General features: G+C 51.7%; 2 protein-coding genes across 2 annotated transcripts; both read left to right on the forward strand.

The window, feature by feature from the left end:
• Window positions 1-7,675: 7,675 nt before the first annotated feature.
• Window positions 7,676-17,838, forward strand: CDKN1A (cyclin dependent kinase inhibitor 1A). The gene is made up of 3 exons (XM_069487992.1): window positions 7,676-7,706; window positions 14,670-15,104; window positions 16,377-17,838. The coding sequence occupies exons 1-3, from the start codon at window positions 7,676-7,678 to the stop codon at window positions 16,424-16,426; spliced, it is 516 nt and encodes a 171-aa protein (XP_069344093.1). The 3' UTR covers window positions 16,427-17,838.
• A 15,268-nt stretch (window positions 17,839-33,106) lies between these two features.
• On the forward strand, window positions 33,107-59,716 carry RAB44 (RAB44, member RAS oncogene family). The gene is made up of 13 exons (XM_069488957.1): window positions 33,107-33,313; window positions 42,666-42,777; window positions 44,179-44,353; window positions 45,584-45,730; window positions 46,387-46,477; window positions 46,881-46,976; window positions 48,981-49,168; window positions 49,742-51,222; window positions 54,569-54,650; window positions 55,483-55,597; window positions 56,766-56,867; window positions 58,383-58,459; window positions 59,626-59,716. The coding sequence occupies exons 1-13, from the start codon at window positions 33,107-33,109 to the stop codon at window positions 59,714-59,716; spliced, it is 2,964 nt and encodes a 987-aa protein (XP_069345058.1).
• Window positions 59,717-60,948: the final 1,232 nt, after the last annotated feature.

Here is a 60,948-nt window from a genome sequence, read left to right on the forward strand (position 1 = left end):
ACACGCATCCATGTGATGAGGTACAACTCGGTAGGAAAAAGGCTTTCTGCGTACTGATGTGCAATGGGGTTAAGGTAAATTAAGTGAAAAAAACAAGGTACCCCAAAATGCGTTTCCATTCAAGCAGGTTAAAACAATATATGTAAATTATTTACAGGTCCACAATCCGTCGTCCACAATTCCAAAATCCAAAAAGCCCCGAAAACCAAAAATTATTTCTTTGTTTTGTGGCAAATTTATTTGGTAGTAAATCCCGAGCTGAAAGGATGTGAAACTGTTTGCACTTTCTATTCACTGTTAGTGTGAACACATTACGCCTCAGACCTAGGGTGACTTATTGTCCCGGTTTGCCCGGGACTGAGGGGGTCCCCTGGACGTGGAACTTAACGGTGCTAAAACTGGACAGTCCCGGGCACGTGGGGATGACTGGTCACCCTGAACAGAGCCGATGGGGTGTTCAGAATACATGGCGCGTGCACCTCATGACCTGCCTAAAATCGGAAACGTTCTGGATTCTGCAACCCGTCTGTCCCGAGGGTTTTAGCTAAAGCGGCTGGATGCACATAGACTATCTCTGGAAGGGAACACAGGCAACGGGCCACAGCCTCTGGGACGGACGCAGCCAGGCCGGAGGGCTGGGGTAGGAGGGAGAGCGCTCACTGCATATCCTTCTGCATCTTTTGACTGGGCACTACATGAATGCATTATCTACTCAAAAAATAAACACAGGAAATTATGGAGAAATAAAACCTTCTGCACTCTTGACTAAACTACAAATAGAATTTTAAAGATTTCTGAAAAAATAAATTACCGTGGTGCTGTCAAAGCAGTATCTGTCTTTGTGATTCTGCTGCTTCCACTGTCTCCAGTTCTCAGCGCGGCTTGTCCACTGAGCCCTGGTCTGGGAATCCAGAGTCCTGCTTCTGGGTTTCCGAGCCAAAAGGGCTCCTTGGCCTCTCCTGGAGCAGCAGGTGGCCCACAGTCCTACTTCAGCGGCTCCACAACCTCGGGCCATTTTTTCCTGGTTGGTAGCTGTTACTATTATTTTGAGAAATCAAGAGCAATCGTGTAAAGCAAGTAGAAACAGGCTGGGCCAGCTGAAAATGACCACATGCCCCTGCCATGGGTCTCCAGTGATATAATTAGCTGTTTTTTTCCAGCGGTGAGTGGGCGGCTCACTCCTCTGGCACTCGGCGAGGCCACATGATGATGCAACAAAAGGCAAGCCCGGGCAAGGCCAGCAGTTGCAGGCCCGGCCAGAGATGCTGATGCGACAGACAGAAGAGCTGGCTGCATGACAAGCTGGTGTGGGGAGAGTGTTTCAGGGCTGCAGGGGAATGGGGGGCCCGACTGCCCAGGAGGCAAAGCTGGCCTCCTGCTCACTCAGCCCCGAGCCTCTCCTCCCCAAACCCCGGCTCCCTCCTCCCTGCTCAGGGACAGCAGCTACTCCTTGTTCCCTCGCTCCCCTCCCCGCAGAGGTGGAAGGGTCTACTGAGAGCTTCTACAAGTGAGACAGGGGCCCTGTGCACGGACAGACTGAATCAGGTTTCCCAAACTTTGAGGGTGGAGGGTGGGGAGCTTACAATCACCTGGGGAGATTTTTCCAAATACCTGGACACTTGTACAGCGGCTGACCTCACCCAATTCTAACTCAGTGGCTCCCAACGGGGCTGGAACTTGGAATCTATTTTTTAATTGTGTTAATTATTATCTAAAATAGTATTAACTATTTCAAAATATAGTCCCCAAGACAGGCAGGCTTTGCACAGGACAACTCCAGAGGGTGCTGTCCACACAGACTTGGATGGTGTTAACGGTGCCCTGGAGGTGGGCAACCCAGTCAGTGCACCTGCCCCTCTCCCCAGAGACAGCCACTGGCATTGTTCCTTGTGTCTTCTTGCAGAGACAGTCCATGTGTACAGAGGAGCTGAGCATTTTTCAAAAGGGGTTTTGAAGGGGCCGTCCCGCTCCCCATGTTGAGAAATACTGCACAGGACAACTCCAGGGGAATTAGAGAGAGGATGGTCTAAGGGGAGATTTCGGGCATCTGCAGGGTGAGAAGAGAAAGCTGGGCCTTGCCTGAAGTCTCAGCACAGCAGCCCCCACGCCTACCAAGTCCATTTCTGGCTATAATAGAACTTTTCTTCTTAGCAATCCTCCCGGGCCCCCAGGGGATTTTCAGATGGATTTGCTGAGTAAGGGACTTTCCTGCATTTCAGTTCAATGACTTCTCAGACTTTGATGTTGACTAGTTTAAAAAAAAAAAAAAAAGAAACAGAGAAAAAGGAAAAACTGTGTATCAGAAGGAGGAAGTAGAGTCCTGCTGTGTGACTTCATACTGGTCACACTGCCTCTTTGTGTCCTGGTTTCCTCCTTTGGGAACGGAGGAGGATCATGTCTACTACATTTTTTTTCTCAATCTCCGTGGCACGTATAAGATCATAGATATGAAAGTACCCATTTTGGAGATGAGGATATTGAGGCCCAAGTGCATGCAGTGCAGAGGTGGCACTGCTCCTCTTGTGCCCGTGTCCAGAGACTCAGCAGGAAAAGACCCCCTCGTAGGAAGACGGGGGAGAGGGAGGGATCCCACCTTCCTTGCTCCGTGCTGTGTTGGAGATGGCTAGTGGGTCACCACAAATCTGTGCCCCCATCCAGGGACTGCATCAACGTGTGCACCCAGGAGGGCCCTATGACAAGTTCTTACCGGTGGAATGCAGGTGGGAGATGATGTCAGGTGTGAAGAAATGCACGTGCCTTCCTCATTTGCTCTCTTCTCCCTCCAGCTGGCAGCAGAGACCTCGAGTCCTATGGAATGGAGGAGCCACAGGATGGAAAGAACCTTGAATCACCACGTGGCGGCCAGCCACCTGCTAACCAGAACACCTCTATTGGATTCAAATGTGGGTGAGAAGTAACCTTCTACTGGGTTGTCACTGAAACATGTGAGTTTATTTGTTACAGCAGCTAGTATCATCCTAACACACACCTGTACTTTCTTCCTAAGTCCAGTCCTGAGCTGCTAGGATGTACCCAGGAGGAGATGTCAGCAATTATTCCTCCCAGCGGGTTCAGGGTCGTTAGAAGTCACTGAGGATGGGGAGAGCGAGCAACATCTCCCTGGCTCTGAACTTGGCTTCAGTGGGGCCGCCAGCATTTGAGGCTTGGGAGTTGCAGCTGTTGCATTCCACAGTGGCCCTGGTGGCATTAAGATCACAGATGACACTCAGAGCCACTCTAGAGAAGCAAACACAAGGACAAGCAGCGGATGGAAGGGGAAGCAGAGAGGGTGGGGCCACAGCCCCAGCCCTGGGTTTGCCCTGACCCTCTGTCTGTGTCACCTCAACCCAGGCCAGCACTTCCCAGGGCCTCCATTCCTCTGTCAGTCTATGAGTCTAAAACACCTGTCCTGGAAGGAGGAGGGAGGAGGGTGTGGAAGGTGAGGGGTAAGGTAATGGTCTGAAATCTGAAATCCTGACGTCACTAAGATTCCACACTACTGTGCAATCAGAGGTTCCAAACCCAAGACCCTCAGCACTTTGGTGCATGCTGAGGCTTTTTCCTGGGGAGGGCTTGAAAATAATTTGTTAGGGAAGAAAAAAAAAACAAATTCCTACTCTTTTGGGATCACCCAGAAGGCTGCTGTGAGCTAAGATCCTGGAGTGAGCGGTGTCTTGGGGGCTTTAAAGGCAGCTCACAGTACTGAACTCAGAGTCTGTGGGCAGTTTCCCTTGTCACCAGATGTCTATTGTCAGGTGTCACAGTATCTAAAATTCGACCATTAGGCCTTCATTCCTTTGGATTCCCCTTTGTTTCTACAAAAAGAGAGAGAGAGAGAAAGAGAGAGAGAAAATGCAAGCAATGATAATGCCCAACATGCATTCAGCGCATTAGACTTGTTCCAATAAACCCGAAAGAGACAGACAGTGAGAGCCAAACACTTGATATGGATAATTCTCCGGTCATGTTTCTCCTGACAGAGTAATTGTGGGGCAATTCATTCCCATCCAGAGACTCTTGCACATGTGCCCCAGAGACACGGGTGAGTAAACTTACAGTAGCCCTACGTATAGTAACAAAAAATTAGAAATAACCCAAATGCCCATGGACAGAAGGGATAACTGGGCACTGAAAATGATTGAATCATGTTTTAGTTATGTATTGCTGCCTAACAAACCATGTTAAAACACAGTGGCGGCCAGGTGCAGTGGCTCACGCCTGTAATCCTAGCACTTGGGAGGCCGAGGCGGGTGGATTGTTTGAGTCAGGGGTTCGAGACCAGCCTGAGCAAGAGCAAGACCCTGTCTCTACTAAAAATAGAAAGAAATTATATGGACAACTAAAATATATATAGAAAAAATTAGCCAGGCATGGTGGCGCATGCCTGTAATCCCAGCTACTCGGGAGGCTGAGGCAGGAGGATCGCTTAAGCCCAGGAGTTTGAGGTTGCTGTGAGCTAGGCTGACACCACGGCACTCTAGCCAGGGAAAAAGAGCGAGATTCTGTCTCCAAAAAAAAAAATAAATAAATCACAGTGGCAACCACAATCATTCATTTGCTCAAAATTCTGTAATTTAGGCAGGGGCTCATTGGGATGGCTTGTCTCTGCTCCATGTGGCTTCACCTGGGGAAGTTTAACTGGGGTTGGAGGATGGACTTTCAAGATGGTCTTCACATGGCTGGCAAGTTGAAGTTGCCTATTGTCTGGGTCAGCTGGAGCGTTTAGCTGGTGGGCCTCACTTATCCTGCATGTGACATCTCCATGTGACTTCTCACAGCACGGTGGCCTCAGAGTAATCGAACTTCTTCCATGATGGCTCAAGGTCCCTAAGCATGCAAAAGCAGAAGTTGCTAGACCTTCTTTTTTTTTTTTTTTTTTTTTGAGACAGAGTCTCACTCTGTTGCTCAGGCTAGAGTGCTGTGGCGTCAGCCTAGCTCACAGCAACCTCAGACTCCTGGGCTCAAGCAATCCTCCTGCCTCAGCCTCCCAAGTAGCTGGGACTACAGGCATGCGCCACCGTGCCCGGCTAATTTTTTATATATATATTTTTAATTGTCCAGATAATTTCTTTCTATTTTTAGTAGAGACGGGGTCTCACTCTTGCTCAGGCTGGTCTCGAACTCCTGACCTTGAGAGATCCTCCCGCCTCGGCCTCCCAGAGTGCTAGGATTACAGGCGTGAGCCACTGCGCCCGGTCTGCTAGACCTTCTTAAGGCTTAGACCTAGAATGGGCACAGGGTTACTCTGTCCCTTTCTATTGGCAAAAAGAGTCACAAGCCAGACATATTCAAGAGGAGACAACTACAAAAGAGTGTGAACACCCAGAGGTGTACTTCATTGGGTGACACAGATTTCCATAAACCACAACCCCCACAACTACATGGATAAACCTTAGGTTAGGTTATGCTGCAGTATCACATAACTTCCACATTTCAGTGCCTTCACACAACAAAGAGTTACTTCTTTCTTTCTTTCTTTTTTAGAGACAGCCTCTGGCTTTGTCACCCAGGCTAGAGTGCAGTGGTGTCATCATAGCTCAGCAACCTCGAACTCCTGGGCTCAAATGATCCTCCCATCTTATCCTCTCAAGTAGCTGGGACTATAGGTGTGTGTCACCACATCCAGCTATTTTTAAAAATTTTTTTGTCGGCCAGGCGTGGTGGCTCACAGCACGCCCATCTACTCTGTAAGGCGGGCTGGGAAGTGTAGGAGAGACCTGAAGTAACGGTGAGCATATTGTCTTGGCCACATGTGATAAAGCTATTTAAAACAAAAGAAAGTTAAACATGAAATTCAAGATAATGTTTACTTCGGGATGGGGTGGAACACACAGGGAAGGGTCAGTGATTTGTAATATTCTAGTTTTGGGTTTGAGCAGTGAGTGTTCATTATATTATTTTTTAAAAAATGAATGAATGAGTGAATAGAGAAATGAATAGATAAAAGACAGGGCTCAGAAGCAGCAGCACTGAAGCCTAACCTGAGTCTAGGCCAAAAATGGCCCTTCAATAAATATTCACCAAGCTCCAGGCTGAGAATGCGGGGCCTTGCAGGTACAAAGATGAATAAAATATGGGCTCACCCGTTCCAGGCTGCAGTTCACAGGGTTCAGCGGGCCCGTAAACCGAGCTGGCCAGCAAAGCACGGCGGAGAGCTTACTCACCAGGAGCTCTGCAAGCCACGGGAGCTCTAAGGAGGCCTCACCCCAAGAGGTTGTGCAGGTTGGGTCGTGAAGGATCAATAGGAGTTCAACAGGTAAAGAATGGAGTGAGGTGGGGTGGGTTGGTCGGGAACACTCAATCGAGGAAGAGGGAGCAACATGTGGGAAGGCACAGAGTCCTTCACTGCTCAGGTGGCCTGTGGTCACAGCATTTCATTACCTCCCAGGCCCTAAATGGTCTGGTCAGCGCATTCACACTGTGCTGCAGCCACTCCGCCCCCTGCAGGACCCAGGCATTGTTCTCCCCAGTGGCTGCCAGGAGCGCTGGCCTCAGGTCAGAAGCTCTCTTGCCTGAGGTCACGTGCCCCTGACTTCAGGGGCAGCCGCATCCAAAGGACTGGCGGAGGTGAGGGTATACAGGCCTAGCCCCCATGCTTCACTTCGGGGGGCTCTGCAGGACCCTCCTAGCTCCAGAGCTCCTTGTGGGATCAGCTGAGGCCTCTCTAGGGCCTCCAGCCTCCAGAAGAGCCTAACTCCTCTCTTTGCCCAATTCTGTTTTCTTTATACCTGGACAGGCTGTTAATTGTGAATGCACTCCCCAGTAAACCTCCTTCAAACAAATCTCTACTTCAGAATGTGTTTTCTGAGAAACCTACCTAACATACGTACTAAAGTGCAAATAATTACTAGGGGTACTTTTCCTGTGGATGTTTATATTAGCAATAATAATAACTGATATTTACAGAGTGATTTCTATGTGCCAGGGTAAGCACTTTGCCTATATGATCTTATTTAATAAAGACTAGTACTTCATGCCAAAGGAATGAATTTCTAATGGTGAAATTTCAGGGTTAGGCAGTAGGCTTGGGAGGCTAGAAGTGTTTGTGTAGCACAAATTCTGTCACAAATTTCTTTCCCTTGATATATGGTCAGTCCTGATCCTTGTGCTGACTGGATAAAGCCCGAGCAGGTCAGAGTGGGGGCGCCCAATCTCATTCTCCTTTTTTTTTTTTTTTTTTTTTAAAGCAGGGCTTCTGCTCAGTACTGTGATATCTCTGTTCCGCTTCTTCCCTGGGGTCTCACTTCTTGGGATCCTGTGTAGAGGTTAATTCCTTTGAAAGCTGACTGGCCCCATTTGGGACTCCCCAGTCCTTTTCTGAGAAATGGTGACATTGTTCCCAGCACTTCCTCTCTCTTCCTGGGTAGCTCCTGCAGCCACCACTGAGCCCTCCTCACATCCTCCTTCTACAGGCTTGGGCTCTCCACCTTTGCTTTCTGTCATTCCCTCTATGCTGTTCTGGGGTGGGGGCTGCTCTGGACCCTCTTGTCCCCCAGGCTGAGCCTCCCTCCCTCCCTAAGCTGCCTGCTCCCCGGGAGCATGCTCAGGCAGCACACTGTGGTCTAGACTGGCCCTCTGGCCCCTAAGAACATGTCCCAACATGTTGAGCCCTGGCTTAGAAGAGGCTGGTGGCTGCTCTGTCCTTGGGGCTGCCTGCTTTGGGGTGAGGAGGGGAATGGTAGGAGACAGGAGACCCCCAAGAGACCCCAGGTGGACCCTGGCCTGAGTTTCTTGAACAAAATATGTGATTTCCAATAGATCCCTTGGTGCATGTGTGCTAGTGTGTGTTGGGGGTCTGGGGGGAGTCAGATTTTGTGTGTGACTTTTAACAGTCTCATCTGCTCCCTTGCCCTCTTCGGGGCAGAAGTCCTTGCTTGAAGAGGATGTGTGGCTATACATTCAAGTGCATGGTTACAAACATTTTTTAAAAAGTACTGAACTGTACTAGACACTTAGTAGGTGCTTAATAAATATTTGTTGAATACTGTTGTGGTGGTCGTGAGCTAGAAGGTATAAAAAAATTTCCTTCCCAACAACAACAACAAAAAGAATTATTTCATTGTGAAGTTCTGTACCACAAAACTTTAAATAATTCATTATAAGCCTTCATTAAAAAAAAAAATTTTCCCCAAAGTAAACAGCCAGACAATGTCAAGTCTATTTGAAATGCCTGAAAGCCAAGGGGACTCAAAGCAGTAGGAGGATATGCCTGGCCTCTGCTGGGCATTTGACAACCCAGCCTTTGCATGGCATGGGTGTGGGAGAGGAGGTGAAGGCAGGAGCTGGGGGCGGGGATGGGGTCGTGGGGCCATGGCTACAAACCTGGGCCAGGCAGGCCAAGGGGTCTGGTGCTCCCCGCCCGACCTGGGCTCCCATCCCCACAGTAGACCAGCGAGAAGCCCGTCCTCCCTGAGGTCAGCTGCGTTAGAGGAGGAAGACTGGGCATGTCCGGGCAGAGATTTCCAGACACTGAGCAGCCGGAGATTTCAGTAATTGTAGCTGCTTCAAGCCTGGATTCTCTGTTTTAGAGGAATTCCTGTTCAGATTAACACTCCATTCTCTGCAACTTTTTAAAAGCCAAACTGTAAATGTTTCAGGTGAAGAAAGGAGGCAAAGGTGAAGTCCAAGGGAGCTCAGGAGTGTGGGGGTAGGTGGGAGCACCTTGCTCACTTCTGTGTCTATCGGGGGCACCAGTAGACACTTCCCAAATTGTCCTTTATCAATGTCACTTCAGTAACCTGCCTGGCAATGAGGGCTGCTGAGCATTTTCACCATCCTGGGGCCGCTGAAATAGAGGACAACAAGCGGAGAGCAGGGGCAGGAGGCAGAAGGCCTGCGTTCCAATCACAGCCATTTCTTCGCTGTGCCATGTGTCAGGCCACTGGACCTCTCGAACCTCAGTTTCCCCAGCAGTGTGTGGGGACTGTGTGGGGAATATCCAGGCGATATCTCACTCGCCAGATCCTTCTCCCCTGCTGCCATCCATTCTGCCGCAGTCACAGTGCTTTCTTGTGTTGGGTGAGAGACAGGTGAGTGTAGGATTAGGAAGACTGGTTCAACGTCAATCTCTCTGTTTCCCCTGGAGACCAGGCTGTCGTTTTGAGAAGTGTCCCCAATTCCCTCCTTCTCTGAGACATTTGACAAGCAACAACTTTGAATACAGTTTCCTCATCTGTGAAATAAAGGGGAGCGGATTCCGTTCTGGCCTCAGAGATGCTGTGCTGGGGTGTCCGGGCGCCCCAGGTGCTTCTGGGTGGGGCGGTCTGGTGAGGGATTCGTGGTCGCGGTGGTGTAGTGGGGATTTTCTGGGAATTGCAAAGAGAGGTGCATCGTTTTTATAATTTACCGATTTTTATTTATTGGTGTCACTCCCGACCTTTTCAACTGCTTGGGTGAATCCTTGCCCAGAGTTGGTCGCCGGTGGGCCTAACAATGCCGTGCCCTCTAGAGAGTGGCGACTCACTGCCCAACTTTTAGAAGTGGCTCGGTGGTGGGGAAGCGCACAAACCCAAGCGCGGGGCCGGGGGAGGAGGGACGCGCCCTCCCGCATCACGCGAGGTTCCCAGACGGCCGGCCTGCTGGAAGCCGGCCAGGCTGGGCGCTGAGCCTCGGAGGCCCCGGCGAGGGCGGTCCCAGGAGGCGCTGTGGGCTGAGCGGCGGGTCCCGCCTCCGAAGCGGGCGGGCCAGGGGCGGAGGACGGAGGGGGAAGTAGCTATATTAGGACAGCGCGGAGCGGCGCCAGCTGAGGTGTGAGCGGCTGTCGCAGTGAGTGTCTTGGAGAGCCGGAGTTGGGCGCGGATTCACAGAGACACCGGGACACTTGAGAAGGTGAGGGAGCCGCGGCAGGCGAGAGCGACCCTCGGTCGGCGGCTCCGTGTGTCCGCGCGCGCGTCGGTGCGTGTCCGCATGCGGGCGCCCGCGGGGATGCGTGTCCGCGTGTGCGTGCGTGTGCTGCGTTCACAGGTGCTTCTGCGGCAGGTGAATGACGCGCGTGGATCTGTGTGCGCCCGCTTGGCACACACGGGTGTCTGCGATTGCGCGTGCGACGGGGCTCAGGAGGTGTGGGAGACTCGGGGCGGAGAGCAGGAGCACAAATACGAGGGATCCCCTGCCACGCTCCCCTCCCCTCGAAACTCAGCTGGCGGGAGGGACGGTGTGGATGGAGCCGCCTTGGGAGCTTGTCCCTGCGGGCGGGAGCGCCCCGTCCCAGGCGCAGCTTGCTCGCGGCTTGGGGATGAAGCCCGTGTCCCCGGAGGGGCCCAGGAGTGGCGGGTGACGCACAGTGGAGCGAGTTCGTCTGGGATCTGTCCCGGGCGGCTCTCGGATCCAATCGGTATCGCCTTGGCCCAGGTCCCTGAGGTTCCGGCCCCCTGTGCCGCTGTGTCCGCCACCCAGCTGGGCGCTGAGGTCAGCGCGGGCTATGTCCCTGGCCCTTGATTGGGTGCCAGGACACGTCCCCTAGGACAAGCGAGGAGGTGACTCACTGTGACAAGGAGACCCCGGGGGACGGACTGTATGAGGTCAGAACCCCGCCCGGGCTGGGGAACGGTGGCACCCCAGAAGTCCCTCTCCCTGCCCCTCCGCAGTCTCTGTCCCCCCATCAGCACAGTGACCTATTTGGCTGGCACAGCGTGTTCCCAGGGAAGCCGGGGCGCCGAAAGTCCAGGACCCGCTGTCGGGTTCCACCTCCGCGGCGCCCTGGAGGACCAGGAGCCACGGCCCCGCGCTGGGCTGGCTCTAACCAGCCTGCCAGTCGGGGACGTGCGGGGGTCCCACCCACCTCTTTCTCCCCGCGGCCAGGAGAACCCCAGCCTGCCCTTGGGTAGGGGCGCAGGGCTCCAGGCAAGAGCCTAGCGCCACGGCAAGAGCCTCGGGTGGGAGGCGGGGAGGGATCCTGTCTTTGCGGGGCGGGGATTCTAGGGGGCGCGACGCTGCTCAGGGCCTCGGTTCGCTGTCTCCGGGCTCGGGGCGCCCCAACTTAGCCCAGAGTTTTTTCTCCGAAGGCAACGGGGCTGACTGGAGCGGGAAGGCGAGTCGCCCCTCGGGCGCCGCTGCCGTGCGCGGGCCACAGGGCGTCCGCCCTGCCTGGCACCCCTGGGGGACACTTGCGCCCTCCTGGTGCGGAGAAGAACTTGGGGACTGGGTTTGGCATTTTGGGGCGCCCAAGCAGCTTCATCTCTCCTCCCCTCCCTCCACGTCGCGTTTCTGGGAGAACTTTCGAGCGGTTTTATTTTCGTTGCTCCCGTCTATTTTTATTTTCCAGGGATCTGACTCATCCCGTGCTTTGGGCGTGGAGATAAGGTGGAGGGGCCCGATCTCGGCGCGCCTGTGCGCGCGCGCGCGTGTGAGTGCGTGAGTGTGTGTGCGTGTGTCAGCCGGCGCGAGAGCGCGCGGTTTCCCAACAGCGGCGGGAGTTTCGGAAGCCGGGCCGGCTCAGCGTGACGTGTTCGCCGCCCGCGGGCCCCTCCCGCTCTCCCCCTCCGCACCCCAGGCTGACGCGCAGCCCGAGTGGAAGCGAAGTTTTGGCGGGCGGGGAGCGCTTAGCAGGAAACTGACTCATCACAACTCCCTCCCGCAGTCCGGGCTCTGCCCACGCGCCGCCCACCGCGCGCGATTTCCTGGACACCCGCGCCCCCTCCTGGCCCCGGCGCGAATCGCAAGCCGCTTTCCCGCGGACGGCCGCTGGCGGGCGGGAACGGCCGCCCGCTTCGCCTGGGCTCCACCCAGGTCGACCCCCTTGCCCACCACCCCGTAAAAGAGCACCCCATTGCTTCAACAGTATTGACTGAGCTCTTCCAATTTGCCTGGAAGTTATAATAAAATATGGCTGAAGTCTAAGGCACAAAGGCCAACAAAGGAAGCTATTCTCAGTTACTTCTTTGCAAGACGAGGGTTTGCATTTCTGTTATATTTATTTATGTTTTGAACTGGGAATTATGATAAAGAGCATGAGAGCAGATTTTGGTGGGGAGGAGAGGCGTGTGAGAGCCATAAGGGAAGGGTTAGGAGATGGGGACAAGGTCCCTACCTGAATTCTGCTCCCTTTTTCAGCTCCTGGAAGCCAGGGCCAGCACCTTGATAAAGCCCTGGGTCTGCTCCTCCTCCTTGTGCCTGTGGGGCGCTGAGACCCAGAAAGTCCCTTTCAAACACATCAGTGTGTCTCCAAGAGTGCCCATCTGCGGAACTGCGCCACTTAAATCTCCTTCAGTGTGGATTAAGTTGATCTTTGGAGTAGGGCTCATCAGTCTGAATTTTCAGAAATCTCCGCATGCAATTCTGATGGGCCCCCTGGTTAAGAAGAGAGGGCGTTGGGTTCAACACCAGATCACAGAACCCAGGGCAAACAGGCCTGGGTTCAGACTCTGGCTGTGTCACCTGTGAACTGTGTGACCTTGGGCAAGTTACTTAACTTTTCTGAGTCTTGGTTACCTCTTCTGTAAAAAGGAAGATAATACATATCCATCTTTTAGGAGGCTTGATATTTGTAAACTGCTTAGAACAACCCCTGCACATAAAAATATATACATAAATCCCAACCCGGCCGGGCGCGGTGGCTCACGCCTGTAATCCTAGCACTCTGGGAGGCCGAGGTGGGCGGATCGTTTGAGCTCAGGAGTTCGAGACCAGCCTGAGCAAGAGCGAGACCCCATCTCTACTAAAAATAGAAAGAAATTATATGGACAGCTAAAAATATATATAGAAAAAATTAGCCGGGCATGGTGGCGCATGCCTGTAGTCCCAGCTACTCGGGAGGCTGAGACAGGAGGATCACTCGAGCTCAGGAGTTTGAGGTTGCTGTGAGCTAGGCTGACGCCACGGCACTCACTCTAGCCGGGGCAACAGAGTGAGACTCTGTCTCAAAAAAAAAAAAATAAAAAAAAAAAAAAATAAATCCCAACCCATGCCCTGCAGAGGGCGGACAGAGGTTATTTGAGGGCTCTGTCCATTGTACTGTGTCGCCCCTTTAGGGGCAGTGGACTTTGGCCTTTTTAGCTATTATGATTTTAGAGCAAGTCTCCTACCTCTTTGAGCTCCTACCCTTTATACTTGGTCTGAGGTCACCGATTGCCTCTCTCCCAACCAGCTGAGACCTGGAGTTATGGGCTCCACTCATATGAGAGGTGGGGTGAGGTGGGGTGGGGCACAGGTCCAGGTCTTCCTGCCTCAGGAGGCCACTCAGCAGAGCTTTCACCTGCAGAGCCTGCAAATCGGGACTTGTCCCTAGGAAAACCCAGTCAGTGCCAAGGTCATGCAGTCACTCAGCCCTGGAGTCAGGCCAGAGCAGGGCACGTAGGTGCCAGGGCTCCCTCATGGGCAACTCACTCTCAGTTTTCCCTCTCCTGAAGTGGGAGGAGAGGAGCCAGGTAGACCAGCCACCTTTAATTTTCTTTGCCTGCAAAACGGGTTCCTTGGACACAGGCAACAGAGGGCGGGGGCTGCGAGGTGTCTAGACTTCAGATCACCTGATGTGCCTGGCAGGATGTGGCTCAGCCTGGGAGAAATCATCCCCTGCCCCGCCCCGCCCAGCCCCTCCTCACCCCCAGGCCACCCGGCTGATGACATCCTCGGGAAAGGCCCTCAGCCTACAGCACCTGTCAGCTGCTGTCTCAAGGAGGCAGTTGGCAGGGGACAGGTGGGTGGGGGAGGGGGGAGTGATGGGGTAGAGGCCCTGCCACAACTGAAGGCAGAGAGAAATAATGACACTTTCATTTTCTGAGTACTCTATAAACCAGGTGCCGCTCTAAACATGTTACCTACATTCACTGAGTCAATCCTCACATCTGTCCTCTGAGACAGTCACTATTACTATCTCCATTTTACAGATTAGGAACATAGAGCCCAGAGAAGTTAAGTCACTTGTCTAGCGTCACCCAGCAAAGCCTGGATTCCAACCCAGGTGGTCTGGCTGGCCCCACAGCCCTCACTCTTAACCACCAAAACACAGCCCTGTCCCATCTGCCTTGCTGCATGGACCCCCCCACCACCACCACCACCAATTGCTTGCACACGCTTCTATCGCCGTGCTCGAAACTTGCACGTGGCCCCATCTGTAGGTGAAGAAACTGAGTCCTGGAGACATTAAGTGACTTTTTAAAGTTTAGGTGGTAAGTGGCGGAGCTAGGACTATAACCCAGGTGTTTTCACCCCAAAGTCCAGGGTGCTTTTACTTTGGGAACCTGGGTGGGGGGATTCCGGAGGCCGGAAGAGCCCTCAGTCTGATCCTTCACTGGGGACTTGACCTCTTGGCCCGGGCTGGGATTAGGAAACTGCTGGACTCTGGCAATTCACACATATCTGGGGCATTCACACCCATTAGGGACACCTCAGGGGGGAAAACAGATTGATTTTAGCTGATAATACCTGGTGGTAAACAGGAACCTGATCCCTGCTATTGCAGCAAACTCGCCTTTGTTGACACAAGCTTGCCCTTCAGCTGCCAGCTCCCCCAGTGACCTTGGGGCAGTGGGCTGGCTGAGCTCGGGTCCCACCCCATGTCTGTTGGTGGGGAGCAGGGGTCCCGTGGGAAGGAGGTGGTTGGAAATCAGCTGGAAGGAACCAGAGAGACCCCCTGGCAGGAAGACCTCACCTGAGGTTACACAGCAAAGCCTGGCCAGGTAAGGGAGGGTCCACCTTCCCCAGTGACCAGGGCCTTCCTTGTGTCTCGGCCACAGGCGCCATGTCGGAGCAGCCGGGGGATGGCCGTCAGATCGCCTGCAGCAGCAAGGCCTGCCGCCGCCTCTTCGGCCCGGTGGACAGCGAGGAGCTGCGCCGGGACTGCGACGCGCTAATGGCCGGCTGCTTACAGGAAGCCCGTGAGCGATGGAACTTCGACTTTGTCACTGAGACACCGCTGGAGGGTGACTTCGCCTGGGAGCGCGTGCGGGGCCTCGGCCTGCCCAAGCTCTACCTGCCCCGGGATGACTTGGGAGGGGCCAGGAGGCCCAGCACCTCGCCTGCTCTGCTGCAGGGGACAGCCGCGGAAGACCACGTCGACCTGTCGCTGTCCTGCACCCTCGTGCCTCGCTCGGGGGAGCCGCCTGAGGGGTCCCCGGGTGGGCCTGGCACCTCTCAGGGCCGAAAACGGCGGCAGACGAGCATGACAGGTGAGGACAGGTACAGGGAAGGACTTTGGAAGAGACCGGGACTCTCAGAATCCATGGTCCGAGGGCTGACCTGGCTGGTCCAGCTCCCGGCTTAGGTGGCGGGAAACAGCTCCCCGAGAGGGGAAGCAGCCTTCCTGGGTCACACAGCCAAGACTAACTAGCTCACTTTTACTGGGGACTTATTACATGCCAGGCCCTGTGCTAAGCTTCTAAGGTGGATTTCCTTTAGTCCTTACAGCAATCCTATATCATAAGACATTCTTGCCACCCTTCTAGAGCAAAGAATCAAGGCTCAGGAAAGGAGGGTGATTTGTCTTAAGGTCCCACAGTGGATTTGCTGTGGAGAGAAAACTTAATGGTAATAGTTTTCTGGCTCCCCTGTCCAACCTCTACTCCCCTTTCTGGCACACCCCCTCCCTCTTCCCGCCTGTTTGTTCTCCTTGGCACTGTTTTACTGTCTATCCACAGCTCCTGTGTCTTGATACTGCCCACGTCCCTCGCTAGGCTGTGAGATTACTGAGAAAGGGGTCCACATGTCTCTTGTTCATGGCTGAACCCCCAGCGCCTAGAACAGTGCCTGGCACGTAGTAGCTGCCTGATGATGAACGAATGATGCTGACATTTGAGCCCTTATAACACCGGGCCCTAGACCAAAGCCTTCATAGACAGCATTTTGTTTAATCCTTATAGCACCATTCTATGGTTATCCTCATTTTCTAAGTGGGGAAACTGAGGCTGAGAGGTGAAGGCAAGAATCCCACTGCAAATTTGCAGTTGGGTCAGAACTAACAACAACAACAGCATTTATAAAGGCCAGACATCGTGCAGAACACTTTTCACGGATTGTTGCATGGAGTCCCTAGATCGGCGCTGTGCAACAGAACCCTCTACGGTGACGGAAATGTCCCGTTAGGTGGCTGCTGCCTGTATATGGCTGTTGAACACTGGACATGTGGCTAGTGTGACTGAGGGACTCCACTTCCTTTGATTGTAGTCAATTGAAATAACCACAGAGCTAGTGGCTCCTGTACTGGGCAGCTTGGCTTGGTGTAGACCTACGGGTGTAGGTGCCATTGTTAGTCACGTCTGTGGAGCTCGTGGGTGCCCCGTGAACACCCCCCTGGGAGACGGAGTGGAAGTTCCCAGAGTCGTCCCCGTGCTTGGCCCTCTGGGTGGAGGGGTGCCCGGGCCCCGCTGCACTTGGCCTCGGATGGGTGGCCCTGCTGTGTCCTCTTCCTCCTGGCCCAGCTGACTTCTGCTCTCTCTCCTCAGATTTCTACCACTCCAAACGCCGGCTGATCTTCTCCAAGAGGAAGCCCTGATGCGCCCATCCCGAAGGCTCCTTCCACTTTTGCTGCCTTAGACTGTGCGTCTTAATTATTATTTGTGTTTTAATTTAAACTCCTCCCTGTGTACATACCCCGCCTGCCCTCTCCACCCCCAGCCTCTGGCATTAGAACTATTTAAAACAAAACTAGGCAGTAGGATGATAGGCTCATTGGAGTGCTGGGTATTTTTATTATATGAAATGTTATTTAAAGCTCCCATCTCCTTTCTCCCGGGGGAAGGTGGGGCTGCTTCATGCCAGCCCTTCCGCCTCCACCCTCGCCGCTGGTGGTACTCTCTGGAGGGGCCTGGCTCCCTCCTCCCTCTGTCTCGTGGGTGTTATGAAATTCCACCTCTTTCCTGGATTCTCAGACCTGAATTCCTTCTAATTTGAGAAGTAAAAAGATAGCACTTTGAAGGGGGCCCAGCTGAGTGGGGGTGTTGTCAGGAATTTGGAGCCCCCGCACCTCGTCTGAGGCTGGGCAGGGGGCCCTTGACGTGGCACAGCCCGGCACGGGGCTGGGGATGTGGCACCTTCCTGGCTCTTGATGCCCTGCTCTGTCCTGTGAAGGGGGGGAAGGTAGGGTCCTGTAGCAAGCCAGCCCCTCCCCACAGTCCCCTGTGCCCCCCGCTGGGCAGTCTGCCTCAGTGTTTGGTCTTCCTGTATACTTCCGGGAGCCCAGCTGCCCCTCTCTCCCAGCTGGGCTCTCGAGTCCCCTCTGCTGCTCTCCCCTCCCCATGTCCTTGTCCCCCAGTACCCTCTCAGCCCTGGGTGGCAGCTCTGGGGCGCCTGTCCCCCCAACTCAATGGACTAAAAGGGGAAGGGACACACAGAAGAAGGGCTCCCTAGTTCTACCTCAGGCAGCTCAAGCAGCAACAACCGCCTCTTCTTTTAGCTCCGGGGTTGGGGGTCCTGGGTGGTGGCACGGGCCTCCCTGAGTGGGGGTCTGCCCGTGTTAGGGCTGTGTGGTGAGGGGAATGGATCTTTCTAGGAGGCAGACACCAGCTCCTGGAAGTTGTCCAGTGACCTTCCGCACCTGCCCCATCCCTCCCCCTTTCATTGCACTTTGAGAAGCAGCTGAACAAGGAGTCAGACGGTTTTCAATGGCGGGAGTGGAGGCTGTGGACAGGGCATGCTAAGGGGGCAAATATGGGGCTGGGAATGGCGAACACAGCACTGAGCCCCTGGAGGTGCCGAAGCACTTAGTGGGTCTGACCCCAAATACCTCCAGCTCCTGTAACATCCTGGCCTGGACTGTTTCTCTTGGTTCCCACGTGTCCTGGTTCCCCTGTCTCTCCACTAGACTGTAAGCCTCTGAAGGGTGGGGACCATGCCCTGTACTGCTCTGTGTCCTTCACGGCCCCTGCCACAGTGCTGAGTATACAGCAGGTGCTTAATAAATATTTCTTGGTGACTTATAATATTACTGTTGTGGTTATTACACCTTGTTGTTTATAAGAACAAAGAGATGAGCTTTTGGGGGGGTTCATAATTTTAAAAATAATTTTAAAAATTAAGCATTTAAATTTTTAAAATGCAGAAAGCTCAGCAAATGGACCTTGCAGCAAAAAAAAAAAAAAACAATAAAACACAAACGATCTATAATCACACCTCTGCAAAGATCACCACTCTCAATATTTCAGTTTGTTGTACACTCTTTTTTTTTTTGTAAAGAATGTATTATGGCTTAACACCATTACTGATCAGGGAAATGAAGGTTGAAACCACAGTAAGATACCACTATACACCTACCGGCATGACAAAAATTAAAAAGACTGACAATGCCAGGTGTTGGCAAAGATATGGAGCAACTGGAACTCTTCATACCTTGCTGCTGGAAGTATAACATGTTTCAAGTGCTTTGGAAAACTGGCACTGTCTTCTCAAGATGCCCACCTTCCTGCCTACCTCCTGACCTAGTAATTCTATTCCTAGCTATGTTCTCAAGAGAATTGAGTACATATTTCCACCACTTTTGGTGGACATATATAGGGATATTCCTAGCAGCATTATTATTAACAGATCCAAACTAGAAATAGCTAAAATGTCCATAAAAGAACAATCATTATATAAATTATGGCATATTTATAGAGTAGAATATTATACATGTAAAAGAACAAAGTAGTGTTACATGTATGTTGTAATTATCTCTTCATAATTAGCCACTCCAGGACTTAGTGACTTAAAGCACTAATTTATTTGCTCCCAATTGTGCAGTTTGGCCAAGAGCTACTTTTCAAATGTTGATAAATCTCTGCTGCACAGGGCGTGACTTCACGTCAGAATCCCAGGGTTCTGACATGAGACTTTCCCACTGGGGCTTTCCAGAGACTTCACACTGTACTTGTCCCGTAGATGTGTCCACTACCATGGGATATGCTGGGCTGTATGACCCAAGTGCTTGTCCCCAGCATGCACCTGTCCTAGAGCTCTCTCTCGCTCTGGACTTCATTCAAATGTGGCAGCTTATGAAGTCACCCAATACATGGGCTGGAGGAGTATTTAGTATATTGCCTCCAAAATCCAAATTAAAAGGTGATAGTAGCTACAAGCAATAATAAGTTGTCCTGTACCATAGAGGGAATGTCTCAGCATGTCCCAATTCATTTGACCACTGAAAACTTAATGTGATAGGTCTCTGGATTTCTGTAGGGAGTGTGAATGCGAACCACTTTTGATCCCTTCTCCTGGTATGCAGTGAAAAGAACACATTTGCTATATTATTGGCTTCTAATAGTCAGAGGTTGTGTCAACTATCCTAGTAAAGATATCATATCCGATATAACGGCTTGACCAGGGCTGCCATGTGGGTAACCATCTATCACCATGCTTTGCCTGGTTTTTACAGGGACAGTAAGGGGTGGGTCCAATGGAGACATGATGGGACCACCACCTCAGCATTCTTTAAGTCTTTGGGGGAGTCACTAATCTCTGCAATTCCACCTGGGACGTGGTATTGCTTCTGATTTACTATTTTGACCAGTGGGATCATTTTAGAGATTTCTACTTGGTCTTTCTTTTCATAATAACTCCTATTCCATAGACTAGGGAACCAGTGTGAGAGTTCTGCCATCTGCTAAGTCTGTCCATCCCGATTTGCACTCAAGGGTTAGGAAATAGCCACAGGGTGGGTCCGCAGACTCACTGGATCCATTCAGAGATGAACTTGGCTGGGACTCTGTTTGTCACCCGGGCTCAGATGTTGCCCTCTCTAAAAGGAGGCTATGATGGTGTCTTGGGTCACCTAGCCCCAGTGTAAGCTCTAACCCTGGATCCAATGGACCTCAAAAGATCTGGTTTTTCCCTTTTCCACACTATACGGCTATTCTCGTAAGTGGCCAGAGGGTACTTTGGGGAAGAATGGGGAAATATTTATTCTATATACTTACAGTGGCATTATCTTTCCCTTCATTCAGTGGGCCCTGAGGCTGAGAACTGGCTCAAATCTGAAAACTGGGCGAGAGATTGCAATTTTCTATTGTGACATCAGCCTCTGCTCACTCACCCTTGATCTTTTGTGTTAGTCAAGCAACACTCTCATTGCATGCTCACCTCTCTTACCCTAGGGACACTGCCACAGAGCCCTGCAGATAAGGACCCCTGGTCACCCTTCAGGCCTTGCTGCCTGTCATGTAATTGCCTCCACCTTGCCTCTGATGATTAAGTGGCCCCATGTGGTCTCTGCTCTTCCAGAGTCTTAGTATCTGCATTGACAGTGGCCATGGCATTCCATGGCCACATCTCCTCAATCAACCTGGCCGGCACTGAGCTCCTCTCACTGGCGCATTCTTTCTTGCTTTGAGAAGGGAAGGTCTTCTGGGCCCTCCTCTCTGAGCCTTCCAACCCCTCCTTAGTACTCTTCCAAGGCAGTGTCAGCAACACTACTTCATGAACTGTAGTGTAGGCCACAGTTGTGTCTAAGCTTTAAGGACCAATTCAGCAGTGTGTTAAGACCAGCTCCGGGGGTCTTGCCAGGATATAAAATCCAGAGCAAAGACAGAGTGGCTCCCTAACACTCTTTACCTAGCTCTGTCTTCCCCGTCTCCTCCCAGCCCCATCCCACGCCCTCACGATCTCCTGTATGTTTTCCTATTCTTGCTAATATAGGTCAGCCAGACCTGTAGCTTCTTTTGTGAATAAACTATTTCCTCCAGTAACAGGAACTACGTTTGGGAAACGTTAAGACCTGAACCTAATTATGGTCCAAACCACAGCTCCATGGACCAGCTGCCTGTTTTGCATATAAAGTTTTATTGGGATGCAGACATGCCCATTTGTTTACCCATTGTCTCTAGTTGTTTCTGCACTGTTAAGTAGTGCAAACGTAGAACTGAGTAGTTCCAGCAGAGACTATATGGCCTGCAAGTCTAAAAATATTTACTGTCTCACCCTTTAAGAAAATGTTTGCTAACCCAGCTCTAGAGGCAGTGAAGGAAGATTGGATCTTGAGGAAGACAAGCATCACCTTGTGAGGCATCCACCTCCAGCGAGTCCTTTATGTGGTCTTCAGGTAAAGGGAAATTGTTCTCCTCTAGCAAGAGAGGGGGGCACTTCCGCAGGCCTGGAGGGTTTAGGGGAAGCTGAGGGTACCGGGTTCTCGAGTGCGTTCACCCACATATCTCCATCCAGGTCTCTGCGCCCCATTCTTTCCCTGTCGGGATTCTGACCCTAGGATAGCAGGTCTGCTGAGTCCATGCATTCCGTCTCTCTTGCTCCGCCACTTTTACGATCCGATCCTGGACCTGATTTCCAGCACAGCCTATCCTTGGGCCACGAGAGATAAGGAGAATGCCACTGTGGAGTTTTCCTGTCTCCCACAACAAGCCCTGAGTTGGGCCTGTCATTTTCTTTCTTCAAGGCTTGTAGGGCAGTTAACAAAAGCCAACCAAATCCACAATCCTTTTTTTTTTTTTTTTTTCTTTTTTGAGACAGAGTCTTGCTCTGTCGCCCAGGCTAGAGTGCCGTGGCATCAGCCTAGCTCACAGCAACCCCAAACTCCTGGGCTCCAGCGATCCTCCTGCATCAGCCTCCTGAGTAGCTGGGACTACAGGCATGAGCCACCATGCCCAGCTAATTTTTTGTTTCTATTTTTAGTAGAGATGGGGTCTTGCTTTTGCTCAGGCTGGTCTCTAACTCCTGACCTCGAGCGATCCTCCCACCTCTGCTCCCAGAGTGCTAGGATTACAGGCGTGAGCCACTGCGCCCAGCCCACAATCCTTATAATTACTCCTGCCTTGTATCTTTCAAGTGTTAGACTGGTACAAGTCAGTGTTGCCCTGGAAATCTGCCTGTACCTCATCCACCACACACAGCTAAGTCTTGGACACTGTGATGCTGCAGCCTTCCAGGGGTTGTCACCACCCTATTCATCACCAGCATTTGGGTCCTCCTTGTCACTCACTGGTTAGGGGTCCGTTATCAGAAGTCCATCCTGCTTTCTGCCATTTCTGGTACCGATTGTCCTATTCCCTCTACCCACCAAAGCAACCGGGAGCAAAGACCTGTGTGCAGGTGGCTTATTTGGGAGGTAGTCCCTGGAAGCACAAGCAGGAAAGCAGGGAATGTGAGAAAGAAAAGGAAAAAGCCAATAAGGGTGTCGGTGAGCACGTCCCATTGTGTGCGACTGGAGCTTGCACCTGCGAGGGAGCCTCTGAGGACACCCTGCGGTGCCTGCTCCCTGGAGAGGCCTGGAGTACTCACCCGGGTGTCTATGTGACACTTACCTCGGAGTGTCCATTGTTGATTTAGGGCTGCCTCAAGGCCCCAATTCAGGTTGCTCCTCGCAGGGTGGAACAAATTCCCGTGGTGCTGAAGAAAACCAAGGGAGGCAGACCTTTGAGACGGGAAGGCATCAGCCAGCCAAGAACTAGCCACCGAAGCTTTAGGTTAACAGGCTGTTGCCTGAGGTCGCGCCCCTAGGAAGTGGCGAGGAGCCAGGACATCCATGCTGATGACTCCAGGTCACACTGCCTGCTGCATAAACCAGAAGGGGGAAGTGCCTCGCCCAGGGCCACTGTCACTGTGACAGTTCTAAGAGGACACTTGCGGGGACCCATCTCTTTCTGTGTCCTTCCTCGCTCTTTGATGTAACTTAGGTTTTCTCAATCTTACGTAAAGCGCCACACAATCGCAGCTTTGAAACACGCTCGCCGGCCCTGGTTTCCCGAGGGACTGCCCGCTCACCCGAGCTGCTCCTTGAGCTGTGCGGAGCGGAGCGCGCAGCCAGAGGCCGGCAGGGAGGCCCAGGTCGCCCGGCTGCAGCCCCAGTTCTCGCCACTGCACCAGCGCAGCACAGAGCCTCTTGCTTCAGGACTCACCAAGCTGTGAGGGGAACTCAAGCATCTGCGGGGAATTAAAAATTAGTGAGTGTGAAAACTTTCCTAATCGTAAAACAGTCTCACTGCCTTTGATCCTTGTTCATTAATTTCGTTTTCGTAAAACTTAATTTCTGAGCTCAGGGTTTTAAAATCCAGCAACATTGTATTTTAAAAATTAGCCCCACTGCTTCCAAAAGTGCCTCGATCTAATGATTTTCTTAGCACTTGTTTCTCCTGGCAGTTTTCTTCCCCGGGCTGGTGCTGAGAACAAAGGCAGGCTGAGCTCTCACCACCCACAGGACTCTGCAGCACTCAGGTGCCACCAGAGAGGGCGTGGCTACCCTGCCTTCTCCCTGCCCCTTTTAATTCCATGGCCAGGAGCTGGGCCGGTGAGGGTGGGGGCAAATGAACTGAGGATGCCTCGAGATCCCGAGGTTGGGTCTTAAAAATCCAAACTCACTCTGTTTTCAGGGAACCAGAGGGAGCCCCTTGCTGGAAAGAAGGTCCTGGATTTGTTGCATTTGCCCAAATCCAGCAGCGAACTCTGTTGGCGATATTTCAGCATATATCCAGAATCCAGTCACCTCTTATCTTCCCTTCCACCGCTGCCCTCTGGGTCGAAGCCATCACCTCCTGTCTGGATTGTTGTAACTAACAGACTGCTCACAGGTCTCCCTGGTTCTGCCTTTGCCCAGGACAGTCTACTCTCCAGAATGATGGCTGCCAGCAGGATCCTTTTAAAACAGTTGGGGCCCGACGCAGTGGCTCACGCCTGTAATCCTAGCACTCTGGGAGGCCGAGGAGGGAGGATCCCTTGAGCTCAGGAGTTTGAGGTTGCAGTGAGCTACGATGACCCCATTGCACTCTACCCAGGGCGAGTGAGACTCTATCTCAGAAAAAAAAAAAAAAAAAAGGAAATTGAACCCTCCTCCTCACCCCCCCACTTCATATTAAAAAAAAACAATAATAAAACCTAAGTTGGAGCATGCATCTCGCTTACAATAAAACCTTTACATAGCCTACTGTTTCCTCTGACCTCATCTCCTCCACTCTTCCCTCTCCCACGTGCTCCAGCCACACGAGTCTCCTCATTGTTCCTCATGTGCACAGAGCATGCTCCTGCCTCAGGGCCTTTGCATGCACTGTTCCCTTTCCCTGAACATTCTTCTCCCAGATCTTCTTTCTCACATGTTTTATTCCAATATCACCTCTGCAGACAGGCCTTCCCCTGAACACCCATCTCAAACACAGCGCCCACCCCCACTCTGCCCCGCAGTCTGCTTTATTTTTCTTCGCAGCCCTGAGCACTATCAGACATTATATTACATCTTTTCCACTTTTATACCCTCAGTGCCTAGTAGTGTCCAGCACACAGTGGTGCTCAATAAATATTTGTTGAACAAATGAACGAATGCCTTATTTATTTCAAGTGAGCCCTAGAAACTCTCTGAGTATCACATTCCTCAGCTGTAGAAAGGGGTAAAAGCGGTGGTTGATTGTGAGAATATTCATGTTTGGCAATTAAATTTATTAATTTTTAAAACTTTTCATTTTGAAGTAATTTCAAACACACAGAAAAGTTGTAAAAATAGTATTCCCTTTACCAACACTCCCTAAATGTTAACATTTTACTGTTTTCTTCATCATTCGCTCTCTGTATAAGTACAAATTATTCTTGAGTTTACTTTTGACTAGGTGACGTGCACAGATGATACAAAATATAAACTATGTGGAAAGTAAACAGTGAAACATAAATCTCCCTCCTCCTTCATGGCTACAACACTTCTCTCCAGCCCAGCTGTGACTAGTTTCTTGTATATCCTGTCGGAAACATTCCATGCGTTTGTAAACACATACGAACGCGCGTGTGTATCTGTTGCATACATTTCGTACGCACGGACATGCTTTTCTCCATGCAGAGCGCACTGAACTACTCTGCACCTTCTCCATTCAGTGCTGTCCCTTGACGGTCATTCTGCCTCCGTCCGCCTGGATCTTTCGCATTTTCCTCACAGCTGCGTAGTGTGCCATTGTATGGGTGTATTGGAGCTCATTTAACCAGTTCACTGTTTTATTTTTCTCACTGTGTTTCCCAGACCGGTCACCAACTCTGGGGCTCAAGCAGTCTTCCCACGTCAGGCTCCTGAGTGGCTGGGACGTGCCACTGCGCCCGGCTTCAGTTCCCTGTTGATGGTAATTTAGGTCGTCTCCAATCCTTGCTACTGTAGACAACGTTGTAATGAATGTCCTTCTGTATTGTCTTATTGTATATCATCTGTGGGACAAATGACTGGAAGCGAAATAGCCCAGTAAAAAGATTTTTGCATTTTATATGTTCATATGTTACGGTCTGAGATGCGAGAAATGACCACCTAAAGACCGAATGGAGCCAAATTCGGAGTCTTTATTAGCTGGCCAGCGACTACTCCCTGCGCCGCGGCCAAAGGCGGCGGCACAGAGAGCAGCCGTGAACTTTTGAAGCAGAAAGCTTTTATTGTGAGTGAAAAATCACTGGGGCAGAGCAAGCATGATTACAGGGGCAAAAAGCAGCATTACATCACTCTCATGTCCTGGTGCAACAGGATCTGGGCAGTTTAGGGCTTGGTCATGCAGAACATGGGTGTTGTATTCCCACACTTGGGGCACTGTCTTTAGCAAGCAGTTTTACAGAGGTGAGATAGCAGGGTTGATTTTTCGGCACAAAACTCACATTATGACATTATAGAAATAGCTTTGACTATGTTAAAATTTCAGCTTTTAACATTATGTGGCCAAAAGTTATAACAGTCAGTAGTCTTGAAGCTTTTGGCCCTTAACATCATTGATTGTACAAATTTCTTTTCATAAAAAAAGTGCCAGTGTATGTTTCTAAAAACAATTTGTGAAAGTGTTTTTCCACATCCTTTATAACACAATGTATCAATTTTGTTTCAGTTTTACCAATTGGATAGCTGAAAATGATATCTCACTGTAGTTTTTAAAAATTTCTCTTATTATGAGTAAAGATTTTTTCATGTTTAAAAGCCATTGGTGTTTCTTTCCCTATAAATTGTCTATTAATATACAATACCAATTTCTCTAATGCATTATTGGTCTCTCATTAACCTGTAGGAGCTCTTTATAGAAAGAGGAAATTAGGTTATTTTCTGTGATATGTGAAAATTTTTCACAGTTTGTTTGCCTTTTAACTTGTCAGTGGTGACTTTTTTTTGACATTCAATTGTTTTATTTATTTTAAAAAAATTTCTATATAGTTGAAGGTCTCAATCTTTTCTGTTATGGCTTCTGATGCTTTGTCATGTACCTGGAAAGGCCTTGCCTGATCCAAGATTATTTAAAAATTATCCTCTGATTTCTTACAGCATTGGTTCAAACACCCACAAAAGAATATAATGAATCTTGTGTCATCCATGCCCCATCCATTCTCCCCACCCCTCAGTTATTTTGAAGCAAATTCCAAACAATATAGAATTTTGTGATTTTTAAAATGCTTATACCTTTGATCCATCTGGAATGATTTTAGAGTTAGAACTCTAACTTTGTTTTTTGCAAATACTCAGCTCATTCTCCCAACACAGTTTATTGAATAAACCATCTTTTCTCCAATGATTTGACATGGTGCCTTTATCATACACTAAGTTCCCATGCATATCTGAGTCTCTTCCTGTCTATTCTGTATTCTGTTCCACTGATTCACCCACCTATATTCATGTTCCAGTACCACACTGTTCTGATGGTTGTAGCTCTACAATATATTTTGGTATCAGGTTAGCCTCTTCCCTAAAAGGTGATTTAGATATAAGCGTCCCCTGAGGTTCAAAGAGCATTGCTTCTGCCCAGTGTTAGCCAGAGCCTGCTCATCCACCTGCTAGCTGGGACCAGAGACTCAGGCCCAAGTTCTGGCTGTGCCGATAAGGGCTGGGTGACCTTGAGCAGTCTACCTCACCCTTCGGAAGCTCTGCTTAGAAGGGCCCCCTGCCAGCCCCAGCATCTTCCAGTTCCAAGATATCAGGGCAAGGGCACCAGGCAAGATTGTGAAAGGACAGCCAGTGGCTGCTTCCACAGGAAGTCCCCTAGATGAGCACAGGAGATTGGCTCGCTGGGGAACGGAAAGGGTGATTAAGCAAGAGACAAGACTGTTAACAGTCCCAAAGCTCGCGGGCTCCGCAGGGCAGCGGTCACCTCATTACCAGGTCCAGGAGTGCAGGGCTGCGTGTTCCACTGGGAGCCTTTGAGAGGTGGGACTCACCCGGAGTTGCAACGCTTCTTTTACTTTGGAGGACGAGGATGGAGGGAGCTGTGGTCCCCGCCTAGCTCCTGCGACATGGGCGCAGGGGAGGAGCCCTCTTTCCCATGCACTCGGAGCCCTCTGCATGGTTTAGTGCAGGGCAAGGGAGGGCACTTGGGCCGGAGACTGGGGTCGACTGCTACCCTTCAAAGGCCACGTGACCTTGGGCAAGTCACCTGGCTTCCCAGAGCCTCAGTTTCTCTGTCAGTTAGTGAGGGGAGGAGGGAGGATAAGTAGACCAGAACAAGGCACTAGGTGGTCTCTCAGGCCCACCAACTTCAGCCACTATGGCTACTATCTGCGGTTAGTGACGCCAGCGGCGGGCAGGGCAGACCCGTTCCCAGCCCCCCTGGCGGGAGAGTGAAGGGGACGGGGAGGCCCGAGGTGCCAGGCTGTGATTCTGCGCTGCCCCCGCCCCTCCTTCCTGCTCGGCTGCCACCCGTCCCGCTGACCTAGTCCCGCCGTGGGGACCGGTTCCCGCAGACGCCTGGGGAGCAACGCCCTGCTCTCACGTTCGGCTTCGGACTCCGTGTGATTTCCTAGGCGAGGACTGTGGGGACAGGTAGCGGCGCCGAGGGGCTGCGTGGGTGCTCCCAGCCGTGAGGGGGTCTCCGACTGTTAAGGGCATGGGGCACGACGACGCACTGAGGGGAATGTGGCGGAGGAGAGGGGCACTGGCAGAGGGGTGCCCTGCTGGCTGGCTCTGAGGGGTGTCGCTCCGAGTGACCACAGAGGGCCCTGCGCGGTGCTGAGTCTGACCGAGGCTGGCGGCGAGGGGGCGCAGGTGACGCGTGGGAGGGAGTGCGCGTGCTCATTCGCACGTAGCATTCGTACTTTGACTGAGGGATGTCCCTGCTGTCTCTGAGTGGCCGAGAAGGGGGCACAGACGGTCTTTAGGGTGTGCTGCGACACCATGATGGCTGCTGTGACTGATCAGAACGTGAGGGGTGGAGTGTACCATTCTCACTGACGCTGACGAGTGACCACCTTTGCGGCAGTGCTGGCTGTAGGGCACCTGCTGACAGATGAGGAGGAGCCAGCTGAGTGTCCCTCCTGGGAGAGAAGCGTTGACTGGCCGAGAGGGCAGATGCTGAGGCCCCTGGCAGGCTGGGGGCTGGGCGAGTGTCTGGAAGGTGCTGGAAATGGGCTGCACAGGTGCAGCTTGGCTGGGAACCCCCTGAAAGCCATGTCAAGAGCGCCCCGCGTCCCAGGGTGTGGCTGCAGGAAACGTATTGCGGGACTCTAACTTCTGTCACTCTGGGAGCCTGGCAGACCCGGCTCCAGGCTCCCGCAGTGGGCTCTTTCCCCAGCGCTTCAGTTCTGGAGGCTTCTGCACTGGGAATCTTATCTTGCTGCCTTGCGCATGTTATCTCCGTCCGGAAGTACACGAGAAACTGCTCTCAGTTTCCGAGTACCGTGACTGGGTCTCACCACGTGAGCAAGGCCTGCCCACGTCCGCCCTGCTCCAAAGCTCTTGGCCCTCCCCACAAGGCATTTGTGATCCCCAGAGGGGCCTTCTGCCCACTGAGGAGCTACCTCCCCAGGAAGTGGTCTTGGACACGTCCATCCCCAGCCAACCAGGAGAGCAAAATCTGGCGCCAGTTCAACTACTGCATCATGGCTTGGGCAGGTCTCTCTGCCTCTTGGAGCCTCCCTCAGTTTCCTCATCTGTAAAATGGGGATAAATTGTATGTGTACGGAACCCAGCTTTTATGTGGCTTAAATAGAATTTCACCCTCATCAATGTCATCACCACTGTTGTCACTGCTGCCTTTACCCAGTGGTCACTGTATGCCAAGCACAGTTGTAAGTGCTTTATGTGGATCATACATTCAACAAATACTTGCTGAGCACCGGCTGTAGGCCAAGCACTGCTCCAGGCATTTGGGGTAGAGCATTGAATAAAAGAAGAAACTCCCCACTCATAGGAGGCTTATGTTTTAGTAACAACAGATGGAAAATTTATAAAATAAATGAGGAAAAGACTTGATTCTAGGAAATGCTAGGAAAAAGTAAAGCCGGAAAGGGAGGTGGGCCATGCTGGGGAATGGGAAGTGGTGTTTTGACTTTATCTTGTCTAATCTTCATAGCAACCCTGTGTGAAGTGGGCTTTTTCCCCAGCGCTTCAGTTCTGGAGGCTTCTGCACTGGGAATCTTATCTTGCTGCCTTGCGCATGTTATCTCCGTCCGGAAGTACACGAGAAACTGCTCTCAGTTTCCGAGTACCGTGACTGGGTCTCACCACGTGAGCAAGGCCTGCCCACGTCCGCCCTGCTCCAAAGCTCTTGGCCCTCCCCACAAGGCATTTGTGATCCCCAGAGGGGCCTTGCTCTGGGGATATTATCTCATATTTCCAGTGAGGAAACAGGCACAGAGACATCAAGTGACTTTCCCAAGGTTGCACAGCTCATGAGCAGCAGAGCGGGGAGAGGCAGAGGTCTGTCTGACTTCAGAGCACTGGGAAGTCATTTACCCTCTTGGGCCTCCTTTCCCACATCTCTAGGTCGGGAGAGTGGGACTTATCTCCTTTCGGTGCTGAGGCTCAGTGAGTCTTTCTTTGATTGTAACCCACAAGCCTGGAGCTGCCAGGCCAAGCCCATTAGCCGCTGAAGCATCACAGGGTCATGGAGGAAGGGGGCTCCCCTCTGAGGGGGACGGTGAATGGAGATGGATGGTGGCTTTCTCGGTGTGGACAGATGTGGCCCAAGGAGCGGTGCCTACCTGGCCATTGTTTCCATGGGGCAATGTGGGGCTGAGTTGGGGGTGGGAGATCCTGGGTGAAGGACAGTTAGATTAGCAGGGGGACTTCCCTATTCAAATCCCTGGACTCTCGTTCTTGGCCTCTTTCCTCCCTGTTTTTTTATCTGGAAGACTTTCAAGTCTTCAGAAGAGTCGAGCAAACAGTAAAATGAATTGCACCGATGGCTAACATTTCCCCCATCCACACGCTCTTTCTCTACACACATGCGCATAGTTTTTGTTTGTTTGTTTATACATCTATTTGGAACCATTTGAAAGTAAATCACAGACATCATACACTTCATCCCTAGCTACTTCATCACATCTTTTAGAGACAAGGAGAGTCTCCTACGTGACTATGACCAAACATTCTCACACCTAAGAATTCCACATTGCTTGATATCATCCAATATATAATTCAAATTTCTCCAATTGTCCCCCAAATATGCCTTATTTCTACTTTTTTCAAAAGGAATCTAATTAAGGATCACACGTTATATTTATGTGTCATTTCTCTTTAGTCTCTTGAAGATAGAACTATCTCCTGCCTTAGTTTTTCTTTTAAAAATCTACATTTTTTAAGAGTCTATTCAGTTGTCCAGGAGAATGTCCCACATTCTAGAGGACAGTGTGAGTCAGTGGAGCACGTAGTAAGGGGCTGAGAGCCCAGTGCATGTCCAGAGCAAGGCTGGGCCCCAGGAGGGGTTCTAGGGTTAAGTATGATCTCTCCTGCCCTAGAGCTCACAGCTAAGCTATGTCACCTCCCCTGGGAAGCCCTCCTGACTAGTGAATTGCTCCTTTTTCAGTGCTCTCCCAACACTTGATGTACTGGTTTGCTGCCCCTTCCATGCTGCACTGTAATTATGTTTGTGTCTTCTCCTGTGAGGCTGTGAGTGCCTCTAGGGGAGACCAGGAGTTAGTCACACCTCTCCGTACAGCGCCAGGGCTCTGCTTGGGTGTGCAGGCTGTGTCTGCACAAGTGGGGACTGGGATCCAGTCCATATTCCACTGTTGTCAAACCAAGAGCCCCGGCACTGGGCTGTGTGTGTCTGCCAGGAGGAAGAAGTACCTTTTCCTAATTCACCTAAAGGGAACATATGGATCATGGCAGGCCTGCTTAGCATTGTGTTGGCATTCAGTTGGTGCTCAGTAAATGCTTGTCGCTTAAGTGCGTGATAGAGCTTGGGAAGGGTTGTGGCAGAAGGAAATCTCAGAAGAGTTGCGCTGCTAACTCTTCCGTGGGGGCGGGTACCCTGGTTGGTAGCATTTGCTGATTCCCGTGGTGTAAACACCCTGCCAGCCACTGAGTGAGGAAGAGACGTGCACAGCTGGCTCTCATGAGTCCCTCGTATCTGACTCCAGCACATCACTGCAGTTTTAAATTTATGATCTTAAAACTGCATCTGAAACAGACTTTGAAGGGGGGGAGAGAGAGAGAGAGAGAGAGCGCGAGCTCAACTGACTCCAGTTCACTTTGAAGTTGGGGCCTCCCCAGGGTGAGGAATTGCTTCATTCGAGTCCTGCCCTGCGCAGCCTGTGGGAGGAAACTTGCCCAAGGGGAGGCCAGTCCAGGGAAGCCAGCCCTCCTGGAACGAGCCCGCCACGCCTGAAGCACAGCCCTCTAGCCACCGACTGGGCCTGTCTGTGGCCTTTGGCCCCATCAGAGAAAGCCCGAGGGGCGTGTCCTCCCTCTGACAGGCGCAGCCTTGCTCTGCCGCCTCTGCTCCTTCACACGTGCTGTTCACTGCTTGCAATCCTACCTGCCTCCTTTACAACTTGGGCAAGTCCCACCACCTGCGGGCAGCTGCCCTGACCCTCTGGACGGCAGGTCCTTCCCGCATACAGTTTTATGTGCCCCAGACTTCTTCCCCCAAGGGCAGGCCTGGGCTCCACCCCTTCCAGACGCAGCCTCCCTTTTCCTTGCCCTGGGGGCCTCACCCGACCTTCAGCGGCAGATGAGGGGCCCCGATTAAGGAATTTGACAACCCTTACTTGTGCTAAGGGGCTGGGGAGCAGCGTGGACCAAGGCACACAGAGGCATCCCCCCGCAGAGCCTGAGCCATCTTGGGACTTTAGCCTGCTTTGTGCTGCTGCAACAGAGCACCACGGAATGGGCAATGGGTACAGGACAGAAGTTTATTTCCTCACGGTTCTGGAGGCCGGGGAGTCCCAGATAGAGGGGCTAGCATCTGGCGGGGCCTTCTTGCTGTGTCATCCCGCGATGAAAGGCGGAAGGGCGAGAGGGAGCACCATAGAGCAAGAGGGGTCCGAACTGATCCTTTTGTGAGGAACCCTCGCCCGCAGTAGCAGTAATCCACTCACGAGGGTGGGGGCCCCATGACACAGAGGCCTCCCATTCAGCCCGCCTCCCAACCCTGCCTCACTGGGGTCAAAGTTTCTAACACATGACCTTTGGGAGACACATTTAAACCACAGCAGGGTCACAGACAAGGGGGCACTGGACCCAGCCTGAGTGCAGGGGTGACAGCAGGGAAGGCAGCCGCTAGGGTGAGGAAGGAAAAGGTGTTAGCTGGGCCAGGGGTGCCAGAGCTGGGGAGTTTGGGGCCAAGGGTGGAGGGTCGGGCATTCCAGGGTCTCCAGTGGTTCAAGTGGGTTGGTCAGGTCGCAAAGGCACGGAGGTGGGGAGGATGAAGCAGGAGCCACATCGGGCAGGACCCTTAGTGCTGCCTGAGGGAGGAACTGATTCCCTGCGGTGGGGGGGAGCAGAGAGATGGTGCTGGGGACAGAAGAGGCTCAGAGAGGGAGGAGGTGCTGGTGGAGGGATCCCCTCCCAGCAGGCCAGGATCAGTCCTTCTGACACAGCCAAGATGTGGGCCAATGAGCCAAAGCAGCAGCAGAGAGGGCTCAGGAAGCTGCTTCTGGCCCTTGGGACAGCACGGTCCTGGAGAAGTCTGTGTCACCACTCTCCAGGTCAAAAAACAGCACATATTCTGCATGGGGGCTATTTTATCTAACGGTCAGAGACTTCTTTTTCTTTTTTCTCATGCTACCTTGTATAAGACAATGAGACTTTTGATCGCTGGGCAAAGACCTGCAGGAGATGAGGGCTTGTGGGCAGCTTGGGGAAGGGTGTCCAGGCAGGGGACCTTAGGAAGGGCAAAGGCCCCGAGTGGGACGTGCTAGAGGCCATCGTGGGTGGGAGATGAGGTCAGAGGCCTGGCGGGATTGCCAGGCAGGGCTTCGTCTGCCATGGTGGATTTCTCCCAGGGGCGATGGGGAGCCATGGGAGGGGTTGGAGCTATTAGAGGGTTTGACTGTTCAGCAGCTCAGTGCCCCCTCTCTTATTCTCTGTCCCCAGGGCCAACGCACCATGGAGAGTGGACAGCAAGTGTCTCGAAAAGGCCGGAGGCTGGGCTCCAACCGGCGGCGGCAGACAAGAGAGGCAGCTGATGGCCAAGATGCCCCTGTGGCCCCCAAGCCAGAGTCCTGGTCCTCTCAGGCAGCTGCAGAACTGCAGGGCTTCTTCCAGGACTGTGGTGCCAAGGAGAGGGGATTTGTCACCCGTGAGGACATGGCGGTGAGCCTAAGGGCCCCATCTGACCCCCTAAATTCCTTTTCTGCAGCCTCCTGAGACTTCCCGCCCCAGGAAGGCAGTGCTTGCCTATTGTTTTTCCTTTCTCTCATCTGAAATTTACTCTCAGAAGAGACTAGGAATTTATTTATACTAATGTGAAAATGACTGATAAGGCTTTGCCTGTTACCTTCTTCCAGAAACATTTGCATTTTAACAAAGGAAGGGACTTTAAACCAAAGAAATAATATGCAAATGAAATAGAATTTTAGAATCATTGAGCAGAGAAGTTTATCTTGGGGAGCAATCAGAGCCCTAGGAATCAAACCCTGTTGATGACTGCAAACTTCAATGAAACGGAACATCAGCCATGGTTGTGTGTTCCAATAAGGAGTCTTAGGCTATATCCTAGACCAATTTTTCTTTGGTTTCTCTCCATCACTGCAAAGGGGCCCATGTAGGTTGCTGGAGCCCCCCTGGGCCTGCTGTCTCCCCCAGATGCTGCTCTGTGCTCTAGACTTTGTCCTTTCCTCATCCATCCGACCCTATACTCCATCCCTCAGGGCCACAACAAGGTGTGAATAGGTGATGTTAAAATATAATTTTCAAAAATTTTAAAAAATGAGTCTAGGCACAGTGGCTCATGCCTATAATCCCAGAACTTTGGGAGGCTGAGGTGACAGGATCGCTTGAGGCCAGGAGTTTGAGACCACCCTGGGCAGCAACATAGTGAGATCCTGTCTCTCCAAAAAAATAGAAAAATTAGCCATCCATGGTGGCACAGTTCTGTAGTCCCAGCTACTCAGGAGGCTAAAGCAGGAGCACCTCTTCAGCCCTGGAATTTGAGGCTGCAGTGAGCTATGATGATGCCACTGGTGACAGAGAGAGACTCTGTCTCAAGAAAAAAAAAAAAAGAAAAGAAAATAAAGACTTCTCAGTAAATATTAATTTAAAATCAATACTTATCAAAGGTCTTATCTAATGAATTACTATTAATAATGAATGAGGGAACCAGTAAGATATTATGACTGATTCAAAGAGCATTTGAGAAACTAGAATATGTATAGGCAATTTGACAGAAAAGTGTTAGGATAAGATTGCTGAATTCAATTTAAAAAATGGCTAATGTCCAACAGTCCATAAATCTTTGGGGCTATCTGTTCTGGTCTACTAGACAAAAATCATTTTCATCTCTCCTGGATAAAAATCTACAAGTTAACAAGTAACTTCAGTAAGTCTGGGACTTTTAATTAAAGGGAAAATAATGAGATGAAGTAAGTCCATCTCTCTAGTCTAGACAATGCTTGGGTGGTCTTTGCCTCCGTATAATATTGAAAGAATGTACTGTCTAACTTTTTGCCTTGTTTCCAAGGTTCAGATAATTTTTCTGTGATCATAAGTAATCTCCGCAGCTTTTTCTTGATGGATAAAAGGCTGGTGTCATTAGGTTGGGCTTGGTTATTTCCATAGGTGCAGCGAGGGTGTAAATCAAACATAGGGGCCTCCTCGACTTTGCCCTACAAAGGGAGACCTTCACAGCATTGAGCCATTTTAGCTTCTGCCCAGAAGTTTTCATTTGGAATCTAAGACTGGATTTTTAAAACCTCTGTAGTTTGCTCTTCTACTGAGTGACCGACTGTCCCCATTTTCCAAGGACTGAAGGGCACTTGGGATGTGGCACTTTGAGTCCTAAAACCGGGAGAGTCCTGGGCAAACTGGGGCAAGGTGGTCATCCTGCTTCTATCCTAAGGCTGGAAAACCAAGCCCAAGACACTCTCTCCACTAGATGTCACCTACAGTGCCTGTAAATTTGAGTGGCTTCTTCTGTTCTTTAGGTCCCCGATTTTTCTAAAGCCCCTCTTCTGCCAGGAGGCAGCCTTCCTTTCCATGGGGTTCCAGGCCAGCGTCCTGGCAGGACCTTGCAGGCACTGGCTCCGTGGGTGTTCCTTACAGAGGGCTTGTCACACCCGATTAAATGAGAATCACTCCATAAAACAGCACTCCGGGTAGGGCCTTGGTTGCACAATTGATTTATCGAGTTATATCCTGGAAACATGGAGGATAGATTCTATTGAATCTATAAAAATAACTATTAATATATTGCCATGGAAATAAGGAGATTCAGTAAAAGTATTGTTTTCTCATAATATTTGGAAATAAAAAAATTTTTTTAAAAAGTGGGAGAAAGGTGATAAAGTTAACCCCAGACAGTGTGACTCTGCTAGATGGTCTCTCCCTCCAACCAATATGGTGTCTTATTTTATCTCAACAAAATTCACCATCATTTAGGTTAACACCTCCTCTCTCTTTTAAAATAAAAGACAGCAACTTGAAAAAAAAAAACTATTGGTTTCTGAATCATGAAGAGGGGCGTCAGTGAGATTCAGATTCCATTTAAAATGTTTAATTTCAGTTTACAAAAGTATAATCTGCTAAACTGAGGATTAGAAACAGTTTAAGAAGACAGAGAAAGAACTTCCTCATAGATCTGTTCAAGTAGCACAATAAAAAGTAATAGCCACCATATTCCAACAAATAACCACAACTAGATTTCCTTCAGCTGTTCCTTTAGTGCCACGTAATTAAGTTTTGCTCTGCGGGATCTTGGGTATGCTGTCTGCTCTTGGGCTCAAGAGTCCTAGAAATCCTCAGTCCACTAGCTCAGTCTGAAGGTCATCCAAGGTCAGCTCAGAAGCTAGTACCCAAGTGAAGCATAAATAGTTTACAGAACCTGGTACAGCTCTTTTTCTCTGGTCTTTGAGTTTGCCCCTCTTTGCTGAAGACACAAACTGTGACCTGCAGCTTGTAACAGTTCAGGCAGGGACAGGAAAGCAGAAACGTGTCTCGTGATGAGATTGACAGGCTGTGGTTATTTATTACAATAACTAATACTATCAGAAGTGAGGAGAGTAAAGTTCTCTACTCGGGTACAGGACAGAACTATTTCATGAGAGTTTGATCAGTATTTCCCCTGAAGTTAAGAACATACTATGGATAGCAAAGGCATTGAGAAATTCCAGAGCCTTCCCATAAGGCATGCAATTTCTGAAATATTTATATTAATAGCATTTTACCTATGTAAACTTAGCCTAGGAGAGGCTGAATAGCTCTTCTGATTTGACCATTCTTTCTGTGATGCTCTTATAATAGTGGTGAGGTATTTAATAAATATAGAGAAAGATATCCTAACATTTTTATTTTATTTTTTTCTAAATTTAAGATCTGATCTTGGGAAGGCAAAATCAAAAGTGCTATCAGGCCGGGCATGGTGGCTCACGCCTGTAATCCTAGCACTCTGGGAGGCCGAGGCGGGTGGATCACTCGAGGTCAGGAGTTCAAGACCAGCCTGAGCAAGAGCGAGACCCCCGTCTCTACTAAAAATAGAAAGAAATTATCTGGCCAACTAAAAATATATATGGAAAAAATTAGCCGGGCATGGTGGCGCATGCCTGTAGTCCCAGCTACTCAGGAGGCTGAGGCATAGGATCGCTTAAGCCCAGGAGTTTGAGGTTGCTGTGAGCTAGGTTGACGCCATAGCATTCACTCTAGCCCGGGCAACAGAACAAGACTCTGTCTCAAAAAAAAAAAAAAAAAAAAAGAAAGAAAGAAAAAACAAACAAACAAACAAAAGTGCTATCAGAAGAGGTTTGGGCACTAGATTAAGATAGGATCATGGGAGCCCAACAAATAGTACTTGGTTGTCTAATTAATTGAAATAACAATAAAATAAAATATTTCGAAAATGAGCATAGGAGAATGCAATATGATTGCAAGAGTATTTAGCCCTTTTACAAAGGAGATGCCTTTGCTTTTTTTTTTTTTAAATTAGGACAAAATAAGGTCAAAGCAAAGCATAGAAAATTATTCTGGTGAGACAGGGAATGTCTGCTATTTGGGCAGCTTACACAGAAGAGAAATAGTAACCTCTTTTAAGTCTTACTAAGAGCTCTAAAACCAATTTATTATTTTAGTTGCGATGAAGCCAAATTCTAGTTTTTGCATTAATAGAACACATGGCCATAAAGGTTTTATGAGTTTTTATCTATTTTTTATTGTTAAACCCATTAAAACTGGGATAAATATGGCAAAATGTTAATATATTTCATAGTTTATTTTCAGACCCAGGTATTATTAATATAAATCAAGGCAAATAAAATTTCCTTCCAGTAAACCCTCTGTAACATTCTGTATCCATTTAAGTTTTGCCTTTCATCCTTTTTCATGTTCTAGGATGACCAGATACTTTCAGACAAAACCACTCCACATTTTCCTTGCAGACACCGTTGTATTCTCTGTCACTATAGCTCCAAGTAAGGTCTCAAACATCTGTAGTGATTATAACTTTAGCCAAGGTAATTAAGTGCTTTCACAGAAAGAACTGAGGGAAAATAATTGAGAACTGTCTTATGCAAGCATTTTAGCAGACTATCAATGGCACAGCTCCCAAATACATACAGTACAACTTTCTACAGCCACACATAACCCCAACACAACTTTTTTTTTTTTTTTTTTTTTTTGAGACAGAGTCTCACTCTGTTGCCCGGGCTAGAGTGAGTGCCGTGGCGTCAGCCTAGCTCACAGCAACCTCAAACTCCTGAGCTCAAGCGATCCTCCTGCCTCAGCCTCCCAAGTAGCTGGGACTACAGGCATGTGCCACCATGCCCGGCTAATTTTTTCTATATATATTTTTAGCTGTCCATATAATTTCTTTCTATTTTTAGTAGAGATGGGGTCTCGCTCTTGCTCAGGCTGGTCTCGAACTCCTGAGCTCAAACGATCCGCCCACCTCGGCCTCCCAGAGAGCTAGGATTACAGGCGTGAGCCACCGCGCCCGGCCCCCAACACAACTTTTTAGAAAAAAATAGTGGTCAAATATACATAACATAAAATTATCATTTTAATTATTTTTAAGTGTACAGTTTAGTGGCATTAAGTACATTCACGATGTTGTACAACCATCTCCCTCATCCGTCTCCAGAACTTTTTCCATCTTCCCAAACCGAAACTCCACAGCCATTAAACAACAGCTCCTATTCCTCCTTCTCCCCTTCTCCTGGTAACCCCTGTTCTATTTTCTGTCGCTATAGATTTGACCACTCTAGATACCTCATTATAGGTGGAATGATACAGTATTTGTCTTTTTGTGACTGACTTATTTCTTCAACAGAATGTCCTCAAGTTTCATCCATGTTGTAGCATGCGTCAGAATTTCCCTCTTTTGTAAGACTAAATAATAGCCCATCGTACGTATGCATCCCATTTTTCCGTCTGTCCCTCCATCGAGGAACACTCGGCTGCTTTCATCTCTGGGCTGTCGTGGGCAGGGCTGCTGAGAACGTGGGTGTGCAAACATCTGAGTCCCTGCTTTCCCGGCACAACTTTTTAAAGTGGAAAAAATGAATTCACTTATTAACATGTGTGAATAAGCAGTGAAAAGATATAAACTTAAAATTTTGCTTAGAATCAATGTTTCAGTATTGAATTTTTCTTAAAAATTATCCAGGTAGCCAAAAATTATTTATGAATTAACTCAGGTTTTTAAAGTTATCTAAGGATCTTGGAAATTGTGTTTAAGGTGACACACTATAAAATATAATTACTGTTGATAGAAAATTTATTTGTTAGAATAATGAGTCAATTTAATAGAACTCAAACTGACATTTTTATAATCTTGAACATAGGTAAGGATAATGTTAGCTTATTTGATCAGTAAGCCAAAATGAGAAGTGTAGAAAATTCAGATTAATTTCCTCAGAAAAAACAAATGCAAATCTTATAAAAAATAAAATGTAAGCTTATACTTAACATAAAACACATAAAACATAGATAGCTATTAGGTCATTAAGTATGAAATGTCGGATTTTGAATCAAAAGTGTAGATTATTATATCTCAAACAAGAAGCAGTACAATTAATCAAAGTATGCACCTAAATTGTTGACACAGTTTTGCCATCTTAAGAGTAGCTTGTTCATGCCAACAGCGAAGAAGCCTGGAGAGCAAGTGGTGATGAAATCGCGAAAGGCTTTTTCTACAGCTTGTTGAGAATTGAATATTTTTCCTTGCAAGAAGTGGTCCAAAGCCTGGAAGAAGTGGTAGTCAGTTGGTGCAGGGTGTGGCCAATACGGTGGGTGACAGAGAGTTTCCAAGTCCAGCCTCTATAGTTTGAGCAGCATTGTTCGTGCGACATGCTGTCTTGCAAGGGGATTGTCCTGTCTCTTTTGACCAATCTTGGCTGCTTAATCACAACCATGCTCGTCATTTTGTCCGATTAGTTGCAGCAGACAGACATCTGCTGTCATTGACTGACCAGGTTTCATGAAGCTGTAGTGGATAATACCAGCGCTGGACCACCAAACAGACACTATTAGCTTTTTTTTTGATGAATATTCAGTTTTGGACTGTGTTTCGGCACTTCATCTTCATCCAGCAATTGTGCCAAACGCTTGTGATTGTCAAAAAGAATCCATTTTTCATCGCACATAACAATACAGTGTAGAAATGGTTTGCCTTTATGTCGTGACAGCAAAGAAAGCTTCGAGATGATTTCTCTGCTGACACACTCATTTAATTCATGAGGAACCCATCTATCCAGCTTCTTCACCTTGCCGGTCTATTTCAAATGGTCCAGTATTATTGGAATAGTAACGTCAAGCCTTGCTGCTAAGCCACATGTAGGATGAGACAGATTTGCTTCCACTACAGCTTTCAGCTCATCATTATCCACCTTGGTCTCAGGTCGACCACGTGGCTCATTTTCAAGATTAAAATCACCAGAACGGAACTTCTCAAACCATCAAAGTACTGTGTGTTCATTAGCCACATCCTTCCCAAACACTTCATTGATATTTTGAGCTGTCTTCACTGCATTGAATATGAGCTCCTAGGAAACTCATATTCAAAAATCACATGAATTTTTTATTTATCTGTGGTTTCACAAAAATTGCTGTAAAAAAATGTGAAAGATAATCACAAGCCAAAATGTGCATTTAAAAGACTGAAGATGTACCTTCACAATAAACATAAAACAAGAAATGTCAAAATGAAATGTCAGAGATATCAACTCTCAAACAGTATTAATAATTAAGGAAATCAGACATTTCATACTTAATAAACTAATATTTATGTTTTGTAAGTAAAAATTATTAAACTAGTCTAATTTGTCTGAAGAGTCACCTTAATTATATGAACCTGGCTCTTTAAAAATTTTCTGAGCTAGCAATTTTTGTAAGAAAGATTTTTTTTTTTTTAGACACGGTCTTGCTCTGTCTCCCAGGCTACAGTGGCATGATCATAGCTCACTGCAGCCTCCAACTCTAGGGCTCAAGTGATCTTCCCATCTCGGCCTCCCAAATAGCTCGGACTACAGGTGCGTACCGGCATTCCTGGCTAATTTTTTAAATTTTTTTGTACAGACAGGATCTCACCATGTTACCCAGGCTGGTCTCGAGCTCCTGGACTCAAGCAATCCTCCCACCTCCTCAGCCTCCAAAAATGCTGGGATTATAGGCATGAGCCACCACTTCCAGCCAGAAAGATTTTTTTTAAGTCTAACACATTTAAAGCACTAGAATTTCGGTTTCTTTATTTTTTGTTATTTTGAGTAACATGAGATTTATATAAGCACTAATTTGTCTCTATAAACCAATCAACACAGTAATCTTTTAAGAGACATATTAGCCTGAGTTATTAATACTTTCCAGCTGTACAAAAATATTTCACACTCACAATAAGAGTTAAAGTCCTTCTATTACAGACATACAGACACACAGAGACTGTCTGGCTTCATTTCTACTATTTTAGCCCCAGGTCAAAATTAAACACAGAAGCACAAAAACTCACCAGTCTGGATCTCAAAGCGCTATCCTCCCTCCCAGTGGGTATGAAATTCTTAACCAATTTGAGGTCACAGATGGAAAAACAAACAAATAAACAACAACAATAACAACAAGGGTAGCAAACGAGATTTTCTCTTATCTCTCAGATAATGGGCACTAGGTCTCTATTATACATCCCACAGAGATGACCAAGCCGACCACAAAGTCAAATTCCCTATCATTGCTGCCACCAGTGAGGAATAACTCATCAGTCATGTACAACCCAAAATAAAAGCAAAAAATCAGCAACAAGGAAAAAAACTAGAGAAACAGAGAATTAACAAACTCAAAGTTGTATTACACTTGAGATTCCCTCTAGAGCCAAGAAAAGTGCCTGGGCTCAAGGAGCCCGTGACGTGCACTTGTGCGGCAACGCAGGCTCTGCCGGGGGAGTCCGTGGCGGTCTGCGTGGACCCTCCAAAACTGTTAAAGGGTAATTTTCAAAAAGGTTAAGTCATGACCTATAGGCAAATATAAAGTGAACACATATGGAAAATTTTATTTAACTTATTAACTGATGAGGGATGTTATGAATGGGCCAAAGAGTATGTAAAAAGATCAGTGAGTTAGATTTTTAAAATTTTTCTTTTTTTTTTGAGACATGGTATGACTGTATTGCCCAGGCTAGAGTGCAGTGGCTTCATCATAGCTCACTGCAGCCTCCAACTCCTGGGCTCCAGTCATCCTCCTGCCTCAGCCTCCCAAGTAGCTGGGACTACAGGTGCACACCACCACACCTGGCTAATTTTTCTATTTCTTGAAGAGATGGGGTCTCGCTATGTTGCCCAGGCTGGTCTCGAAGTCCTGGGCTCAAGCGATCCTCCTGCCGTGGCCTCCCAAAGTGCTAGAATTACAGGCATGAGCCACTAAATCAGGCCAGATTGCTGAGTTAGATGTTTAAAACCTGGTTAATGTCCAACAGGCTAATAATCTTTGGAGTTATCTGTTCTGTCAGACAAAAATTATTTACATCTCTCCTAGGCAAAATCTACAGGTTAACGTGTGACTTTATTTAGTCTGGAATCTTTAATCAGTCCCATGAGATGAACTGAGTACATTCCTATAGTCTAAAAGATGCTTGGGAGGCCTTGGCCCCGGTATAATACTGGAAGGATGTACTGTCCACCTTTTAGACGTATTTTCAAGTTTCAGATAATTTTTGGACACGGATGAGCACGTTATGGGAAGGATTGGCTGCTGTCCTTTATCAAGGTCCTAAAGGAAAGGGACCCAGGACAGATAAGTTTTGATTTTGGATGGAGAAAGGGAAAAGGTTTGGAGCCAGTTCAGGGCTCTGCTGAGAGGGTTGCCTTGGATGGGGTTGGGGAGCCTCAGGGTAGGCCCTGGGTCCAGTTACTGGGGGACTCTGAAACTGGGGAGAGGGGAGGTGGGGGTGGCTGAAGACAAACATCTCTCCTTTTTAGAGGGTGTCCCAGAGCCTTCCCCAGTGGGAACATCCACCCATCTCGCCCCTTCCTTCCAGGTGGCCAAGTTCAGCTTCCTGGGCAGCGAGGAGGAGCCAGAGATGATCTTCAACTGGGTGGATGTGGAGCAGAAGGGGCGTCTCTCCCTTGAAGAATTCAGCTCTGGACTCAGTATGTCTGTCCTGGGAGTGCCTCTGGGGACCTCCTGTATGGGCTAGGCTGGGTTTTCAGGAAAGGCGACCTGTTTCCCAGCCAGGGGACCTTCACTACATTCCCGAAAGCAATTCAGGGCACTTCCCTGAGCATCTGTCTCCTCCAGAGAGGCCTCCAGGCTTGTTTTCTGACTCTTCCCTTGTCTTCTCCCAACAAAAGTCTTCTCTTAAGCAAGAGGTTGAACACCTCCCACTGGGCAGGACCATTCATTCCAGCATGTGCCTCTCAATGCAGGCTGACTGGACTTAGAGAGCCCGCGGCTGCAGGGCACCATACTCCGCGGGTCCTCACAGGGAAGAACTGGCCCAGGGAATGGAAGGTGTGGTGTCCTTGCAGAGCTCCTGCAAGACACAGCTCAGCTTTCAGTGTCCACAAAGCCATCCAGGGTCTCGGGTCAGCTGAGTCTCCAGAAGTTTGGAGGATGGCAGACGGGGAGGCCAGGGACCCGCATTTACAGGTTGGGGCCACCCCGGGAGGTGGCTGCTCCAGTTCTGGTGATTGAGAAGCTGAGGGAGGGCAGGAAGAATTAGGGACTGGATGGCAGGTGGGGTGCAGAGGCAACATTGTTGTCTACGCAGCCCCCGAGGGCCACTTCGCATCTGACTCCAATCATGCCCACCACTCCTGGGGCTTCACTGTGTCTGTGGAGCAAACTCTAACCCCCTTCCTGGGGCCTGCATCGCCCAGGCCCACCAACCTCATGGGCTCCCTCAGGGCCACTCAGACCTTCGGTCTCGCCAACTTGGCTCCTACGTCAGGGCCTTTGCACGTGCCATTCTCTCTGCCTGGTCTGCACTCTCTGGAAATCCATATGGCATGTTCCTTGTTATTCACATCTCAGTTCCAGTGTCCCCTCCTTGGGACACTCCTGACCACCCTATCTAGAGTGGATCCTCCCACTCTCTCAATGGAAATTACCCTGTATTCCTTTAGTTCACTTAGCAAATTTGCTTGAAAGAAAGAGAAAGAGAAAGAACGAAAGATCCTTTTCAACCCTCACTAGAACGTCTGCTCCACAAGACACAAGACAGGGATTTTGGCTAATTTTGTCACCAGCACATAATAGATGCTCAATAAGTATCCCTTGAGTGCATGAAGACTCTGTTGAGCACCATGCAGCTGCTGTGTGACTTCCAGCAAGTCCTTGGGCATCTCTGGGCCTCAGATGCAACTGTGTAAAATGGGCGCCGTGTCTACCTTGAGTAGACTCCTGAGGTTGGTAGTGAGCAATGTATGAAGGTGGCCCCGTATCACTGTGATTGGCACAGGCCTAACTGCTTCCCCAAGGGCTGGAGCAGGGCTGGATGGGAGGTCAAGGCCCACCTGCCCACCTGCACTGCGTTCCTGTCTGTCCCACAGGAAACATCTTTGACTCCAGCTCGAGCACCCAGAGGCTCCGCAGAAGGAAGCCATTGCCCTCTAAGCGGGTATCTGCTGCTACCCGCTTCCCAGCGCTGGAGGAGGCTGACGCCGAGGAGAAGGAGGCATTCCTTGCCTTCGTGGAGCAGCTGGGGGCCAGCCCCCAACTTCCCGAGTAAGGCCAGTGCGGTGTGTTGCGGGGAGAGGCTCTCCTGGACATGGTGCCAAGCGGGCAGGCCGCCAGGTAGAGCCAGGTACAAATCCTGGCTTCACCACTGGCTAGCTGCGTGACTGCCAGCGAGTGGCCTGACCTCTGACCTCTGTTTCCATGGCTGCAGAATGGGCATAAAAGCTGTTGTGAGATTAAACCCCTGTGCAGAGGACGCCTGCTTGCCCAGACCCTTCCAGCCCCGCGCCCTCCCCCCCGTCCTGCCCCGTACGGTGACTCTCCAGAAGGATTGCCAAGCTGGGCTAGCAGCCTCCTAAGGGGACTCAAATTCTTAAAACCATGAGGGTCCCTGAAGGTGCTGTTCTTAACTCAAAAAGAGGCTCCCGCAGTGGGGTGATTTCAGGCATGCCAGTGCCCTGGGTTGAACAGGTTTGGAGACAGGAGGGCTCCGTCTCAGGCTCTGGGCTTATGGGGTTCACTCATGCTCAGAGACGGGGAGCCCTGCCTGAAAAATGCCCCCTTCATATCCCCCAGCCCCACTGGGGTCTGCTAGAGCCAGCAAGGGGGTCAGCCTGCCCGTCCGCCCAGGTTTGCTCGCCCCACCCCCCAGACCCGAAGTGCTCTGTGAGGACAAGATGCCTCACGTTTGGCTCTCGGAGGGTGGGGCCAGGTGTCGTAAGGCAGGCAGGGCGGGGCTTGGGGTGTGGTCTGGCGGGGCAGGCGGGCGGGGAGCCATTTACCCACTTGGCAGCTTGGCCTGGGCTGGCCCTCTGGCATCTGTCTTCATGACTTCATTACACGCCTGTGAAAGCAGCGTTTGCCAGGGCGTGTCTCTCATGCCCCAGTGACCTTGCCAGGTAGGTATCGGCCTCCCCAGCTCACGGATGAGCCCAGAGAGGGCATGGGACTTGCTCGAGGTCACACGGCTTCAGAGTGGGAGAAGAGAGAAGGCAGATGGAAGCCCTGCGCCGTCAGACTCCCGAGTGCCCCTCCCCACCGTTCAGCCCTGAATCGTAGAGGGACAAAGTGCTGTGGGGGTTCAAGAAGGGAGAGGGCACATCTGGGAACAGTTCCTGGAGGAGGTGGCATTTGAGTTGCACCTTGTGCAACTCAGTCAGTGGATTTTGTGGCCCAGGTGCCAAAGTCTCTTGGAGTGTTCCCGCTGGAACTGAGCAGTGGGGCTCCCCTGCTTCTTGCTCCCGCCTCGCATCTCATCTCAGGCTCCCCCCACCCCAGGCAGACGGAGATCTGGCAGCTGTGGGGGACGCTGCGGCAGGAGGAGCCCCAGCTGGCAGGCAATCTGGCAGGCTTCCTGGCCAAGATGACCGGCCGCCTGCAGGAGGCACAGGCCGACAAGGAGGCTCTGGAGCAGACCCTGCGGAAGTGAGTGGGGCCTTGTCCCCAGTGCTTGGCCCATAGTAGGTGCTCCTCACATTTCAGTTGGATCTGAATTGAATTTCCCCAGCTCCAGAAGGAGCCGGGGGTCTACCGCAGGGCCTGGGAGACGGATGGGGCAGCTCTGAGCTGGAGAAAGAGGTGGCTCAGGGGACCTACTGGGGTGGAGAGAGTTGGTCCTTTAGCAGGAGTCAAATGGCAGGTGTGTCTTGGTGCAGGGCCACTGTGGTGCCTAACTCCGGGGGTGCCACTCACGTAGACTGCTAGATTGCAATGCACGTGGTAACCCTGGTGTGGGCAAGGGCGCAGCCCTACCAGGGGGTCTGAGTTATGGGGGCGGGGGGATGGTGGCAGAGGAAGTGGGGGCAGAGTGATGAGGCGATGGAGACCGTGTGACAGGGCCAAGGTAACTGGTAACGGTTACAGGAGTCAGCACGGTGGGATAAGGGGACCAGTGTCAAAGTCATGTGGCTCATGGGGTTGTTATTGGGATGGCTGTTTTCAGGGGGACAGGGGTCAGTGACCGCTGGCAGGGTGAGGTGAGCTGTAGGATGGACTCCAAACCCAAGCCCCGATCACCCCTGCCAGCAGCAGAGTCCCAGAGGTGCTAATGGGCTGCCTGGCCCCGCCTTCCCCGCTTCCAGGCGTGACTCTGACCACCAGCACGAGGTCCAGCAGCTCTACGAGGAGATGGAGCAGCAGATCCACCGGGAGAAGCAGCAGCTGCAGGCCGAGGTGGGCTCCCCCGGCAGCCTGGCTCTCCCCCCGGCCCCTGCCCGGGACGGCTCTGCCAGCTATGTAGTGGGGTTTGTGACTGGCCAGCGTGGAACGGCAGGAGGCTGCTGGGGTGGACCCTCTCCCTTCCCCGAGCGGCTCCTGTTGCCCAGGGAGACCGGGTGGGCAGCGTCCAGCCTGGGCCCCCTTCCCATCTCTGCTGAGTCTTGCTATCTCCCAGAGCTGGTCCTTCCACTCTCTGGGGCTCAGTGTCCTTGTCGCCACAATCGAGGCCCAAGCTGGGGTGGCCGTCCAGAGGACCCTCCTTGCTGGGACTTCCTGGCCCCTGCAGGCCTGGGTGGAGGTGGAGTGTGGGGAGAGCTGGCCAGACTGCAGGGCAGGGCTGAGCCTGTCTACTCCACAGAGCGACTCCCGGGGCCTGGCCCTCAACTCCCAGATGCAGCAGGTGCTGGAGGCCAAGGAGCGTGAGGTGCAGCGGCTGGCGGAGAGCCAGATGGAGGTGAGTGCTGGGGCCTCCCGGGAGCCCCCTTCTGAGGCTGCCAGACTCTGCCACCCACCTCCCAGCGCAGCACCAGGCTCTCTGGTTGCAGCTGGATACGTCAGCCTGAAGCCCCCACCCAGCCCTCAGGGTTCCCTGGGCCCTTTTCTGAGATGAGGCCAGGTACTGCAGTGCCAGCCCTGGGCTGTGAGTCAGAAGGTCCAGGTGTAAATCCCCGATGCTCTGTTCAAGAGCCATGCGAGCCTGGGGAAATAACTTGGCTTGTCCCGGCCTCAGTTTCTCCATCTGTAAAATGGGGATGGCCACATCCTCTGCGTCTCCCAGGTGGGTTGTGTCAAATGAGGTAGTACATGGGAAAGCACTTCGAGACGGGCAAACAAGCGGTCTCAATGTGGAGAGGCTTGGTGGCGGGGAATTTGGTGTTCAGCTCTTATCTCCATTGTCAGCTGAGCGACCTTGCACAGGTTTTTAACATTGTTGAGCCTTGGTTTCCTCATGAGAGAAATGGAGATCAGAAGTCTCTATTAGAAGGCTGCTGTGACAATTAGAGGGCCTAAGACAGTGCCAGCACGTATAGTAGGTGCTTTATACAACACAGTTGCTCTTGTCTCTGAATCTGACTTCGCTTCCCACGCAGGGTCGGGTTACCTACTGCCCCGACACGGCCGGTCTCGGCCGGTCTCGTAGCCTGTAGTCACCTCTGGTTGGAACTGTGGCTAAGTCTTTGGGTCTGAGACCGCCCCGCTGTCTCTTCCTGCCTCAACTTGCAAACACTTTACTAAAACCACCCTCTGTTGTAACCAGGGACACCAGCACCCCTTCAGTCCTGGACTAGGTCCCCAGCGCCACCCTGGCTGGCCCTGCCACCAGGTCTCCCCCTCCTCACCAGAGCTGATTTCCCAGAGGCCTCTGCAGCAGCCGTTCCTTGGAAATTGAGGCAGGGCCCCTTCCGCCAAGAGAGGAGACTGGGCTTTCCACATGGGGCCATGTCGTCCTGTCCCCGTGGACGTGAAGCTCCTCCCCAGACCATTCATTCCCTCCCCCCACGACTGCTTAGCAAGCCCCTACTCTGAGCCAGGCACTGCTGTAGATTCTGAGGAACATGGTAGACACACCCCTGCCCACACAGTTACCACCAGTCAGGGAGATGGGTGATGAAATACATAAGTAAAATACATAACGTGAAAAAATCAATAATTGTATATATGTACACACACACACACATATATCATATGAGATAGTGACAAGTGCTAGGGAGAATAAAGTAAAACAGGGAGGGGGAAGGGAGGGTTGGGGGGCATGGATGGTAGCTGACATGAGTTGATCAGGGAGTCCAGGAAGGCCTGGCTGAGATGACATTGGAATAAAGACCGGAAGAGGTGGGAGGTGAGCCGTGACATGTCAGGGGCAAGGGCATTCCGGGCTGAGGCACAGCAAGTGCAAAGGCCCTGGGGTGGGCGTGTGCTGTGAGCGTTGGAGGAGTGACAAGCAGACCCGTGGCGGGAACAGGCTGAGGGAGGGACAGCAGTGGGGAAGGAGGTCACGGCCGCAGTGGGAGGCGCGGGAGCTGCAGGGAAGGCTGTGCAGGGCCCTGGGGGCCATCGTGAGAACTTTGCCTTCCACTCCGCTTGTCACGCAGCTCTCCTGCTCTGAGTCATGGGATTCACTGTTGGATCAGGAGCTCCCTGCAGACCAGAAGGGGCTCAGGGACCAGCAGGCAGTGCAGGGCTTTGAGCAGAGGAGGGTGTGATCTGATGTACGTTTCGGGCCCTGTGGTGCTGGCAGTTTATGTTTCTCACACATTCTCTCGCTCCTTCCTGCCCCAACATTTCAAATGTCTCTCCTGGGTGGGAGGCAGCGGAGCCAGTTAGGCCGATGAGGGTGATCACCCCCTCCTAATCCTGGTTTGAGCTGGGTCCCCGGGAGCCCAGGCGGGGAGCAGGTATCTGTGTCCCACGGCGGCCGTGGGAGGCTTCTCCCCTCCTCACCCCCCACACCCTGCAGCTGGAGGCCCAGCTGCGCCACCTCAGCAGCACACACCAGGAGGCCAACTCGGAGAACCAGCAGCTTCGGGAGGCCGAGCGCGACCTAGCCGGGCAGCTAGAGGAGGTACGGGGACAGCTGCAGGTGACCAGGAAGCACCTAAATGCTGCCAGGGGCCGAGTGTCCTGGCAGATGGAAGAAGAAACGAGGCAAGTGGCTGCCATCCCTGGACTGGCGTGGGCACCGGGGCTGGCTGGGAGAGGGGCATGGTGCTCTGAGTTCCCCAGGGCTCTGGTTAACACGCAGTGCCCACACCTGCTCTCTCCTTAAACCTCACGACAACTCTGCCAAGCTGGGATTATGCCCATTTCTCAGAGGAGGAAGCTGAGGCACAGAAAAGGGAAAGACCTGTGCCCAGTACCACAGGGCTAGAATTAGAACATGCACGTGTGTGTGCACGTGTACACACATGCACGCAGGGCCTAGTGCAGTGTGCGTCCCTGGCAGGAGCTCACTCTACTTGTTACAGCTCAGAGGAGTGGGATGGGCCAGAAGGCTCAAGAAAGGCTTCCTGGAGGAGGTGAGGCTTCAGGTGGGCCTTGAGGATGAGCAGGATTGGACGAGGGGGAGCAGTGGGGTGAGCGCGCCAGGTGAGAGGACTGCCTGAGCAAGGTCTGGGAGGAGGGCCAGCTGCAGGCAAGCAGAGGATGGTGGGGGATACAGGCCGGACGGGTGTGACACTCTTACCTGCCCCTCCCCTGACTTCCCTGCTTCCTTTCTAGTGTCTCCAGAGCAGGCGAACCGGCCCCAGACCTTCAGGCCATGTCCCCTGAGGAGGTTCCCCTGCCCAGGCTGTTTGGGGACCATGAGGACTGGGGCCAGCTCCTGAGCAGCTTCCACAGCCCCCCGCACAGAGCCCTGCAGCTCTCCTGGAGCCCGCCCCCCACCCCGAGAGCCGCCCCAGGCCCCCAGACACCCCGTGTGGTCAGGCAGATCTCCATCTCGGAGCCGCACACCTTGCTGTTTGGTCAGGAGCCATCTTCAGATCTGGATGGGGCTCCAAGGAGCCCCTCTGGGGTGCCTTCCAGCACCACGGACGGGAAAGGAGTGGACCCAGAAGGACCGGACATCAACCTGGAGCAGCCTGTAGAGGACCCTCATGGCCCAGACCCCGGCAAGGAGCCAGGGCCCAGACCTGAGGGCCGCTTCCTCCAGGGTCTGCCGGGAGCTCCAGCAGGGGCGTCAGGAAGCCTGGTGGCAGCTGCACTGAAAGTGCTCGTTCCTTTGGAAGATGCGCCCCCTCCCCATGTGAACTCTCCCCTTCCCCAGGCCCAAGCTGGGCCCAGCACACAGTTCCAGGCCTCAGACACAGATGACAAGGGCCCCGGGCTTGGGCCTGTCCCAGCCAAGCTGCCCAGGCAGACAGAGGCCCTCCATCACGACCTGCCTGCCCCCAGCTCCGAGCCACAACCGGGGGCCCTGGGAGCCACAGCCCTCACACTGGAGCCAGCTGGGCCCTCCCGGGCCCTGGAGTCTGTGGGTCAGGCCCCTACAGAGCGGCTGGAGCAGGGCAAGCTGGGCCCCGCTGTGCAGGAGGCCCATCCTGAGAGGCTGAGAGAAGCCCCTGGCCAGGTCCTTGGGCCAGGTGGGCTGCTTGCCCGCCCCGACCACAGCCTGGACCAGAAACCCAAGGCCGAGGAAGGAAAACGAGCGGATGGAGGTGGGCCGGACCTTGGTTCAGAGTGGTCAGCTGAGGCTCGTGGCCTGGAAACTGGACATTCAGAGCTGCCCCAGCCAGATGCACTGCCTGTTCCTCTCCCATCTGACACTCCACAGGCTCGGGCAGGACCAGAAGCCTCTGCTCCTGGGAAACCATCACCTCCAAGGGGTTCTCCTCCTCTCTCCCCCATGGGGGCTCCGCCTGGGGCTGGAGCAGGACCCCAGGAGCCCACACAGGCCCCCCCTACTGTGGCTGAGCTGGAAGCCCAAGCCAGGCCCCCACCCATGGCTGCTCACACAGAACAACAAGGCCCTCTGCAATCTGGGGAGCCAAGGGCAGAAGGCGGGCCTGTAGATCCTGGGACAGGCTCCAGGGAGGCTGCGCTGACCCCTGCCCTGGAGGACCCCATGGCCAGCAAGCCTCAGGCTGACCCTGATTACCTCTTCCATGTCATCTTCCTGGGAGACTCCAACGTGGGCAAGACATCTTTCCTGCACCTGCTACACCAGAACTCCTTTACCACTGGGCTGACAGCCACCGTGGGTAAGGTCCCTGCTGGGGAGGGCCGCAGGGAGCAAGGGGAGACCCCGGGGCCAGGGCCAACAAGCCAGAGCAGGCCCAGAGCAAGCCACCCCTGAGGAAGCTGCAGGTCCTGCCTGGGCCATGGGCCCTGCATTAGACATCATTTTATATGGGCATAATCTTACTATTTCACTAATCGTCTCTAATTACAGGTAATTTGCTTTTTCTGCATTGATCTGATTAGCTTATAATGTGCCTCATCAACAAAGCACCCTGCAATTTAGGTGCCAGTGCTAGTTGATGGTGAAAACAAGCAAGTCTCCACCCACGCGGCCGTGGGCAGGCCACTGCAGGGTCCCTCGGCTGGATTTGCCCATGACTAGCTCCAGGCCGGGCAGCCATGCTCTGGTGGGAAGTCACCTTGGGCAAGTTGAATATTTTCCACAGAATGTGTCTGTAGAGTGTGGTAAGTTAGGAACACAGGTGCCTGAGTTCAAATCCCAGCTCTGCCACTTGTTAGGTGTATGAACTTGGGCAAATCATTCGACCCCTCTGAGTTCCCAAATCCTCGTTTGCATAAGGACGACAGCAGTGCCAACTTCCTAGAGTGGCTGTCAGGATTAGTTGAGTTAATGCATGTCAAGCTCTCAGAGTAATATCTGGCACCTAGTGAGTACTCGATAAATAGAAGTTGTTACTGTTATTTTTATTATAAGTAAATGTTTGATAATGTCTAACTCAGGGGCTCCTGCAAGCGACGGCCTAAAGCAGAAAGCCTCCCCTTCCTAAGTGCATCAGGATCACGGGGCACGGAACGTCGTGTAGAGCTACAGAGAAGCAGGCTGAGGGACAGGAGGGTAGACCCATGTAGGGGCAAAGATGCAGTGATACCTGTCTTTGTGTCAGGCCAGGGTACATGCTGACGGGGGACCAGTGGCCAAATGTCAGCTCTCACACAAGAGAGGCCCAGGACAGAATCTCAAACTTCTCTCTGCCCAAGAATCCTCACCTGGGGAGCTAGTTAGAAATGCAGTGACCTCTGGAGGGACAGCCCATAGCAGGCCTGGCCCCATGTTGAATGTGGCCACAGGGTCTACAAGGCCACCATTACTGACTGCCTGCAACGCACCAGGCACCTTCCGTCCATGCCGTGTTCCTTGCGGCAGCCCTCCTCATAACTGAGCCTCCACCCTTATTCTGCAGTAAGAGGGTCCCACAGCGTTGAGAAAAACACAGGCTGCATAAAAACAAAACAAAACAAAACAAAACAAAAACCCCCAAACAGGGCCAGCCTGCATGCATTGCTAGCCAGCTGAGAGTACCTGAGATCAGGTGCACGATCCCAGTCTGTCCCAGTCCCAGCTGCAGTGTGCTGTCCCCTGGTGGCTGTCATCTATTCTGGCTTAAATATCACAGGGTGGCTTCATGGGCCCATAGTTCCCCAGCCAGCGTCACCCTCCCTCCGTTTCCACCCCCTCTCTCGGAGCAGTAGGAACCATAGCCTACCTGCATTTTAGGACAGGGCCAGGTAGAGAACCGGAGCCCATGGAGTTATATGTGAATGTGCATTTTCCAGATCTACGCCCGTTTTACAGACGAGAAAAGCAGAAAATTGAAGACCTGGTTAAGTTTCTTGCCCTAGCTGGGCTCCAAAGTTCATACTCAGGGCTACCTACCTTCAAAGCCCATGCCCCCACATCAGAAGCTTTACCCTCTTTTGGGTTCATCATTGCCCTCTCCCTGGGGCTGCTAGTTTAAAATAGCAGATTGCTTAGCCGGGCATGGTGGTGCATGCCTGTAGTCCCAGCTACTCGGGAGGCTGAGGCAGGAGGATCGCTTGAGCCCAGGACTTTGAGGCTGCAGTGAGCTATGATGACACCACTGCACTCCAGCCTGGGCAACAGAGCGAGACCCTGTCTCTAAATGAATGAATGAATAAGTAAATAAATAAAACGACAGATTCCCTGAGAAGGAGAAAACATATTCCTAACAGTTTATGTGGTTAAGTTGTAACGCATTTGGGGGAGGGTGTGGGGACTCGTGGGTGGATGGACGAGGGGTGGGCGGGTGAGAAGGTGGCAATGGGGGAAGTTATCAGATGCGAGGAAGAACTGTTAGAGCTGTTTAGGAGACTACACGTAGGCATTTAAGCAGAGGATGGATATTTATCACATGGAGGTTGGATCAGATGACCTCAGATGTCCCTGCAGACCGGGGGCTTCTTATGACCCTCAGGAAAGAGGGCAGTAAAACCAAGCGGATGCTACGGGCAAATTCTGCTTGCTGAGGTCAGGCCTCCAGAGGCTGCCACTTCTCCCAGCTTCCCTGTGGAGAGTTTGGGGGAGGGGAGGGAGGGGAGTCTGTGGTTTCAGCCACCACCAGGGGGCAGCAGCAGTTGCTTATGGGGGTCCCCGTAAGAGACCTTGAGCTGAGTCTCCGCGGGCTTAGGCCCGAGCCTGGCATTGCTCATATATATTAGGAGATTCATGTTTTGCGAGCTGGCCTGGGGCCTGCAGCGGGCCTGCAGCTCAGGACTCCATTAGGAAAGAGGGTGGGGATGGGGACAAAGCAGCCCTCCCCATCCTTCCTGCCACCTGGTTTCCTCAGAAAGTGGGGGTTGGCAGGAAGATGCAAAGATTCCAAACCTCCCTGGCGTTTCCCTGTGTTCCCAGGGACAGAAAGGGTCTGTCCACAGGTCATGAGCACAGGGAAGGGTGAGGCTGTGAAATGTGAGGGGCTGGGGTTCAGGGACAGGAGAAATCACCATGATAATGAAAATTACTGCTTCTCCAGCACCCTCCAGAAACCAGGCTGAACCTTAGATATCAGTCATTTAATCCTCCCAACCACCCTGCAGTGTGGGTCTCCTTAAATTCCGCCTTGCCGGTGAGGAAGGGAGGCTCAGAGCGGGGAAGTGGCTTGCCTGAGGTTACGCAACCGTGTAGAGACTGGTCGTCCCTGCAGCCAGCGCCCCTTCTGCCCCCTGGGCTGCCTGTGTACCCTCCCGTCTAGTCGAGGGGGGACGAGGCATGCAAGAATTAGGGACTGAAACAAGTCCTGTAAAAATAAAATAATGAGACTTGTTTTCCGGGTGGCCTGGGGAATAAACACTGCTGTGCGGTTGGACAGACAGGGCGCCTTGTGTTGGCGCAAGCTCACGGTGCGGCTGCGTGGTCTGCGAAGGCTTCTCAGAGGACGTGCACCCTTGACTATGGGTGAGATATGGACCGCTGAGGGCAAGGCCAGCAGCCTGAGGCTCCGTCCCATGGCGGCCGGTGCTGGGGACAGGTGTATACCAGGCAGGCCTCAGCTAGAAGTCCTGGACGGTGACTTGAAAGTAGGCCTTAACCCCTTCTGTGTGTCCTAGGAGTGGATTTTCGGGTCAAAACCCTGCTGGTGGACAACCAGTGCTTTGCACTGCAGCTGTGGGACACGGCTGGCCAGGAGAGGTAACTAACGGGCACCGTCTGTGTCAGTTGTGTCGAGGACCCGGTGAGCCTAGGGGTACAGAGGGGTGGGGGCGGCCCTGGCAACACGGGCAAGAGGCCGCCCGTGCAAATGAGCCCACTTCCCCTAAGGGGTCGGGAGGCCGGGCACGGAGAGACCGTCCAGCCCCAGTTGTGGCAGACACAGCCGCGGACCCAGAGGCCCCTCAGGCTGGCCGGACGTATGTTAAGGCCACCCCAGCATGGCCCTCGAGGGATAGCCACCCAACACCTATCCTTCTGAAAACACCATAAAGCCGCCCAAAAGACTGAGGACTCTCTCTGTTTACTAATCGGGAAATATCTCCAAGATGTTAACTGGAAAAACGAAGGGCAGAGTCCTGAATATTGATGAGTACAAGGAATGTTTTACACTGTGTTTGTATAAAGCAGGGGAGGAAGATGTGTTTGCGTATGTGTGTATATGTGAAATATAATGAGAACGGTTACACGGCTGGGTACTGTCCGGACAGCCCTCGTATGTACTATACACATGAAATAGTTCTGGAAAAATATTTAAGAAACTGGTAGCCCTGGATGCCTCTGGGGAGGGGGACCAAGTGGCTGCAGGATGGGGCAGGGGGAGGGAGGCTTTTCACCGAGCGTCCTTTGGTCCTTTTGCGATTTGAGCCATGAGAACTGTCGCCTCGCCAACAGTGGCTACGCTGTGGGCAGGAAGGCATGTGCGCCCTCTGTGGGAAGCCACGGGAGATGCAGACGGACTGGCTGAGGCTTAGCGAGGCCGGGGCCTGGGCCCAGGCTGCCTGGCGTGGCCTCACTCAGACTCTCTGGGCAGATACCACAGCGTGACACAGCAGCTGCTCCGCAAGGCTGATGGGGTGGTGCTCATGTACGACGTCACCTCCCAGGAGAGCTTTGTCCACGTCCGCTACTGGCTGAGCTGTCTCCAGGTGAGCAGATGGCCGCTGTGGTGGGCCCCAGTTTTTGGAGTCAAGAGGGAGCTTGTATCCTGCCAACTCCCCCTTTTCTCCCAGGATTACAAATGACACAACAGAACCTATGGGTGACACCACCCACTGAAGTCATGTGGTTGGATGAGCTGGGAGCACAGCAGTACAAAGAAACCACAACCACATGGTACAGCCTTCAAACCAAACTACTTCCTTTATCCTGTGAACATTTCTTTCCTACATACAGCAGCTCTGTTTGTGATGCCTTCCTGTACCTGAGGATAATGCAGGTCTAGTGCCACTGCAGGTGATAATTCCTCTGTTCTTTCCCCCACATACTCACTCAATACGTATCAGGCCCAGTGTGCACTAGCACAGCAGAGAGGTATGAAGTTAGTCATGTGACTAACTTCATAGCCACCCAACACCTATCCTTCTGAAAACACCATAAAGCCACCCAAAAGACTGAGGACTCTCTCTGTTTACTAATCGGGAAATATCTCCAAGATAGATAACACCTTCAGAAGGATAGGTGTTGGGTGACTTCTTTCCAGAAGTTTCTAGTCTAGTTGAAGAGATGCAAAAGAAGCAAGGTAGGATGATGTGTGAAGAGGAGAGCTGGGCTCTGGGGTCTGACAGGACCTGGGTTTGAATCCCACGATCCCACCCCAACTCTGTGACTTTGGACAAGTGACCTAACCTCTCTGACCTTCAATTTCCTGACTTCTCTCACAGAGGAGTCGTGAGGGCTAACTGATATAATTGCCTTCAGCACAGCACCTGTTGTATGGCAAACGGTAATCAGAAGCTGTTATTATTATTATTCATGAAACGCTTAGGAAACGTGCCAAGGCAGCCTGTGTAATCAAACACTGGACTGTTGAACACGCAGAGGAAAAGAGGGGCATGGGCAGGAGCAATCCAGGAAGGCTTCCTAGGGGAAGGGCCGTTGAGGCTGGCCTTGAATAGTAGGTGAGATGTTTATGGGCAGAGGAGGGGCAGGCTCGCTGCAGATGGGGGAAGTGTCCAGGTGAGAAGGATGTGGAGTGAGTGAGACCCGGGAGGGGCACCTGTGCAGGGCACACTGTCAGCTTCTAGGAGAGGAGGCCAAATCCGCCCGGGGCCCGGTGCATGGGGATGTGGCTGAGAGAACATGTTCCGTGTGCAGGACGCGGGTTCAGACGGCGTGGTCATCCTTCTCCTGGGGAACAAGACGGACCGTGAGGAGGAGCGGCAAGTGCCCACCGAAGCTGGGCAGCAGCTGGCCCAGGTAAGCGCCAGGCACGGCCCCTCTCCCAGCCTGCACCGGGCAGACGCCTCCCTGGCAGAGAGTGAACGGGGGTCTCCCTGGAGTGGGCGACTGAGAAGGATGCATGGCCCATTCCTGCCCCTGCCCTAGCCAGAGGCCCGGCCAGAGTGGACGGCGGCCTGGCCGCCCCTGCCGGCCTCCCCCGGATCAACGGCGGGCAGGCCGCGGAGCCGCACTGCGGAGTTCGCAAACTCCCACACGGTGTCCCAACCTACAGAAAAAATATCTACCGGGTAAAAAAGGGTTTTAAATAGCTTCACTTAAAATTCCCAATCAAATCTTAATTTTATCTCTGGTCTCTAATTAACATGTTCCCTTCTAATTTATTCTGTCTTAAGACTCAAACTTTTCCTTGGGAAGATGACATCAAAAGCGCCACTGCCAGACAGTGGAGACCACTGACTTATGAATGGTCCTTAACCACACTCTGGAAAACCTGGAGAGTAATAAAAAAGGGGGGACTCCCTCTTCCCCCCACCCCTCACACAATCCCTCGTGGCATCTCCGGGTTGTGTTTCCTTCCTGTTTCTCCTCTCGTGTCTCATAATCATGAGGTTGTCGTTGCGGCTCCTGGTTGGTGAGAATTGTTTTTTTCTGAAAAGTAGTGGCTCATCCCTTTGATACAGTCATTCTCCTCCAGCAATTCTTCCTAGGGGAACAATCAGAAACAATAGTCCCTAAAGGAATACATAGTGGATACCCATGTATCATGTATGATCAGACATGTTTATATGAGGATGTTTTACAGTATTATTTACTAGAGCAAACATTTGGCAGCAGTTGGTGGTTAAGCTGTGGAGGTTCATATGAGAGGCCAGTATTTGCTGTGAAGAACCCTGTTCTGGAAAGATATTTAAGGGTGTGGGGGAAACGCTTACGATATGATGTGGAATCGGAAGAGCAGCTGTGAATCTGGGTGTAGGCGGGTTGAAGCACATGCAACTGCCGGGGTTCGGCCGGGGCCCCCAAACCAGCAGTTCCGTAGGGTCTGACCTAACAGTACAGGGACGCTCAGCACCCCCACCCCCTGCTCAATAACGGGGGCATATAAAACAGAATGGGAATGTATACCCAAACGCTAACGTCAGTGGTTTGTATTTTGTACTTAACACTTTTTTATGTTGTATCTTCCATTATTTCCCCCAATGAAATCCAAAAACATAAGTCACATTTATAAAATGTTCCCAGAGGCATTTCTCCATGTTGGGATGCAGGCTACACACGCCACTCTGAAGGCAGTGAGTGTCTCTGGGGTGTGTCCTCGACACCTTGGCCAGCCAGGGTGGAGGAACCATGAGCAGAGGGCCCAGCTGGGGGCCACGGGCCACACTGAGCTGGGGCTGCCTCGCCCGTGGAGGGGGCCTTAGGGAAGCACTGGGCAGGACTCTGATGGCGGGACTTTGGTGGCAGGGACTACACCTGGCCTCTCCGTGATCTCCCCCAAGGCGCACATGCCCCTCCCTGTCTGACCCGCAGGAGCTGGGGGTCTCCTTTGGGGAGTGCAGTGCTGCCTTGGGTCACAACATCTTGGAGCCCATGGTGAACCTGGCCCGGTGAGTGCTGCCCCACCCCACCCCTCGCCACCCAGAACCCTCTGGAACAGTCTCCAGCCCCACTCCTGACGCCTGTGTGGGAAGGCGAGGCCCATTCTGAGGAAAGGGGTCAAGGAAGCACCTGGTTTCCTAGCAGGGAGCGAGAGAGCACTGCACTGAGAGTCTCCTGACTCCAGCATTCCCATTAGCTGTATCCCTCCCCAGACATGCCTTCCCCTCTCTGAGCCTCAGTTTTCTCATCTGTAAAGCGGACTGGGAAAGGGAGTGTCTGTCTCCTGCTTCCAACCTTCCATGGATTTAGAATAAAATCCAGATGCCTGTACCCTCTCTAGTGCCATCTCCCCTGCGCCCCGCCCCCACCCGCACCGAGCTCCAGCCACTCAGAGACGCCCTCCCTGACCACCCCCCTCCCCATCCTATTTTAGATCACAGCTCTGTTTGTGTCCTTCACTGTCAAATTGACATTTGTCGATTCTTGACACATTGTAATTACGTATGCATTTGTCTGTTTCCTTGTTGTCCAGGAGGACGGGGCCATGTCTGTTCTGTCAGCCCCTCCCTCCATGCCTAGGGCCTGGCACACACCAGGTGCTCAATAAATGAATAAAATGCGTAAGGGGTGAGGGTGCCAGATCAGATGAGCTCCATCTGCACATGGTAAATACCCCGTGAATACATGAATGGGCCTCTTTTACTTCCCAGTCCCCGAGCTCTCTCCCAACCCTGAACCTTGGCCCTCTGCCCAGAGCGCACCCCCCTTTCTGCCAGCAAACCCTGTCCACGGCTCAGGTCTTGGCTCAGACACTACCTCCTTCCCCCCTGGATCCCCCAGGACCTGGCGTGAGGTCCTCTGTGTGCTACCCCGATCCGGTGTCATCCCTGGGTTGCAGGTGTCCCTCCCTCACTACTCAAGGCAGGGAATGTTGGCTTCTTTGTAACCAGAGCCCCTCGCACGGTGCCCGGCACATGGCGGGGCTGAAAGAGCCAGAAAACGTCAGAAGGCCGAAGTCTCTGCGGCTCCCCTGTGGATGCGGGGGGCAGGGGTGGGGGCAGACCTGGTGGGGGGGTCGGAGTGCAGCCTCCCAGCCCCCTAGCTGCACCCATGGGCCCCTCCATGCTGCTCCTGGGAGGTGAGAGAGGACTGATGCCTGCGCACCCCCACGCAGGTCACTCAAGATGCAAGAGGACTGCCTGAAGGGCTCGCTGGTGGAGGTGGCCCCCAAAAGGCCACCCAGGAGAGCCGGCTGCTGTTCCTGACCGCCCGTCCTGTCCGGGGTAGGACGGCCACCCCCCTTGGCTTCCCCTCCCTCAGCTCCCGTCCTGCCTCACAGGACGCAGCAACGACGGAGAGGACCAGCTTGGAAGTTCAGGAACCTTCTCTTCAAATGAGAACTTGGTTTCCAGGGCGGAGGCCCTTTGCCCTCCAGAGAAGGACTTCTCTGTGTAAATAAGGCTTGGCGGTGGGGGTATTCTTTACAACTCTTTAAAGAAAAAAAAAGTCTAGAAAACCAGCTTGATGAAAATACACCAAAATATTGGCTACATATCTGTGGGTGGTAAAATTATAGGGTGATTGTGAGGGGGTGTTATTTTCTTCTTTATACATATTTGTATTTTCAGATTTTCTACAATGACTGGATATTCTACAAATAATCAGGGAAAAAAGATTGAGAAGGAGGACAGAAACTTTTCCAGGCGCTTGCTTTGGTGCCGATTCCTAATTGGTACGATCTGTTAATGACAAAGGACTCCGTTTATTAAAGCAGTTCCGATGCCCTCTGCCCGGCAGAGCACTGCTGACCTTGTTGCGCTCATTGTTGCTATGGTATCTGCAAGCACGGAATCCGATGCCTGGGGAAGAGCGTTCTGATGGCCCCTGATGTGTCCCGATGCCCTCAGGTCTCCCTGAGCCCCAGCCTCACTCCCTTTGCCCGTTATCCACCTCCAAGGGGTCATATTCGGGAGCTCCGCCCCCTGCCCCAGTGCCAGTGACCCCAGGGGCGGCACTTTGCCCTGAGGTGTCAGCCCTGGATGCATGTGAGGCGCAGCTGGGGCGCGGCTGGTGTGGCCTGGGGAGCAGCGGGGAACCCGGATCCGGACTCACTGACGGGCTTCCCTTTGGAGCTCTTGCAGGAGTTCCCAGCGCCCCACAACGGTGGCCCCCTGAAAGGTGGCTGCGCCTTATAACCCAGGGCCGGAGCTCCTAGTGCCCTCAGGGAGCTTGCTCTGGAAGTCTCGGAGAGACAGCCTCTCTCCCGTTGGCCTGTCCCCTACTGTCTGTGGTTGTGGCAAATGTCTGTCACATCTTGCCATCCCCACCAACTGAATGTCCGATGCGCGCCGGGCACTGAGTTTGAGACTTTGTAACCGTTCAGGCACGGGGGGGATTCCCTGGCTGAATCAGAGGAGACTTCAGTTTCCCAGAGAGACCAGCAAAGACAGGTCCAGGGACAGTGTTACAGAGACAGGATGACGCAGCAAGAGGAGAG

The sequence above is a fragment of the Eulemur rufifrons genome, chromosome 15 (assembly GCF_041146395.1).
Source record: "Eulemur rufifrons isolate Redbay chromosome 15, OSU_ERuf_1, whole genome shotgun sequence".
NCBI lineage: Eukaryota > Metazoa > Chordata > Mammalia > Primates > Lemuridae > Eulemur > Eulemur rufifrons.

Coding starts and splice junctions, on each gene's coding strand:
- CDKN1A (XM_069487992.1), top strand. CDS start 7,676: ATGGTAGGAGACAGGAGACCCCCAAGAGACC. Junction 7,707..14,669: donor CAGGAGACCCCCAAGAGACC/CCAGGTGGACCC, acceptor GTGTCTCGGCCA/CAGGCGCCATGTCGGAGCAG. Junction 15,105..16,376: donor GCGGCAGACGAGCATGACAG/GTGAGGACAGGT, acceptor CTCTCTCCTCAG/ATTTCTACCACTCCAAACGC.
- RAB44 (XM_069488957.1), top strand. CDS start 33,107: ATGGAGAGTGGACAGCAAGTGTCTCGAAAAGGCCGGAGGCTGGGCTCC. Junction 46,977..48,980: donor TGGCGGAGAGCCAGATGGAG/GTGAGTGCTGGG, acceptor CACACCCTGCAG/CTGGAGGCCCAGCTGCGCCA. Junction 51,223..54,568: donor TGGGCTGACAGCCACCGTGG/GTAAGGTCCCTG, acceptor TGTGTGTCCTAG/GAGTGGATTTTCGGGTCAAA.